The sequence below is a fragment of the Notamacropus eugenii genome, chromosome 4 (assembly GCF_028372415.1).
Source record: "Notamacropus eugenii isolate mMacEug1 chromosome 4, mMacEug1.pri_v2, whole genome shotgun sequence".
NCBI lineage: Eukaryota > Metazoa > Chordata > Mammalia > Diprotodontia > Macropodidae > Notamacropus > Notamacropus eugenii.
Genome location: NC_092875.1, coordinates 396,516,019 through 396,588,107, shown reverse-complemented (window position 1 = coordinate 396,588,107; position 72,089 = coordinate 396,516,019). Strand labels below are relative to the sequence as shown.

Genomic DNA, 72,089 nt, shown 5'->3' with positions numbered 1-72,089 from the left:
CTTAGAGAATCCCAGAAAATCAAGTAAAAAACTACTGAAAATAATAAACAACTTTGGCAAATTTTCAGATCACAAAATCAACTCACACAAATCATTTGCCTTTCTGTATATTATTAGCAAAGTCCAACAGCAAGAAAGAGAAAGAGAAATTCCCTTTTAAGCTACAATAGATACTAGAAAATATCTGGGAGTCTACATGCCAAAACAAATGCAGGGATTATATAAACACAATTACAAAGCATTTTCCTCACAAATAAAGTCAGAGCTAAGTAAGTGGAAAAACCTCTGTTACTCTTGAGTAGGATGAGCTAATAAAATAAAAATAACAATTCTACTTAAATTAATTTACTTGTTCAATGCCATACCAATCAAACTACAAGATAACTATTTTCTGGAGCTAGAAAAAGTAATATCAAAATTCAAATGGAAAAACAAAAGGTTCAGAATGTCAAGGGAACTAATAAAAAGAAATGCTAAGGAAATTGGTCTAGCCCTACCAGATCTCAAATGGTATCATAAAGCAGCAATCATCAAAACCACTTGGTTCTGGCTAAGAAGTAGAGGGGTAGAGCAGTGGGTTAGGTTAGGTACTCAAGACATGCTAGTCAATGAATATAGCATTCTGTTGTTCCATAAACCCATGGACCCCAGAGTCTGGGATAAGAACTCCGTGTTTGAAAAACACTGCTGGGAAAACTGGATAACAGTGTGGCAGAAACTGGGCATAGGCCAATTCCTGATTCTGTACAGAAGAATAAAGTCCAAATGAATATGTGATCTAGGTATAAACATGGATACTAAAATAAATTAGTGGAGGAAGGAATAGTGTATTTGTCAGATTCATGGAGAATGGAGAAATTTTTGACCAAAGAAGAGATAGAGAACATTATGAAGTGCAAAATGGATTATTTTGATTACATTAAATTGAAAGTATTTGCCCAAACAAACCCAACGCAACCATGATTGAGAGAGGAGCAGAAAACTGGGAAATAATTTTTACAACTAGTTTCTGTGATAAACACCTCATTTCCATAACATATAGAGAACTGAGTCAAATATACAAGACTATAGGTCATTCCCCAATTGATAAATCATCAAAGGATATGAACAGATAGTTTTCAGAGGAAGAAATTAAAACTATCTATAATCATATGAAAAAATGCTCTAAATCACTATTGATTAGATACAAATCAAAACAACTCAGAGGTACCACATCACACCAATCAGATTGGCTAACGTGGCAAAACTGGAAGATGATAAATTTTGGAGATGTGGGATATTTGGAACACTAATTCATTGTTGGTGGAGCCGTGAGCTGATGGAACCATTCTGGAAAGCAATTTGGAGCTATGCCCAAAGGGCTACTAAATGTGCATACTCTTTGACCCAGCAAAATCACTTCTGGGACTATATCCCAAAGAGATCAAAGAATTGGAAAGGGTCCCAAATGTACAAAAATATTTATAGCAGCTCTCTTTGTGATGGCCAAGAACTGAAAATCATGGAGATACTCATCAATTAGGGAATGACTGAACAAGTTGTGGCATATGAATGTAATGCAATACTATTTTGCTACAAGAAATGATGAACAGGAAGACTTCAGAGAGGCCTGAAAGGACTTACATGAACTGATGCTGAGTGAAAGGAGCAGAACCAGGAGAACGTTGTACACAGTAACAACAAAAGTGTGTGAAGAAATTTTCTGGTAGACCTAGCCTTTCACAACAATGCAATGACCTAAAACATTCCCAATGGACTCTTGAGGTGAAATGCCTTCCACATCCAGAGAAAGAAATATGCAACTGGATCACAGAATAAAGCAGAATATATTCTCCTGCATTATGTTTTGTTTGGGTTTGGTTTTTCTCATGGTTTCTCTCATTCATTTTATTTCTTATATGCAGCATAACTAAGATGAAAATTTATTTAATAAGATGTATGTGTAGAACCCAAATAAGATTGCACACCAGTTTGGGGAGAGAGAGGGGAGAGAGGGAGGAAAAGAGGGGGAGAAAATCCAAGATTTATGGAAGTGATTACAGAAAATTGAAAACGAATAAATTATAAAGCAACACTTAAAAGAAGATTAATATGAACTTCATGAAACAAGTTGAGAGAAATGAAGTCACATGCTTGGTGTCAGATCTAGAAATTATCAGAGGTAGAATTTGCAACCAGATCATCCTGTCCTTTACTCTATTTACTATGCCACAATATTTTTGCTCATCGCTTAATTAGTAACTCACATGTATAAAGCCCTTCTTGGTTTACAAAGTAGTTTCCCTAAAAATAACTCATGATGCAGATAGTGCAAGTGGACCCATTTTACACTGAGAAAATAGAAACTTAACTCACAGAGTTTTTGATTTGCCCACGATCATACAGCTAATAAATGTTAAAGCCTGAATTTCAACTGGTCCCAAATCTAGTTGTGCGTCTTTTGTTTTTGAAGAGGACTATGACATCAGGGAAATGATGACATCATTTGCAACTGACTTTGATTTGAATGAGGGGAAGTTGTGTAAGGTTGCCAGCCTCACTTTCTCCTCCAGAGCCATCTGGATCCAGTGACCAGATATTCATCAGGATAACTGGAGATGGCCCAGGATGCAGTGGGAGACCCTGGCCCTTTTAGGTTAAGGCCTTTCCAGGTCATCACTTAGATTGAGATAATATCTATTCGGCAAATGAGTCTCTTTCAGAAGTAGTCAAGGGATGGCCCCTTTAATTAGAAAAAAAAAATAAACAATCCAGGTTGGAGGGCAAAACCCTCAGCATTGCTGTTCCAAAGAGAAACACTTACCATTGAGACTGACTCTAAGCTAGGAGGGTCCAAAAAACAAGTCATTAAGTGGAGCTTGGGCAGGAACCTAATGTGGTCCAATCTATGGGCATCAGACTGAACTGGGTTTAAGGTTTTAGGAAATAAAGAAGGAAGGAAGGAAGGAAGGAAGGAAGGAAGGAAGGAAGGAAGGAAGGAAGGAAGGAAGGAAGGAAGGAAGGAAGGAAGGAAGGAAGGAGAGAGAGAAAGAAAAAGAAGAGAAAAAGAAAGAAAGAAACTAAGAAAGAAAGAAAAATGAATATCTAGCCACTTAATCTAATGACTCTGGAGGAGAAAGTTAAATGTTCAGCAATTTCCTCCTAACTGGGGCCCCTCTGTTCACTGTAATCTGAGCTACAGAGGTACATTCCAAGTCTCATTATATGTGGACCTTCTATTCTAGGCTTTAAAAGTAATTGGCTGTTGATATGAGGCAATGTAATGTAACGATCAATAAATAAATAATCATTTATTAAGTGCTTACACTGTGCCAGGGAGTTGTCCAAGGTCTCTCAGAGCTAATGAGTAGAAGAGGCAAGTTTAAAAACCTGATTTTCAGCTCGTCATCCTATTGTACATAACTCTCATATCCATGGACAGTTGCTTCTGGAGTTGAGGCAACAACTTATGACTCAGTTTCCAAGTACTCTGAGACTTTGAATACAGGTGATATCTCAAAAGCACTAATCTCTGATTCAGAAGTGATTGGCACAATCCCTCCTTGCTACCTGCAAAGAAGACCAACTATTCCCCATACAGTTCCTGGCTTGCTTCAAGACTCAGCTCAAACATTTCTTTCTGCAAGTGAACTTTTCCCCACCTCCTCAAACTTTCTAAGATTATTTTCCATCTACTTTATGTGTATTTACATATACATTTGTACACATGTATGCGAAACATATGTGTGTATCTATATAGTTTTGTACTGTCCTTAGTTATTGCCTCTCCTACCTAGATGGAGCACTAAACCTAAATTCAAATCCAGCCTCAAATTCTCACTGGTTCTATGACCCTGAGCAAGTCACTTAACCTCTGTTTGCCTCAGTTTTCTCAACTATGTAATAGACATAATAATAGCACCAACCTCTAGCACCTTCAACAACTCAATTATGCTCCAAGGACATTCAACTTTTTAGATAGAGGCAACATCATATTCTGGGGGAGGGGAGGGAAACCTGGCTGAGGGGTTCCAATATAAGGATTCCAATTGCAGCTATACTACTAAGAAAAAAATAATTCAAAATTCAGTAGATTTTTAAGGTTTGCAAAGCAATTTTATCACAACTCTGGCAGGTAAATATTTCAAATACTGTTATTTTCATTTGACAAATGAGAAAACTCAATCTCAGAAAGGTTGATTGACTTGTCCAAGGTCACAACATAGACAAGAGTCAGAGGTAGGATTGAAACTCATGTCATCACTATAACCTGCTTTATCCCTTCCCAAGCGGGGAGACATGGATTATCAACTAAGCCTCAATTTTCTCATTTATAAAATGAGGATAACACTTAAAATATTGACTCCTTTAAATGTATAATTTATCTCTCAAGCTTATTTTTATTGCTAAATTGGTTTGTATTTTAATGACTGTGTGTTCATATGAATCAAAGAAGAAGAAGAAGAAAAAAGAAGAAAAAAGAAAAGGAGAAGTAATGGATCACTTAAAAGGGAAAGAAAATGCACCTGCTTTCCTTCATTGCAGAGATAGGGGACTATGGGGAGAAAATTATTGTATATAGTTTCAGACACAGGCTACGTATTGGGCAATCTTGCTGAACTACATTTTTTCCCTTCTTAACTAAAGTCTGTCTTACTGGGGATGGTGGAGAGGAAAATAAATTCAGAAAAAGGATATGATATGAAAACAAAAGACATCAATGAAAAATAAGATGAAATTTAAGAAAACTTAGTGGTCTATAGAAGTTCTTTCCAGCCCCTATTTCAAGCGGCCATGACCACATTTAGCAATTATCAAACATTTGTTAAATGCCTGCTAACAGGAACATTTCTTGATAATTAGAGGAATTTTACATTGCCAGCACTCTGCTGTAATGGAAGGAACCTGTTTACCAAGGCCACCCTGCTCTCTCTGCTCTTTGTGGCATTCTCCGTATTATCACAGGCCTCCTTAGACTACATAAACACCTGCTCACAGCAGAGAGGCATGACTCAACAGCTGATTCTAATCACATAAACAAGTTGGGCTGAATTCTGGCTTTTCAAAGATTAAAAGGAACTCAGCCAAACAACTGCTGTCATTTTGCTATCTACCTGGCAGAAAAATAACCAATTTTAGTGCATTTTTTCTTCAGCCAATTTGCCTTACTGAAATGGAGAAGCCATCATGGCTGTGTGCCCACAAAAACAGATTCTCACAGACACCTAATTAAGGCAATTAGATGAACATTGGTGGACTCTGGATTTCAGTAGGGGCTTAACCTGATTTTCACTCAACTGTCTTTTGCATCCATTTATAATCTGAAGACCTGGACACATTGTGTCCTAGGACTTGTAGAACTAAGGGAACCTGGCTTTCTTAGCTGGCTAGTCAGCAAGAGTTCAATAGAATCACCCTGGATTCTTAGATTCCCTTCACCTCCTACTCTTGTTCATGCGAAATATCAAGAACAGACTGACTGAAACACAAACAGAGCTCATTCTCTGTTTATTGAGGGCACCAGCATCATTTAGGACCTTGGAATCATCCTCCTATATTATATTCTCCTTCATCCTATATAGCCAATTGGTTGCCAATTCTTATTGATTCTAACTCCACAGTATCTTCTGTATTTGTCTTCTCACTACTAACAGTTCAAGCCTTCATCGTCTCTCTCCTAGACTATTGCAATTGTCTCCTTATTGGTTTCCATACTTCCAGTTTCTCCTCTCTCCCTACTCAAGAAGTTCTCACTGTATGGTCCGCAGAATTCTGGGAGACTCAGAGACCCCTTTGGAAAGAAACCATTTAGATCAATATTACTATACATTCGTTATTTGCCTATTAAAATATTTCTCTATTTAACAACTACATATCTGTGTAAGTTCAGATTTCTCTTTTTGTATGTTTTGCTTTTTAAAATACATTTTATTTAATATGTTAAAAACCTATCAATTACATTTAAAAATTTAACATTCATTTTTTTTTTAATTTTGAGTTTCAAACTCAAATCCCTAATTCCCATCTCTTGAGAAGGCAGGCAATATGATATTGATTATACATGAGAAGTAGTGCAAAGAATTTTCCATACTAGCCATGTTGCAAAAGGACAGAGAGAGAGAGAGAGAGAGAGAGAGAGAGAGAGAGAGAGAGAGAGAGAGAGAGAGAGAGAGAGAGAGAGAGGAAGGATTCAGAGTTCATCAGTTTTCTCTCTAGAGGGAGATAGTATTTTCTATGATTGGTTCTTTACAATAGTCTTGGATCATAGCCTTGATCAGAGTAACAAAGTTTTTCACAGTTGATCATCTTTATGATATTGCTATTACTATGTACAATGTTCTCCTGATCAGTTCATTTTATATTGTATCAGTTCTAATAAGACTTCCTAAACTTTTCTGAAATCATTCTGCTTGCTTGCCATTTTGTGTTTTAATTAATTAATTAATGTATTTTTAGTTTTCAACATTCATTTTAATAAGGTTTGGAGCTCTAAATTTTCTCCTCTTTTCTCCCTCTCCCTCCCCCTCCCTAAGATAGTGTTCAATCTGATAGAGGTACCCCATATATATTCATATGAAATCTATTTTCACATTAGTAATGTTGTAAAGAAGAATAAGAACCAATAGGAGAACCATGAGAAGGAATAAACAACAGACAGAGGAAAGACAGAGAGAGAGAGAGAGAGAGAGAGAGAGAGAGAGAGAGAGAGAGAGAGAGAGAGAGAGAGCGCAAATGATATGCTTCAATCAGCATTCAGAATCCATAGTTCTTTTATCTGGATTTGGATAGCATTTTTCATCATAAGTCTTGGAGCTGTCTTACATTCTTGCATTGCAGAGAAGAGAAAAGTCTATCAAAATTAGTTATCACACATTATGGCCGTAACTGTTCTGATCACTGGTTCTGATCACTTCACTCAGCATCAGTTCATGTAAGACTTTACAGGCTTTTTTGAAATCCACCTGTTCATCATTTCTTATGGAAGAATCACAACTTGTTCAACCATTCCCCACTTGATGGGCATCACCTCAGTTTTCAATTCTTTGCCACCACAAAAAGAATTGCTATATTTTTGTACATGTGGGTCTTTTTTGTATTATTATGATTTCTTTGGGATACAGCCCTAGAAGTGGCATTGCTGGGTCAAAGGGTATGCATAGTTGTAAAACCCTTTGGGCATAGTTCCAAATTGCTTTCCAGAATGGTTGAATCAATTTACAACTCTACCAACAATGCATTAATGTTTCAATTTTCCCACATCTTCTGCCAACATTTATTATTTTCCTGTTTTGTCATATTAGACAATCTTATATGTGTGATGTGGTACTTCAGTCATTTTGATTTGCATTGCTCTAATCAATAGTGAGTTAGAGCATATGTCATATGACTATAGATAGTTTTAATTTCTTCATCTAAAACTGCTTGTTCATATACTTTGACCATATATTAATTGGGGAATGATAGCCATCCTTATAAATTTAGTATTTCTATATTTTAGAAATGAGGTGTTTATCAGAGGCACTGGCTGTAAGAATTGTTTCCCAGCTTTCTGCTTCCCTTCTAATCTTGGTTGCATTGAAAAACTGTCTGTGAAAAACCTGTTCAATTTAATGTAATCAAAGATATCCATTTTGTATTTCACAATGTTCTCTAATTCTTGTTTGCTCATAAATTCCTCTTTTCTCCATAAATCTGACAGGTAAACTATTCCTTGCTCTCCTGGTTTGCTTGCAGTATCAGTCTTTATATCTAAATCAAGTACCCATTTTGACTTAATCTTAGTATTGGATGTGAGATGTTGATCTATGACATTTCTGTCATACTATTTTCCAGTTTTCCAAGAAGTTCTTGTTAAATAGTGAATTCTTATCCCAGAAACTGGAGTCTTTGGGTTTATCAAACACAAGATTACCGTTATCATTAACTACTGTGTCTTGTGCACCTAACTATTCCACTGATCCACCACTCTACTCCTTAGCCAGTACCAAGTAGTTTTGATGATTGCTTCTTTGTAATACAATTTAAGATCTGGTATGGATAGGCCAACTTGTGTTGTATTTCTTTTCCTTAATTGCCTTGATATACTGGACCTTTTGTTCTTCTAGATGAATTTTGTTATTTTTTCTAGCTCTATAAAATGATTTTGATAATTTGATTGGTATGGCACTAAATAAGAAATAATTTAGGTAGAATTGTCATTTTTTGTATTAGATCACCCTACCCATGAGCAACTGATATTTTTCCAATTATTCAGATCTGACTTTATTTGTATGAAAAGTATTTTGTAATTGTGTTTATATAGTTTCTGGGTTTGTCTTGGCAGGTAGAGTCCCAATTATTTTATAATGTCTACAGCAACATTAGGTGGAGTTTCTCTTTCTATCTCTTCCTGTTTGGCTTTCTTGGTAATATATGGAAATGCTGATGATTTATGTAGGTTTTCTTTATATCCTACAACTCTGCTAAAGTTGTTTATTATTTCAAGTAGTTTTTCACTTGATTCTCTGGGATTCTCTAAGTATACCATCATATCATCTGTGAAGAGTGATAGTTTTATTTCTTCTTTGCCTATTCTAATTCCTTTAATTTCTTTCTCTTCTTTTCTTGCTAAGGCTAACATTTCTAGTACAGTACTGAATAGTAGTGGTGATAATGGAAATCCTTGTTTCACCCCTGATCTTATTGGAAATGCTTCTAGCTTATCCCCATTACATATAATGCTTCTAGATAGTTTTAGATAGATGATACTTATCATTTTTAGGAAGACTTCATTTATTCCTTTGTTGTCTTGTGTTATTAATGGGAGTGAATGTATTTTGGAAAAAAAGCTTTTTCATTCATCTCTTAAAATAATCATATGATTTCTGTTAGTTTCATTGTTGATATTGTCAATTATGCTAATAGTTTTCCTAATATTGAAGCAGCCCTGCATTCCTGGTATAAATCTTGCCTGGCCATAGTGTATTATCCTCATGATAAATTGCTGCAATCTCTTTGCTAATATTTTATTTAAATTTTTTGATTCTATATCCATTAGGGAAATAGATCCATTATTTTCTTTCTCTGTTTTCACTCTTCCAGTTTTAGATATCAGCACCATATTTGTATCATGAAAAGAATTTGATAGCACTCTGTCACCTATTTTCCCAAATAATGTATATAGTATTGGAATTAATTGTTCTTTAAATGTTTGATAGAATTCACTTGCAAATCCATCTGTCCCAGCAGAATTTATTTTAGGGAGTTCATTTATGGATTGTTGCAATAGGAGTTAAAAATCTTCCCCACCCATTGATAGGCCTCAGATCTCCTATCAAGGGAGGCTTGATTAGGGAAGGGCTTGTTTCCTATGGAGGCCCACACATTTTGTCCATTGCTAATGAGGCACTGGGTCATGAGGGGTCATGCCCTCTGGCTCTGAAAAGAGTATATATACTCTGAGGGGAGGTTTTGTTTTGGGCCTTAGTTTTGGAAGAAGGTTTATGTGACAGATGAGACTCTGGGAAGCCACTAAGCAGCCCCCAGCTATGAAAACATAGATGGTGGTGCTTCCCTCTCTGGTAGCTGTAATGGTATGTAATGTATGTAATGGTCAGACAATTGGAGGCCTGTCTGTCGGTACCTATATGTTGAATGTAATTAAAGTGATTGTTAACCCTCAAAAGTTGTCTTTCCTTTTATAAATGCAGATTTAAGAACCTGTGGCAGTTGCCCACCTTGTGTGTGTTGGGGTGCTGATGGATACACTTGTTCAACTTATTTTACTGTAATAGGGCTAAGTGTTTTATTTATTCTTTGATTAATCTGAGTAATTTATATTTCTGTAAATATTATTCCATCAAATTTATTGTTTTTTTGTTCTCATTTGTAGGGAATTCACCCTTTCCATTTTTGACACTAGTAATTTAGTTTTCTTCTGTCTTCTTTTTATCAAATTAACCAAAAATTTATCTATTTTATTGGGTTTTTTCATAAAACCAGCTCTTGGTTTTATTTATTTGTTCAATAGTTTTTTTTTTTAATTTTGATTTTTATTAATCTTTCCTTTGGTTTTCAGACATTCTGATTTGATATTTAATTGGGAATTTTTAATTTGCTCTTTTTCTAACTTTTTTAGTTGCATGATCAATTCATTGATGACCTCTTTCTCTTTTTTATTCATGTAAGGATTTAGAGACATAAATTTTCTTCTAAGAACCATTTTGGCTGCATCCCTTAAGTTTTGGTATGTTGTCTCATTATTGTAATTCTCTTAGAAAAAGTTATTGTTTCTACAATTTGTTGTTTTACCTACTCATTCTTTAAGATTAGATTATATAGTTTCCAATTAATTTTTAGTCTATCTTTCCATGGTCCTGTGTTACATGTAATTTTTATTGCTTCATTATCTGAAAGGGATTCATTTAATATATATTTAATATTTCTCCATTTAACTGTGAGGTTTTTAATGACATAATATATGATAAATTGTTTGTGTAAGTGCCATGTATATTCCTTTCTATCCCCATTCAATTTTCCCCAGAGGTCAACCATATCTAACTGTTCTAAAATTATTTTCACCTCTTTTACTTCTTTCTTTTTTTGTGGTTAGATTTATCTACTTCTCAGAGTGGGACATTGAGGTCCACCACCAGTAGAGTTTTGCTGTCAATTTCTTCCCGTAACTCCCTTAACTTCTCCTCTAAGAATTTGGATGCTATACCATTTGGTATATATATGTTTAGTAATGATATTACTTCATTGTCTACAGTGCGTTTTAGCAGGATGTAATTTTCTTCCTAATCTCTTTTAATTAGATCTGTTTTTGTTTTTGCTTTGTCTGAGATCAGGATTGCTACTCCTGCTTTTTCTTAAATTTTAGTGAATCATAATATATTCTACTCCAGCCTTTTACCTTTACTCTGTGTGTATCCCTCTACTTCAGATGTATTTCTTGTAAGCAACATATTGTAGGATTATGGTTTTTAATCCATTCTGTGATCCATTTCTGTTTTATGGAGGAATACATTCCCTTCACATTCACAGTTATGATTACTATCTGTGTCTTTCTCTCCATCCAGTTTCCTCTCATTTATGTCTTTTCCTCTTTTTCTCCCTTTCCCTCCTCCCTAGTGTTTTGTTTTTTACCATACCTCATACAATTTGCCCTCCCTTCTATCAGCCCCCTCCTCTTTCTTTTCCTTTTCCATTACTCCTTCTTTCCTCCCTTCTATCCACTCCCTCCCTTTTCTTTCCCCTTTACCCTCCTACTTGCTATAGTGTAAGTTAGATTTCTATATCTGAGTATGTTAGTCTCTGTTTGAAGCAAATATGCTGAGAGTAAAGTTCAAACAATGCTCATCTCCCTCTTTTCTTTCCCTCTACCGAAATAGGTCTTTGTTCCTCTTCATGTGATGTATTTTACCCTTTTCTCACTCCTCCTTTCCTCTTCTCCCAAGACAATCTCTTTTCACTTCTTAATAAGATAATTTATCATCACGTCAAAGTCAACTTATTCTCACACCCTCTGTCTATGTATACCCCTTTCTAAATATCATAATAAAGCTACAGTTCTCAAGCATTACAAGTATCATCTTCCCATGTAAGGATGTAAAGTGTTTGACCTTATTGAATAACATGTTGGGGGTTTTTCTTTCCTGTTTACCGTTTTATGCCTCTCTTAAGTCTTATATTTGAAGATCAAATTTTCTGCTGAGCTCTACTTTTTTTCATCTGGAAGGTTTGGAATTCCTCTATTTCATTGAATGTCCATCTGCTCTCCTAAAATATTATACTCAATTTTGATGTGTATTTGAGGTATTGAAGAATTTTACATTTCTAGTTTTCCATTCTCTTGATTTTATTTGACTGATTCTTGGTGTTTCATAGAACCATTATCTTCCATTTAGCCAATTATAATTTTTAATTAATTATTTTTCTCAGTTAGTTTTTGTACCTCCTTTTCCATTTGGCCTATTCTACTTTTTAAGGAGTACTTCTCTCCAGTGAGTTTTTGTGCTTCTTTTTCTATCTGGCCAATTCTGCTTTTTAAGGAGTGGTTTTCTTAAGTGGACTTTTTTCCCATTTGTTGAATTGTACTTTTTAAGGAATTGTTTTCTGTCAATTTTTGTCCTTCCTTTTCCAGTCTATTGACTCTCTCTTGCACACCTCCCATTTCTTTTCTCAATTTTCCTTCCACCTCTCTTCTTTGACTTTGAAATTTTTTTCTTGAACTCTTCCAAGAAGGCTTTTTGAGCTTGAGACCAGTTCATATTCCCTTTTGAGGTTTTGGAGGTAATAATATTAGCAATGTTCTCCTCTTCCAAATTTGTGTTTTTATCTTCCTTGTCTCCATGGAAAGAGTCTATTCTCACTGCCAGTTTCTGATTTTTTATCTTCTTTCTTTATTTCATGGCTTTTAAAGTTGAGCTCTCCTGATGGAGCACAGGACAGCACTATCCAAAACTTCTTGTTTGGGGGGCCAGGAACCTGGTCACTGACTTTGTGTGCTGAGACCTCAGATGCTAGCAGGTCTTGTAGGGGTCTTGTAGCTTACCTGGTGTGCAGCTACCTAGTAGTGGTGGCTACTGTGTGCTGAGACCAGGTGGGGTTTCTCTGCACTACCCTGGGGCTACACTGAAGCAGGTAGAGACTGGCCACAAAAGGATGCCTACTCACCAGGACTATGCTGAAGCATGGGGAGGTTCAACTATTGGAGGACACCTGCCCACCATAATATGTGATGGTTCTTTGAGTTGGAGTGTGCCAGTTCCTCTGGTTGTGCCATGGCAAACAGGGATCCTGATGTGACACTTGCCAGCTACAGCACCCTGGGGCTCAGAATATCCTGCTGGTTTTCTGAGGTGTGGTTTGCTGCTGGTTTGCTGGTACACCTCCCATCCTGTTTTGCTCCTCTTCCACCAGAGCAAGAGGGACCTTTGCATTACACTTTCAAGTTTCCTTAGCTAAAAAAACTGCTTCACCCTGTCTTTCTGCTGGCTCTGCTATTCCTGGATTTTTCCTGGGGTAATATTTTCTGGGTATTTAGAGGTCAACAGGGAAGACTGAGAGAGGTTTACTGCTTACTCAGTCCGCTTCTTGAAGTCTCCAGATTTTTTTCATATACTTCAACAAAAATAACATCTTAAATACAGAAGCATTTATTAGAATCCAGGTTTCTTCCATAAAGTCAAATATTAAAGAGATTTACAAAAATGTGGAAGCAATATCCTTCTTTGCTCTATTTTTTTTGTCTTGGGAAGTATAATTATTTTTCATTAAAATGTTTATGTTAACAAATAATGGGTTTGTTATTATTTTAAAAGAATAAATGAGTATTTTAAAAATTGTATTGGTTTCAATTTCAAATATGCTAAATATCAACAGATATAACTCACATAAACAAAAGCTTTCTGGAATTCTTAAGTTTAAGAGTAAAAAGTAGTTCTGAGAGCAAAAATTTAAGTTTATTGTCTGTGGATTCAAGCATTAAAATCATCTACACAGCTGCAAAACTGATATTTCTAAAGCACAGAATCAACTATGTAAGTTCCTGACTCAAAAGTTTCAGTATCTTCCTGTTAATTCTAAAGAAAATAGGATCTCTTTAATTTTAAAGGCCTTTTACAACCTTTCCTCAACCTACCTTTCCATCTTTACTACACATTACTCCCTACTATATGCTCTAGGATCCAGTCAAACTGGGTTTCTTACTATTAAATGTGAGTAATAGTATATAGAAGATATACATCTTCTAAAACCTTTCAGAATGCCCCCATACCTGGAATGTACCTTTTCCTAACTTCCATCTTTCAGAATCTCTAATTTCCTTCAACACAAAGCTCATGTCACTTTCTTCATGATGTTTTCCCTTATCCTTCCTATTGCTATTCCCTCTCCTCAAAATAACATTGTATGATGTGTACAGATATATGCATGATACTTACATATTATATACATTTACACCATTTATGTATACATGTATTATATGTGCACATATAATACATGTGTCCACACATATGGGTACATGGATATAGATAAGGGCAGCTAGGTGGCATAATAGAGTGCTAGACTTGGAGTCACGAAAATTCATCTTCCTGGGTTCAAATATGGTTTTAGATACTTACTAGCTGTATGACTTTGAGGTAGTCAATTAATCCTGTTTGCTGCAGTTTCCTCAGTGGCAAAATGAGCCAGAGGAAGAAATTGCAAATCACTACAATATTTTGTAAAGCAAACACCAAAGCAGAACTGATAATGACTGAACAACACACATGCACACACATGTACATACACATGTACACACACATGCACATATACATACATACGTACTCACATATCTAGCTAGCTCTCATATACCTATGGACATATTGTCTCCCCAATTAGACTGTAAGTTCCTCGAGAGCAGAAACTGCTTAACTATTGTCTACACCTACCATCATGTTTAGTACACAGTGGGTGTTTAAAAAATAATTGTTGACTAAATTCCCCTGCTTAAAATCATTCCCAATGTGCTTCTAACCTATCTTTACAGATTGATCTCACATAACTCCTTCTCAAATACCCTATCATGCATTCAAATTTGCTATTTCTCCCACAAGGTAATTCATCTCCCCATTGTTTCTTTGTAAAGACTTTATCATGCTTTCAATGCTCCCTCTCCTCTTCTCTAATCCTTGAAATTCTTATTTCTTTTCAAGGTTCAGCCCACATGCCACCTCCTCTTATTTGAAGACTTTCTTGTTCCTCTCAGTTTTTAGTGTTAGTGCTGTCCCCTGGGGAGGAGGGGAATGTATTTACTTTACATATATAATCCTTCCTTCACAGTCATTATGGAGATTTGGAGGGTTGAGAATGCTGGTATTCAGGCATTACTCAGAACTTCTCAAGTTTCCAAGGATTTGGATCTCTTATCATCAAGTAAGTTAGGTGAAGAGGGGAAATATTTTATGGCACAGCGTGTCCTTGGAGGTGTAGAGACACAACAAGATGGGCTGACAAAGGTGTACAGGAATAGAGAATACATAAAGGTTAGTGAGACAGTTATAGTTCAGTCCATATAGACTATGTCATTTTCCTGTTACCATATGATGCTGCCTGAAATACTCTCCTACAGCTTTCCCTATCCAAACATTTTCCTCCCAGTTGCTCATCTGATTAGGGATCAGATTGGAATGCAGTGGGGGAAAGGAAAAACTTAATCCCATCCTAAATTCAATTTCTATTTCAGGTTGATAGGTGACTATGCAGCATTTTGATCCTTCTTTATATTTGCTTGCTATTCAGAATTACTTTTTAAAATATGCTATATATAATCACTTCAGACAATGAATGCATTGTTCAAGGACAACAGTAGAGAAGCTAATCCAAAAAGGAGAGGATTTTCTTCAGCCCAGGATGACATAAGAGTAAGCCAATTAGAGAGAGGAGAGAATATTTAGAATTTTAGTAATCTCTGAACATATTCTTGCTTCCACACTAATATAAGAACCCAGAGAGAAACTTTGTGAGGAAATAAACCAGTATCAGTGACAGTAGAAATTTACACACAGTATATAACTAGTTCCCCCTGGGTCTACATATAGTTGTATTTTATTATAGCTATAAAAATATTTTATAGGAAGAAAGATGAAAAAATGAAAAAAATATTCAGTGTCCATGGTCAGGTAATGTTAATATAATTTGAAGGATGCTACAACACAAATTGATTTACAGGTTTAATGACATACCAAATTATTCAGGAAATACTTTAAAGAGCTAAACGTATCATTATAAAATTCATTAAAAGAACAAAAAGTCTACACTCAAGTGAAAATGTGAAAAAATAGGAATGAAGCATAGACAGAAACAGCAGATTTTAAACTATATAGTTTAAATACTTTCAGAATTTTATTATATTGGTTAAGAAATAAAAAAGTCAAAGAAACAGACTATATGAGTAAAAACTAGAAATTTTGAAAACAGCCTGAGCTTGATGACACATGCCTATAATCCCTGCCATTAGGGAAGGGAGAGACTGGTGTATCACTTGAGCTCAGGAGTTCTGAGCTGCAGTATACTAAGTCGATTAGTTCCTATTGTTAGTCTGACATGAACATAGTGAGCCCTGGAGAGGGGGAGGGCAGCACCAAGCTATCTAAGAAAAGGCAAACTGGCCCAGGTAAGAAATTTAATATATCAAAGTTTCTGTGCTTATCAATAAGCACTGGATTTGTCCAATAAATGGCCATTGCACTTCCAGACTAAATGAGATAGAGAGACTCAGTAAAACAAGAACAAAAAAAAAAAAAACATTAGCCTTTTATTTAATAATCCTAATAACATAATGGGAGGACTGTATATGACAAGAATATCTGGGGAATCTAGAAGGCTATTTGGCAAAAATTATTATCAGCAGTATCATGTATTTCAATGATCAATCAACAATAATGCATGAAAAAGCTCTATGAGAAAGTGTGATATAATGCATATAGACAGGGCAGCTAGGTGGTATAGTGGATAGAGTGCCAGTCATGGAGTCAAAAAGACTTGAATTCAAATCCAGTCTCAGAGACTCGCTAGCTGTGTGACCCTGGGCAAGTCACTTTACCCTGTTTGCCCCAGTTACCTCATCTATAAAATGAGCTGGAGAAGGAAATGACAAACCACTACAACTCTCTGCAAAGAAAACTCCAAATAGTGTCATGGAGAGTCGGACATGACTGAAATGACTCCACAACAGCAATAGATATAGATAAAGCCTATGAGACAGGAAGATTTGGATTCAAGTCTCACATCTGACATACAGGCTACGTGACCTTATGTTCCTTATTTTTTCAGTGCTCCCTGGCAACTATCTAAAACTATAAATTGTAGAGAAGGTGCCAATCTGCATTGACAGAAGAATTTCTTCACTGGAAACTACCCACACCAATGAAATCACAGGCATTATTTAAAAAAATGTGCAAAGTATAATAAACTTGAAATAGATATGTGACTTGAATATAAAAGTTTGTGTCATTTAAAAACTAAAAGAAAGAAGAAGTAATCTTCCAAAACTATTGAGGAAAACTTCTTTGTCAGATCAGATAGAGATGATCATAAAAAACAAAATAGATAATTTCAACTACATAAAAAATATTTTCTACGTGCAATACCGACACACATCAAATAATAAATTATTGAATGAAAAAATTCTTCCATCAAATGAACTGATAAAAATATGATACCTGAAATATATAAGGAATTGATCAAATATACCAGACCAAGAGCTATATTCTCCAACAGATAAAGCAAGCACTCAACTAAATTTATTAAGTGCCTACTATGTGCAAAACACTGTGCTAAGAGCCATACATAAAAGAAAAAAAACCCTGCCTTCAAGGAGTTCACAGTCTAAAGGCTATGAGCAAATTTTTTCAAGAGTCAAATGAGATACCATTAGAGAATAATAAAAGCATACTCTAAGCTAATAATATAAGAGAAATGTGAATTGACTCAGCTTGGAGGTTTTAGTTCCTAGCCTTCAAATTGGCAAAGGAGATAAAAAGACTAAAATACTTGATGCTATAGGACCTCAAGGAAGACATGTATAATAATGTGCTTGGGGCAGAACTTCATATGGCTGCTCTAAAAAAGAATGTTGCATTTTGTAATAGAATGGATTAAATTATTCATACTCTTTGGAATATATACATATGTGTATATACATATATATGCATATGTGTGTGTGTGTGTGTGTGTGTGTGTGTGTGTGTAAGGAGATTAGAGAAAGAAAGAAAGGTCCAATTGGCAAATAGCAAATATTTAAAGAATCACTTTTCAAAGAACTAGAAACAAAAGGGTATTCATTAATTTAGGAATATCTGAACAAGTTCTGCTTTACAAATATAACAGAATTTTATTGTGCAAGGAGAAATGATAATATGAGTAATCCTGGGAAACGTGAAGATTTATATGAACTTGTGGAGAGTGAAATAAGAATCAAAAAATAACATAAGCAAAATACTTTCATTTTAAAAGAAAGGATCACTGAAAGAAAACCAAATTCTGAGTAATCAAAACCATTAATGGCCTGGGAGAACGGATAATAAAACACATCCAAAGGCTAAAGGACAGGAGAGGGTTCTATGAGAACAGTCTTAGACAAGGCACTAAAGCTCCATAGGTCTCAGTTTCCTCATCCATAAAATGAGAAAGCTGGACTATAGAAAGTTGGCCTCCAAGATCCCTCAAGTCTTTTGATCCATTTTTTCAGTAACTCAGGCTGTACAAAGCCCTATTTGTGCCCAGAACTACATAGCAGTTTGGGGACTGGTTTCCAATCATGTATAAGTCAGGGATAGAGAGCTCAAAATTGAGATAATGAATTATCCCCTAACTAGCTACTGAACTGAAGGAGTTCATGACTCAGGAGATGATTGAAAGGGATGGATCACCCATTCACCTCTTGCTTCTGTTCTGACTGCTGCCTTCTCAGCTACAAATTTCCAGGTAGCAAGATTCCAGTGAGAATTGGGGAAAGGTAGATCCTTCTTCATGCTGTCATCATGGTGACCTCACTGCTGCGAATCCCTTTGTGGGAGTAAGGATTCAACTAAATGAGCTAGCACTGTGTCCTCTGACAGCCTTTTCCCTCTTTTGGGTTTCCTTTCGTAATTAAGTGGATACGTTCAGGTTTGAAAACAATTTTATGAGTTCAAAAAGTCCAGAAGTCTATGAATTTGGTGTCAGTGGTATCCACTGAAGTGGCTGGTTGTGGCAGCAGATGATATAAAAGAAACTGATCATGAAAGGGACTGAGAATTAATTTCAGATAAAGTCTGGTTTAAATTGCAGTAATAGTACAGATCCAAGGTGAAAAGTAAAAATCCTAAACTGAAATCCTGAAACCCATTTCATATTCTGATAAAGTTGAAATATTAACCTCCCAATAGATTTTAACAGGGAGTATATTACTGAATTCTGTTTTAATTATAAGGTTCTGTTAATTCCTGCACATTATTGTATACTTAACACTTTTATTAGTAGGAATAAATTATCTGTCCCATACTCTAATACATTCTCATAGTAGAAAAGAGTAATTGTTCACTCCTTTCAAACTAACCCCCAGACTTATGAGCTTATTATGATAGACTTTAATTAAAATCAACCACAGAATAGCTGGGGTAGGGATTTAACAAGTCAGTGGGTGTCAGGAAAAAAAAAGTATGCTCTTTCCAGAGGCCAAGTTATCAAATTCTGTCTAAATTTTTGTCTAGGTAGAGGATAGGGAAGAGCAAGTTCCCCAGTCCCTGTGGGTTCAGGCACATAAGTACCTCAAGTCTGCAGTGATGCTATGGATCATTGTCAAACTCCATCACTATATCTGTTATTTTTACTTAAATACTTTTCTTTGTTTAGGGTTGGGAGAGATAAGAGGAAGCTATCTGAGAAGAGCAAGTGGATAGAATTGACAGATTTGACACGAAGAAGACCTGATTTCAAACTCTACATATGACACTTCCTATTTGCTTGATCCTAGGAATGTCACTTAAGCTCTTTTAACCTTGGTTTCACTATCAGTATAAAGGAATGATTAATAATACCTACATCACAGGATTGCTGGAAGGCTCAAATAAGTTCATTTGCGTGTAATGTTAATGAGAGTTGCTTGATCAGGGGAGGTTTATTATGTAAGAGTTAAAGATCTTCTCAAGCCATTAATAAGCCTCACCTGGAGGCCATTAAGGGGAACTTTTGGTAATTTGTGATGAGGCACTGGATCATGAGGGTTATGATAACCTTCTGGCTCTGAAAAATGTGTGTGTGTATATATATATATATATGTATATGTGTGTATGCATGTATGTATATACATATATGTGTGTATACATATATATGTGTGTGTGTATATGTGTGTGTGTGTATGTACACTATTCTGAGGTGACATTTTGCTTTGGGTGCTTCTTTGGAAGAAGGTTCATGTGCCAGTTGAGACTCTAGGTAACCATGTTCCTCCCTTTGAAAACTCAGATGTCGATATTTTCCTTTCTGGTAACTATGTATGTATATAATGGTCAGACAGATCTATCTGTTGATCTCTGATGTATGTATTGCTTACAATCAGACAGTTAGAAGCTCTGTCTGTTGGTCTTTATTTCTCTACTTCTATTTTCTCTATTGGTGAATGTAATTAAAGAAGATTGTTGACCACTCAAAAGTTGCTTTCCTCTTAGGAAAGCAGCTCTAAGAACCTGTGCAGCAGGTCATCCTGTGTATGCTGGGGTGCTTGCTGCTACAGTATACAAAATGTTTTCCAATCATGAAAACACTGAAAATGAGCTACTATTGCTGTTGTATCCAAAATGATGTAGAAACAAGGTGTAGAAATAATAAATTGCATTTTTCAAATACTTAGAGTGGAAGAGATGCCATAGTAATCTCCCTAAAGCTGATGGGTATTTTTCTGGAAAGGTTTGACATGCCTGTTTACTGATATCATCATCAATATCATCAATATCCCAAACACCAATCAGCTGCATACTTCACAAAGTAACAGGATCAGACAGCAAAAGCGCAGACAACTCAAGAGTAATTGGAATCATTTGTTTCTCATCACTTGCTCCACCCACTCATTTCATCACTGCAGATTCAACTCTCTCTCTCTCTCTCTCTCTCTCTCTCTCTCTCCCTCTCTCCCTCTCTCTCTCCCTCCTTCCCTCTGACAACTCATAAAGTAGCCCCTGAAATTGTATATTATTAGAAAGTCATATTAAAATTTCCCAAATTTTAACTTCAATATCAATCCAATTCAGAAGACAAATCCAATTCTATTCTATTCAATTAATGGAAGTCCAATATGCGCAGGGAAACCTAAGACATGTTTTGCTATTCAATTAAATTTCATGCTACTCTGCTTCTCCATACAATACATGAAAATTACATCATCTACTGTCAACAAGTTACGCCAAGGGAGGGAAGGGCAAGCACATGACTTAAGGATGCAGCCATTTTTGTGTCAAAGCATTTTGGATTCATTCAACAAAGATATATGTTTTAATGAAGTAATTTAGACTTACGTTTAAAAAACAGGGCAACCTGTAGCACACATTATTAGTGAAATTTCTCCCAGCAGAAGACAGGTAGACAGAGCCTAATGTGAAATTTGTCAAATCTATTCAGTTACAAAAGACAAGGAAATCAAAGTCAACAAAGCAATTTGAAGTTATCAAAGCCTCAGGACAATTTCAATAAACTAGATATTCTCAGATGGAGCCTATCTGAGAGCTGGAATGAGTTTTCTTCTTCCCAAGAATAGGACTGAGTTCAAAACAGTCCCATAGATCTTGTTGGGTGGGGGTGGGGGGAGGGAAGGAGAGTACTGCAAGTGATGCCTCATCATTTCCTTAGCACATTTAACTCAGGGGCCTAAATCAAAAAAATCCTTGGACACTACTTCCATACCTCCTATACAAAAGCCACATTCAGTCAATAGCTCTACCCTTTGCTTGATTTCTATTTAATTGAATAGAAAATCAAAATCATGACTTTGTGAAAAAGGAAGGAAGTAAAGAGATAAGGAAGAGAGGAAGAAAGGAAAGAAGAAAGGAAGGAGAGAGGAAAGCTGGAAGGTAAAAGATAAGAGAAGATGAAGGAGGAAGAGAATTCAGATAAGGAGGAGGAGAAGAGAAAAAAGAAAGAATTTTAATCCAGACCCAGCTTTTAATTAAGGCCCAAAGGAAAAAATCAGTCTTCCCAGGAAGTATGATCTACTAGATGAAAACATGATAAAATTTAAGCCTAATGCATAGGTTTAAGAGTGATCTGAGACTAAATTCTCTTACCTGTAAAACAGGGGAAATATCTGATTAATCAATCAAGCCTTTATTAACTGCCTACTATACTGTTCTTTTTGTTGTTCCTCACATAGAACACTCTTCCCATCTCTGTGCCTTCACATTGGCTGTCTCTCATACCTAGAATGCATTTCCTCCTCCTCTCTACTTATTATAATCCTTTATTCCTTCAAGACACAACTCAAGCATCAACTTTTGCATACATTTTTACCTGATCCCTCTCCCAGCCACTGGTGCTTTCTCCTCACTCAAAAAATTAAAAGATTACCTTGCATTATCTCCCTGTGTGTTTTGCATATACCAGTAATATGTGTGTGTTGGCTGACCTATTAGAATATGTTACATTTGGGTAAGGACTCCTTCATTTTTGTCTTTCTCTTCCCAGAATAAAGCGAAGTTCCTGGTATATGGTAGGTGAGGAAACCAAGGTACAGAGAGGTTAAGTGACTTGGACAGAGTCTCACATCCAACAAGTACTTGAGGTAGAATTTGAATCTAGAACTTCCTGACTCTCAGTCCAGTGCTCTAACTCCCAAGACTCAATCAATAAGCACTTACTAAATACCCACCATGTACCAGCCTTTTGAAAGGGAATCCATGTGAGTCCAGTCAGTCATGTGGAAATAAATCAGTAATGAATCTGGGGCTCCTAGACTCTAAAGTCCACCTTTGTAGCCTGGCAGATTAGCGCAAGTTCCTTGAGCTATGCCTTCTCTCACAGGAAAGGCAGCATTCCTTCCATTCTTCCAAGGATGACAACTCACTTTCATCAGTTTAACTTTCTATCTTAGACATCCTTTACAATACAAACTAGTATGTTTTTTTGCCAATGCCAGGCATCCACATTCCCCCCTGCCACAAGCCCAGGACCTGTGAGAGCAACTTATCCAATAAAATAGCAAAGCCTAAAGCCAAAAGCATCTTCCCTGCTTCAGAGGAGAAAGGAGACAATCAAATCTTTGAGCTGTGGTGTCAACATTTGTTAGGATGATGGAATGTAGGTATTATTTCTTTTGTTGGCTTGGATATAAGGGACAGGGCCATGTTAAATATTGTGATTTGGTACTATGACAAAAGGTGAGGCACTGATAGTAATCACTATTTCTTCTCTGCCACAACAGACAATATATAGAATATGGTTCGTGCTATGATCCTCACTACTACCCCAACTCTGAGAGTTACATGAGTTGATGTCAGGAAAAATCAAAGATGGGCATACAGAGGAGAATAAAATTTCACTGAAATCAGTTACAGAAGAGAAATAGAAATGTATGAGGTTGGAAAATAAGAAATAAGAGGATTACATAGAATAACGAAGTGAAAGGAAAATTAAGGAGTGAAAATCAAGGATTGTGTTTAAAATAAACATGAAAGTTGGTCCCTGGTCACTTGACTTTATGCTGTAATTTTAGCAGACTATGTGATTCTGATCAAATCATTTAGCCTCTGTAAACCATTGTCTCTTCATCCATAAAATGGACCTAAAATTGCTCTAACTACTTCACAGCACTGTCATGAAGACAGTTACTTTGTGAACCTAAAAGTGACCTAACAGTGGGAGATGTTATTATAGCCACTAGTCTGTGGCTCCTCTGAGAAGCTTGTCTCTCAGCTCCAATGTGGTTTATGATTCTCCTGACCTTTTCTGCCCTTAGCCATCAAAGTTTGACAACTTCATCACTTTCTCCTTTTCCTCTGGTCTGACCTTTCAGATCTTGATAATAACCTGACAATTGAAAGGGCTTCCTTCCTTTTCTGAAAGACCCTTAGCTGCAAGCACTTACCCTGCAGTCTGAGCAGCCACCTGACAGCTCTCTGCTGCCCCCAATTGGAGTCCATCCACCATAGCCTATTCATCTTAGATGTTTCTGTCCCCAGGTAACAGGCTGCCTTTAAGTTCTGAGACATACATCTAACGCAATGCTTTGAATATAGTAGGTACTTGAACTGCTTTATAATTAAAATTTGATAACACCAGAGTTCAGGATCCATCCTACCCAGGAATTGTTTCTCTCTATATATGAAATAAGAATACATTTGCTCTAAACTTCAAAAAACTTGAATTCATAGGCTGTGTATTGTTTGTTATATCAAGACTGTTGACTTATTAAATTAAAGCTTAAAAGAGTTTATTTAAAATACATTTCTTTTATAACCGCACTCACACCCAGATCCAAAGGTGGTCAGGGGCAATAACAGACCCTTTCTGAATGTAATACAACATGCAAGTATAATAAATGCTCATTGGGTAGATGAGTTGTTGTCTTCTCACAAAATCATGAAGTGTATTTTTCATTATGGGATAATACAAGTATGTGCAAACCAAACCCCTAGCCTAGTGTCATACATGTTGTATGTTCAATGAACAGTTGACTGACAGACTAATGAAGGGAAAAGATAGCAATGTTCTTTTTTTCCTGTATGTTCACGTTTTAATTTAAGTGTTAAAAGTTAATTTGAAAAAATGTTGAAAATGTGAACATGTGCATTTCTGAAATGCTATGTCTCAAGAGTGTGTGGAGAGAGGAAAATATCCTGTCATTTTTTTGACCAAGCATTATTTTATCATCTACATACAAATAAAAATGTGTGTACTCCAATGTAATTAATTTGTACAAAACAAATCTTAATTCTGTTCATCATTGAAAGCGCATTCTCTAAGCTATTTTATGATCAGTAGTTGATTATAATCAAAAGGAAGTTATTTACAACTAAATTTGGCCAGTGATGAAAGGAGAGATGAAGAGTTTTTGCTGGCATCTGACCCTTCCAAATGAACTTACCAATAATACAGCATTGGTACTTTCCTACAACCTGAATTTGGATGAATATTCAACAGTTCTTTCTCCCTCAATGTTACTGGAAGAATGAGAAGGTAAACCAGGAGAGGTTGGCCTCATTATTGATTACCCAATGCTGCTAGAAGTTTCTAGTGTTGCTTTTTTCCTTTAGAGAAATGACCTCACCCTACCCTTCCCTGATTTGTTAAACTAGGAACCACTAGAAGTTTTTCACTTATATTTAGATGGAAATCTTAAGTCTGTAATGGAACCAAGCTTTCTACTATCACATTGGGGGGAAAAAATCATGGTTCTAGCCAAATTCCTATCTATATATTTAAATAGCCTTGTACTGCCATGTGGTAGTCATACTGTATATGTGTGTATATGTGTGTATATATATATATATGCATATATACGTATATACACATATATATATGTGTGTGGTGGTGGTGGGGGGGGGCTGTATTTTAAACAAGCATAACTACCTCTATTTCCTAGGCTTAAGCTTCTGCTGCTACCTACCATTAAAAAATAAAAATCTGGATTTAGGTGGAGCTCTACATTCAGCTCTCTACCTTATTCAACAGAAATAAAGAACACCACATTTTATAACTAACTGCTGTCTCAAAGCAAGCTTTTACAATACATTCCACCATGGTGAGTACTATCCATTCCAATCCTACCTATCCCTAAGGCCTATGAATATAGTTTTCTGGATAAAAAAAGGGAGGGCAAGAGGAAAATTCTTAAACAGTTAATAGAATGATCACAGGAATTGATTTCCTAAAAATAATAATAATAAATCATCCCTTCTCAAATCCTTGGTGCAGACATTAGCTACAATTTTCCAAAATTACCCATACCACAAATCACATGATACATTTTTTAATTAAGATAGACACCATGATTTCCTTGTTGCTACAAAATATACACTACATGCAAGACCAGTTCTTCCTTTGATCAAGTCCTTAGGGAGGAAGAGAAGAGCAGAATGCTACTCTTTGGGGTCAGAGCCAAGATGGTAGAGTAGAAAGACGCATATACTCTAGCACTTCCCCTACAGCCCACAAAATACCTATAAAAAATAACTCTCAACAAATTCCCTAGCAGCAAAAGCCACAGAACAACAGAGCAAAAGAGGTTTTCAGCCAAAGGTAACCTGGAAGGCCAACAGGAAAGGTCTATCTCACAGGACGCTAAGCAGAGCGCAGCCCAGTCCTGGCCATGTGGCACTGGGAGGAACAGGACCTGAACAGACCTCTGGGGAAGAGTCTCCAGCAGAGAGGGTCCCAGATCTCTCAACCCACAAGCAACAAAGGAAGTTCCAAAGATCAGTGTGGGAGGGCTTTCCCAGATGGGTGAGAGGGGAATGGGGCACCTCCAGCAATAGCCCCAGGTGTTGGCAGCAGCAGTACACTGCAGGAAGTTGAATCTCAGCCTTGAATATTGGTACTGGGGAGAGGAGAAGCAATAGGATGCTTCTCCTGACAAAGGATTCAGAAGTCAAATAACTGAGAGGGAAAATGCCCAAAAATGGGGGAAAAAATAAGACCACAGAAGGTTACTTTCTTAGTGAGCAGGTGTCTCCTCCCATCCTTTCAGATCAGGAAGAACAAGGCATACTGTCACAGGAAGTCAAGGCCCCTGCCTCCAGTGCCTCCAAAGAGAATGTAAAATGGACTCAGGCAACAGAAGAGCTTGAAAAGCAAGTTAGCAGCTTGCTGAAGGAGAACCAAAAATATGCTGAGGAAAATAGCACCTTTAAAAAGAGGCTAACTCAATTGGAAAAAGAGGCCCAAAAAGCCAATGAGGAGGAGGAGGCTTTAAAAATCATAATTAGCCAAATGGAGAAGGTTCAAAAGCTCACTGAACAAAATAGTTCTTTAAAAGAGAGAATCAAGTTCAGGGAAGGTAATGACTATGAGATAAACTAAGCAGTTAAAAAACAAAACCAAAAGTTTGAAAAAATAGAAGATAATGTGAAATATCTCATAGGAGAAACAACTCACCTGAAAAATAGATCCAAGAGAGACAATTTAAAAATTATGGGACTACCTGGTAAAAAAAGAGCCTAGACATTATCTTCCATGAAATTATCAAGGAAAACTGTTCTGATATTCTAGAACCAGGGGGCAAAATAAATATTGAAAGAATCCACTGATCACCTCCTGAAAAAGACCCAAAGAGAGAAACTCCTAGGAATATTGTGGCCAAATGTGAGAGTTCCCAGGTCAAGGAGAAAATATTGCAAGCAGCTAGAAAGAAACAATTTTAGTATTGTGGAAATACAATCAGGATAACACAGGATGTGGAAGCTTCTACATTAAGTGATTGAAGGGCTTGGAGTGAGATATTTCAGAAGTCAAAGGAACTGGGATTGAAGCCAAGAATCACCTACCCACCAAGGTATTAGGGGGTGGGGGGAGGGGAGAGATGGGGAGAAAAATTGGACATGTTACAAAGTGATGTAAAAGAAATTAGTGGTCTGGAGGGGCGGAGCCAAGATGGCAGAGTGAAAGCAACGACTCACCTAAGCTCCTGGACAAACTCCTCTGGATATCTTTGAAAGGAGAATCTGACCAGACTTTGGAGGTGTAGAATCCAGTGGGTGACAGACTTTGACAGATTCGGAGCCCAGGTTGGACTGGAAGGTCCACGGGCAGGATCTGTTCCGCGGGGGTAAGCCCCCAGTGCACAGCGCAGCGGGGTCAGCGCAGCAGGGCGGAAGGGACCTGAGAAGCCCGAGAGTGGCGGGCGAAACCAGCGGAGCAGGAAACAAGCCAAACCGAGCCGGTGAGAGACGCTGAGTGCCAGATATCAGCGCAGCAGCCCTTGAAACCTTCAGCCTGAAGACTAAACTTCGGTAAGTCACCTACTTGAACTTCCGGGAACCAGGATGGCGGAGTGATCAGTAAATGCTCTCTCCTCCCCACTGATGACCGTGACAGAACCATAAAATACTTCCCCAGATAAATCCTGGATCAGCGGGAGCAGCAGAAGGGGGCAAATAGTCTCATAACACCAGAGGTTAGAAAAATAGCAAAGGCGGATTCTTCCTACTGTGGCGGAGGCAATCTGGAAGGACAGATGACCCAGGGCAGAGAAAATTCGCACTGAGACCCAGGCAACCCTCAGCGCCGGGAGACGAGCCCCAGGAGGGGCGGGAACACGCATAAGCTTCTAGGTGTGCCCCAGCCCTCCAGGAGAAAAGGGAAGACAATAGGGAAGCTGGGATCACCATCCCCTGACCTTGCCTTTGCCTCAGGTCAGCTGAGGAGATCTCCTGAGGCCAGACCACACCTCCCACACACCTAACAAGCTAACCCCAGGGTTGATCGGGGAAACAAAAAACAAAAGCCTGTTTTTAGCCTAGACACACATCAGCTCAACTTAAAGATCTGTACCTTCTGACTGAAAGAACCAGAAGCTACAACACTCAGCCAACATCATGAATCAGAAAAAGCAGACGAAAAGTGAAAAAACCATAGAATCTTTCTGTGGGGATAAGGACCAAAACACAAACACCAAAGAGGTCAGAGCTGAGACTGTACTTCCATCTGAAACCTCAGAAGGGACTATGAATTTCTCGCAAGCACAACTAGATTACCTGGAAAAGCTGAAGAAGGAAATAAAAGAAAAACTGGCCAATGATTTTAAAATTATAAAAAAAGAATTCACTGCTGAGAACATCACTCTGAAAAGGAAAATTGAACAAATGGAAAAGGAAGTTCAAAAATTAACTGGAGAGAATAATTCCCTAAAAGGAAGAGTTAATCAAACGGAAAAGGAAACCCAAAACCTAATTGGGAAAATTGATCAGATGGAAAAGGAAACCCAAAACCTAACTGGGAAAATTGGTGGAATGGAAAAAGAAGTACAAAAATTAAATGGAGAAAATAGCTCCTTAAAGGGAAAAATTGGTCCGATGGAAAAGGAGATGCAAAAGCTAACTGAAGAAAACAATACGATGAAGATTAGAATTCGGCAAGTAGAAACTAATGACTCAATGAGGTAACAAGAATCAGTCAAACAAAATCTAAAGAATGAAAAGATAGAAGAAAATGTAAAATATTAATTGGAAAAACAACTGACCTGGAAAATAGATCCAGGAGAGAAAATTTAAGAATTATTGGCCTGCCAGAAACCCATGATGAAGAAAAGAGTCTGGACAGTATCTTCCAGGAAATCATCAAGGAAAACTGGCCAGAAGTACTAGACTCAGAGGGCAAAATAGTCATCGAAAGAATCCACCGTTCACCTCCCGAAAGGGACCCCAAACTCAAAACCCCAAGAAATATCGTTGCCAAATTCCAGAGCTATCAAGTGAAGGAGAAAATACTACAAGCAGCCAGAAAGAAACAATTCAAATATCAAGGACACACAGTCAGGATCACACAGGACTTTGCAGCTTCTACATTAAAAGATCGAAAGAATTGGAACCCAATATTCTGTAAGGCAAAGGAGTTGGGACTTCAACCAAGGATCAACTACCCAGCAAAGTTCAGCATAACATTTCAGGCAAGGAGAGAGTCATTCAACGAAATAAGGGATTTCCAGAGCTTCCTGACCAAAACACCAGAACTCAATAGACAATTTGATCTTCAAATGCAGGTCTCCAGAGAATCATAAAAAGGTAAACAGAGGGGAAAAAACAAAAACAAAAACTTGCTACTCAATTAGGGCAAACTGTTTACCTCCCTATAAGGGAAGATGATACCTGTTAATCTTGAGAACTGTGCAGCTATTATGATAAAAGGGATATATGTAGAGGGAACGGGCATAAAGTGAATGATGTCATGTCAAAAATATGATTTAAGTATGAGAAGGGATTGTAATAGGAGGTGTGAAAAGGGGGAAGCAGAAAATGGCAAATTATATCACAGGAAGAAGTACAAAACTATAGTAGAGGGAAGGAGGGGAGGGAGATGAGCATTGTTTGAGAGGTACTCTCATCTGATTTGTTCAAAGGAGGGAACAATAATCTTAAGTAGATAATCCTAACTAGCTCTATAGGTAGTAGGAGGGGAAGGGGGAAGAAAGGGGAGGGTGGCTAAAAGGGAGGAAAGAAGCAATAAGAGTAAAGGGGAGTAAAAGGGAGGGGGGCTAAAAGAAGGAGGGGAAGGCTGCAGGAGGAGGGGGAGAAAAGTGAATACTATTGAGGAGGGGAAGGGAGACGGGAGAGCTAAAAGCACAAATGGTGGGAAAGAGGTTGGAGGGAAATACACAGATTGTAATCATAACTGTGAATGTGAATGGAATGAAGTCTCCCATAAAACGGAGATGGATAGCAGAATGGATTAAAAGCCATAATCCAACAATATTCTGCTTACAAGAAACACATTTGAAACGGGGGCATACACATAGGATAAAGGTCAAAGGATGGAGCAGAATATATTGTGCTTCAGCTCATGTAAGAAAGGCAGGAGTAGCAATCCTAATCTCAGACAAAGCGAAAGCAGAAATAGATCTAATCAAAAGGGATAAGGATGGAAACTATATCCTGCTAAAAGGCACCATAGACAATGAAGCAATATCATTACTAAACATGTATGCTCCAAGTGGGATAGCATCCAAATTCTTAGAGGAGAGGTTGGGGGAGTTGAAGGAAGAAATTGATAGCAAAACTATACTAGTGGGAGACCTCAACCTCCCCCTCTCTGAACTCGATAAATCCAACCTCAAAATAAACAAGAAAGAGGTTAAGGAGGTAAATAAAACTCTGGATAAGGTAGATATGATAGATCTTTGGAGAAAATTAAATGGGAATAGAAAGGAATATACCTTTTTCTCAGCGGTACATGGAACATTTACAAAAATTGACCATGTACTAGGACATAAAAATCTCACAATCCACTGCAGAAAGGTAGAGATAATCAATGCATCCTTTTCAGATCATAATGCATTAAAAATTACATGTAATAAAAGGCCATGGAAAGAGAAACCAAAAATCAATTGAAAACTAAATAATCTAATTCTAAAGAAGGGTTGGGTTAAAGAAGAAATCATAGAAACAATCAACAATTTCATTCAAGAGAACGACAATAGTGAGACAACATACCAAAACTTATGGGATACTGCAAAAGCAGTTATTAGGGGAAGTTTTATATCTTTGAATGCTTACATAAATAAAATAGAGAAAGAGGAGATCAATGACTTAGGCTTGCAGTTGAAAAAGCTAGAAAAAGAACAAATTGAAAATCCCCAAGTAAATACTAAATTAGAAATACTGAAAACCAAAGGAGAGATTAATAAAATTGAAATTAAGAAAACTATTGATTTAATAAATAAAACCAATCGTTGGTTTTATGAAAAAACTAATAAAATTGATAAACCTTTGGTCAATCTGATTAAAAAAAAGAAAGAAGAAAATCAAATTACTAATATTAAAAATCAAAGGGGTGAACTCACCTCCAATGAGGAGGAAATTAAAATAATAATTAGAAACTACTTTGCCCAACTTTATGCCCACAAATTCGATAATCTAAACGAGATGGATGAATATTTTAAAAAATACAAATTGCCCAGATTAACAGAAGAGGAAGTTGAATACTTAAACAACCCCATCTCAGAAAAAGAAATTGAACAAGCCATCAATGGACTCCCTAGGAAAAAATCTCCAGGGCCAGATGGATTCACAAGTGAATTCTATCAAACATTTAAAGAACAGTTAATTCCAATACTATATAGACTATTTTTGAAAATTGGGGAAGAAGGAGTCCTCCCAAATTCTTTCTATGATACAAATATGGTTTTGATACCCAAACCAGGAAGAGACAAAACAGAGAAAGAAAATTATAGACCAATTTCCCTAATGAATATAGATGCAAAAATTTTAAATAAGATTTTAGCAAAACGAATACAGCATCTTATCACGAGATTAATTCATTATGATCAGGTAGGATTCATACCAGGATTACAGGGCTGGTTCAATATTAGGAAAACTATTAGCATTATTGATCACATCAACAACAAAGCTAACAAAAACCACATGATTATCTCAACAGATGCAGAAAAAGCTTTTGACAAAATACAACACCCATTCCTACTAAAAACACTGGAGAATGTAGGAATAAAGGGAACTTTCCATAAAATAATAAGCAGTATCTATCTAAAACCTTCTTCAAGCATTATATGCAATGGGGATAAGCTAGATGCATTCCCAAAAAGATCAGGGGTGAAACAAGGTTGTCCATTATCACCACTATTATTCAATATGGTACTAGAAATGTTAGCTGTAGCAATTAGACAAGATAAAGATATTCAAGGAATAAGAATAGCTAAAGAAGAAACTAAGTTATCACTCTTTGCAGATGATATGATGATCTACCTAGAGAATCCCAGAGATTCAAGTAAAAAATTACTTGAATTAATAAACAACTTTGGCAAAGTTGCAGGTTACAAAATAAACCCACACAAATGTTCTGCATTCCTATATATTAGCAACAAAGTCCAACAGCAAGAGATAGAAAGAGAAATCCCATTTAAAGCTAGGGTAGACAGTATAAAATACTTAGGAGTCTACCTGCCAAAACAAACCCAGGGATTATATGAACACAATTACAAGACACTTTTTGCACAAATAAAGTCAGATTTAAGTAAGTGGAACAACATTAGTTGCTCATGGATAGGCCATGCTAATATAATAAAAATGACAATTCTACCTAAATTAATATACTTATTTAGTGCCATACCAATTAAACTATCAGACAATTACTTTCTAGAGCTGGATAAAATAATATCAAAATTCATTTGGAAAAACAAATGGTCCAGAATATCAAAGGGACTAATGAAAAGAAATGCTTGGGAAGGTGGCCTAGCGCTACCAGACCTCAAACTGTACTATAAAGCAGCAATTATCAAAACCACTTGGTATTGGCTAAGAAACAGAGAGGTAGACAAGTGGAATAGACTTGGCACTCAAGATGCAGTAGGCAAGAAATATAGCAACCTTCTGTTTGATAAACCCAAAGACCCCAGCTTCTGAGATAAGAACTCATTGTTTGACAAAAATTGCTGGGAAAACTGGATAACAGTGTGGCGGAAATTAAGCATAGACCCATACCTGACACGGTACACAAGAATAAAGTCCGAATGGGTACATGATTTAGGTATAAAGATTGATACCATGAATAAACTGGAGAAGCAAGGAATAGTGTATTTATCAGATCTATGGAGAAGGGAAGAATTCTTTACTAAAGGAGAGGTAGAAAGCATTATGAAATGCAAAATGGATAACTTTGATTACATTAAACTGAGAAGTTTTTGCACAACCAAACCCAATGCAACCAAAATCCGGAGGGATGTAGTAAATTGGGAAAGAATTTTTACAGCTAAGCTCGGGGATAAAGGCCTCATTTCTAGAATATATAGAGAACTTTCTCAAATGTATAATCATACAAGTCATTCCCCAATTGATAAATGGTCAAAGGATATGAACAGGCAATTTTCAGAGGAAGAAATTAAAGATATCTATAATCATATGAAAAAATGCTCTAAATCACTATTGATCAGAGAGATGCAAATCAAAACAACTCTGAGGTACCACATCACACCTATAAGATTGGCAAACATGACAGAACAAGAAAATGATAAATGCTGGAGAGGATGTGGGAGAGTTGGAACACTAATTCATTGTTGGTGGAGCTGCGAGTGCATCCAACCATTCTGGAGAGCAATTTGGAACTATGCCCAAAGGGCTACAAAAATGTGCATACCCTTTGACCCAGCAATATCGCTACTAGGACTATATCCCCAAGAGATCATAAAAATGGGAAAGGGTCCCACATGTACAAAAATATTTATAGCAGCACTCTATGTAGTTGCCAAAAACTGGAAGTCAAGGGGATGTCCATCAATTGGGGAATGGCTGAATAAATTATGGTATATGAATGTAATGGAGTACTATTGTGCCATAAGAAATGATGAACAAGAAGACTTCAGAGAGGCCTGGAAGGATTTATATGACCTGATGCTGAGTGAAAGGAGCAGAACCAGGAGAACTTTGTGCACAGCAACGACCACAGTGTGCGAGAGTTTTTTCTGGTAGACTTGGAATTTTGTAATAACGCAAAAACTTCTTATTAAAAAAAAAATCCCAAAGGTGGTTCTCAAGGCAAAATGCCTTCCACACTCAGAGAAAGAAATATGGAAGTCACTCACAAAATGTAGCAGATCATGTTTGTATATGTGTATGTGTTTGTGTATCATGTTCTGATTTATTATACGATTTCTTTCATTTATTTTAGTCTGACTACATAGCATGACTATAGTGAAAATATACTCAATAGGAAAGTATATGTAGAAAAAAAAAATCCTTTGTCTGACAAAAAAAAAATAAAAAATAAAAATAAAAAATAAAAAAAAAGACATTAGTATTAAAACAATTGACTGAATTAATTACTGAGACTAAATCAGAGACATCTTTAGTTTGGGGGAAAGAATTTTAATCTAAGTCTCCTAGAGGTAGGTAACCTCACATAAAATTTGTCATTGATGGAAAAGCTAAGCTTTTAATGGTAAATTTGACTGTATGATTGTTATTTAATCAGGAACTAGAACATGTACAGAAAGGCATGTAAGCCACTTCATACTTGCTTCAAAAGATGTTCCTTAGTCAATGTGAAATTATAATCATATCTGAATTCTAGTTATTGGAACTTGCTATAACTCCAGGTATGGATAGCAAGAAAGGTGCTCTGAGTCTCTAATCCATGATGCCAGTAAGCCTGTGAGATGTTGGTATGAACTGCAAAAGGTGATCTCATGGGAAGAATAGGAGAGCAGCTGTTCAGCCTGGGCTGAGGTAGGATTCTCCTGACTCGATTTCCCCACTGACACCTGGCAGACTTTAAGCTTGACTGAATGAAAGTTGACAACAATCTACTCCTGCCTGAAACTGACATGAAGTTGGGGAGATGTTGTTTCCCTACAATGTCCCTACTCTTAGTGGCAATTTCCTATGGTCAAAAGGTTTGTAAGCTTAATACCAGATCCACTAAACTATAGACTGTTGGTAGGGGAACATCCGAGGTTAAGTCTAAAATTAAGATATTAGGCTTTGGACTTTAGATCAACATCAGTAAGTTAATTTTTTGTAACAGTGTGGAGACAATTAGGTCAACGGCTTGTGAAGTTAGCATACATAGTTATGATTCATGTCTCAGTTAGTTTAATGTTAAAAAAAAAATCATTCACAGTCCATAGTGTAAATGCTTTAAAAGAAGGATCAGCTGACCAAAAGTTGGAATTGTTTTATGTGATATGATCTGTGTTAAAAATGAAAAAAAAGAAAAACACACCTGACCTGGAAAATAGATCCTGGAGAGACAATTTTAAAATTATGCAACTACCTGAAAGCCATGATCAAAAAAAGAGCCTAGACATTATCTTCCATGAAATTATCAAGGAAAACTGTCCTGATTTTCTAGAACCAGAGAGTGAAATAAATATTAAAAGAATCCACCAATTGCCTCTTTGAAGATCCCAAAAGGAAAACTCCTAGGAATATTATAGCCAAATTCCAGAGCTCCCAGATCAATTAAAAAATATTGCAAGTAGGCAGAAATAAACAACTCCAGTATTGTGGAAATGCAATCAGGGTAACACAAGATCCAGGAGCTTCTACATTAAGGGATAGCAGAGCTTGGTGCATGATATTTCAGAAGTCAAAGGAGCTAGAATTAAAACCAAGAATCACCTACTCAACAAAACTGAGTATAATGCTTCAGGTGAAAAAAATCATCATTCAATGAAATAGAGAACTTTCAAGCATTCTTGATGAAAAGACCCAAGCTGAACAGAAAATTTTACTGTCAAACACAAGAATCAAGAGAAGCATTAAAAGGTCAAGGGAAGAGAAATCATAAGGGACTTACTAAAGTTGAACTGTTTACATTCCTACATGGAAAGATAATATTTGTAACTCTTGAGACTTTTCTCAGTATTTGGGTAGGTGGAGGGACTATATACATGTAAACAGAGGACACAGGGTGAGTTGAATAGGAAGAAATGATACCTAAAAAAGTAAAATTAAGGGATGAGAGAGGAATATATTGGGAGGAGGAAGGGAGAAATGGAATGTGGCAAATTATCTCTCATAAAAGAGGCAAGAAAAAGGATTTTCATTGGAAGGGAAGAAAGAGGACGTGAGACGGAAAAGGTGAACCTTACTCTCATCACATTTGGCTTAAGGAAAGAATAACATGCACACTCAATTCGGTATGAAAATCTATCTTACACTACAGGAAAGTGGGGGAAAAGGAGATAAGAGGGGTGTGGGGGAATGATAGAAGGGAGAGTAAATGGGAGGAAGGGGTAGTTAGAATTAAACACTTTTGAGGAGGAAGAGAGTCAAAAGAGAGAATAGAATAAATGGGGCAGGATTGGATGGAGGGAAATATAGTTAGTATTTCACAAAATGACTTTTATGCAAGTGCTTTACATAACTACACATGTATAACATATATCAAATTGTTGGCCTTCTAAGTAAGGATGGGTGAGGAAGGAGAAAAGGAGAGAAGTTGGAATTCAAAGTTTTAAAAATAAATGTCAAAAATTGTTTTTACATGCAACTGGGAAATAAGATATACAGGTAATGGGGCATAGAAATCTATCTTGCCCTACAAGAAAACAGAGAAGATGAGGATAAGGGAAGGGAGGGGTGTGATACAAGGGAGGGCAGATTAGGGAAAGGGGTAATCAGAATGCAGGCTGCCTTGGGATGGGGGAAGAGGGAAATGGGGAGAAAATTTGGAATTTAAAATCTTGTGGAAATGAATGTTGAAAACTAAAAATAAATAAATATTTTTTTTAAAAAGAAAAAAATGATGAAAGGGATAGTTTCAGAAAAGCTTGGGAAGACTTATATGAATTTATCTAAGGTGAAGAATATTGTGAAAAGTAACAGCAGTATTATAACAATAATCTACTGTGAAAGATTAGGTAACTGATCAACACAATGATTGCTGTTAATTCCGAAGCACTTATGATGAAAAATGCCATCCACTTCCAGAGAAGAAGCTGGTGAACTTGGATTGCAATGCAGATTGAAACATATTTTCAAATTTTTTAAATTTTTTTTTGCAACATACCTAATATGGCAATATGTTTTGCATGACTTCACATGTAGATTGGGTATCACAATGTTTGCCTTCTCAATGGGTAGAAGTGGAAAGGAAAGTTGGAAAGTAATTTGAAACTGAAGATAAAAAATTTAAAATAAAAAAAGTTAAATATTAAAACCCATAATCCTTCAAGGTTACACCCCACCCTCCAGAACCCTGAGGAGAACAGTTGCTAGCTAAGCTCTAGTGAACTGATTGTCTAGTCTAAGTGGGAATTAAGAAATAGTTAAGACTAAACTTTGATCATATATGCTCAGCCTTTGTCATTTCTTGTGCATACGACATGATCATCTGCTTAAACTTAAATGATAAGAAACATTGAAACTGAGATATGATTGTATCTGCACATTTGTTTCTATATTCTATTGTTTTCCCTCATTTCTCTTATCAGTCTACCCAGTAAGGTTGCTATGGATAAAGTAAGATGACTCATATAATCAACTAGGAGGCTTTAATATAGAGAAGGCACTTAACTGCAGAAGAAAGATTTTGAAATGGAAATAAAAGGGTGGCTTTCCTAGAAATCGCATGTAGACTCTTTCAGTCTCCCAGTTCCTCAATCTCAGATTCAGCTGATCTCCATCTCCATTCCACATTGATCAGGAGCAGAAAAAATTGATGACTCAGTGGAGTGACTCTAAAATCAGTGTTCTTACCCCTTTCAGCTTCAGATCCTACAAGGACTATTGGAGCAATCTCTTATTATGGATGGAAAAGGGCAACTGAATTCATCACCTACTCTGCTGCCTTTTCATCTAAAGTACATGGTCTGCCAAGTGAGCTAGGGCCCTGGACACTTTTCTGATTTACGTTTACTTTACTGAGACAGTGACTGAACAACAGTTTTGTGATATTCATATTTGGGCTTAGAGCAGCTGAAATCTGTTGGAGTTTTTTTTTTTTTTAATGTTAACATGTTATGGATAGTTTTGTTGGATCACCTGGAGGTATTTGATTATTCTCCCAAAATTTGTGGAGCATTATTCCCCAAAGAAAATAAGATCATAAAAAAGTATTTTAGGTCTAAAATTTGGTGACCTCTCTCCATAACAATCTCCATTTTCCACTCTCCCCATTTCTGCCCCAAACTTCTGATCACTGGACTAATCCAACTTTATTTCCTCTCATTATGTTTCCCTCCTGGTCACAAGCGACTCCTTTTCTCTCATCAGGACATCATGACCCAGTCACTAATATTACCATCACTAAACTCTAGATACTTTTGTTCCTCTAACTTACCATTATAAGTATCAAATTCTAGATCTTTTCCATTACCTATTCTCTCTATCCTTCTTTCAGGGCCACAGAAATCACAGAACCAGACTTAACCAGATAAGCTACAACATTACATTATCTAATTTCAGCTAGATCTTTGACGCTGCTCACACTCCTATTACTGATCTCTTATTAAACCCTAATATACTCTATGCAATGGCTATTCCTCACTTCCACCAGGATTATGTTGCAGCCAGCTCCTACAGGTCCTTGAGAGCTGATAAATATTAAGTTTTCATTATTAGCATTTACACTTTGGCGATCAACAACCCTACAACCAGGGGCTTGATTTATTTTTTTGTTGATTGTCTAAACAAGAAAGTGTTTTAAAATGTTAATAATATGCATTAAACTTAAAAGTATATTTTGAGTGCATTTTCCAAAAAACAAAAAGAAAAGTGGTTATTAAATATTTACCAGCAGGTCCCCACTTAAGCTGTCACCAGAAGTCTCACTTTATTGATAAGATGAAGATTTTCTTCATTCAGTCTAAGGGAAGAATCATGCCCTCTCTGGTGTGAAAGGGAGAAACAAACCATCAGTACTCTTCCTTTACTAAGACAAATAACCCCCTTCATTACTATAATTGTAATTATAATTTTATCCTCTACCTTTTCAATGATGGAATTTAGGGTGGAGGGAGAGCAGATTTATGATTTCATTGGTGTAGGGATCTCCCAATATGAACACTCCCCCCTGAAAAAGATGAGAAACTCTTTTACAACTTAGTCTCAGAGAGGTTCCTGGGGGCATTGAAAAGTTGAATTACTTTTGCAAGATCCCACAGCCAGTATATTTCTGAGGTAGAAGTTAAAATGACATCTCTAGGAACCCAAAGTCAGCCTGATATGATATCACACATGCACTCTCAATAAGAGACTACACTTGGAAAGAAATATGAGAGGCTGTGGCCCACCTATGCTGTGGAAGAGAAGTGTGTGAGCTCCAGGGCAGAGCAAAGCCATTGCTGCATTATATGGCTTTCCCATGGAGAAATTTTTCTGACAGAGATGGGCCTTGGTGTCTTTTCCCTGCGGTGCTGATTGACAGAGCAGAGTCTCCATAGACTACATGTGACATTATGTCCCTTCCCCGGATACCTTGGTGTCTTGTGGCAACACTTGGTACTATGTCCAGGTGACAAGCCATGATTATTCCAGTGAAGGGTAGTCTGTCACTAGATATTATGAGATGGCCTTTAAGAAATAACTTCAGTTACATTTTCTATGTAGAACTTTTCCAGAAACTATGACCATTTCTCTCCTCATAAAGGTATATTTGGGGAGTGGGGCAGTGAAATTTAACTGAACAGAAACTAGAGAGAAAAAACTGAAAGAAAACAAGTATGGGAGACCTACAATGTCACCAGCCTGGGACAATTTGTGTCATTTGGATGCTTAAGCAAAAGGCACAGTTCCATCCATGCCTCCCCATTCTTCTTAATGCAAGACAACTTTATTATTGCAGTCAGTAAGAATAAGCTGGGCAAAATGCAATAATAATCTGTCCACTCGATTTTTTTTGTGTTTTTGCTCATGCTCTCTTCTTACCTCAGAGGAAAATGTGCCTATGATATACCGTTGTTGTGCAATCATTTCAGACTCTTTGTGATCTCATTCTGAGGTTTTCTTGGCAAAGTTTCTGAAGTGTCATTTTCCATTTCCTCCTCCAGATTATTTTACAGGTAAGGATACTGAGGCAAACAGGTTTAAGTTACTTGCCCAAGGTCACACACCTGGTAAGAGTCTGAGGCCAGATTTGAACTCAGGAAGATGAGTCTCCCTAACTCCCAGCTCAGTACTCTATCTACAGCACCACCTCGCTATCCCATGTTATGCCATACACCTGCGCCCTTAAATCTATATCCTATTCCCTTTCATGACTTATCTTCCTCTGTCTCTTCTCTCTTTGCCATCTTCAATCTCTCCATCTCTCTTATACTTATGCCTTAAAATATACACAAACCACACCCATCTTGAAAATAATTTCACTGTAACCCTAATTTTCTGCCTCCTTTCACAAGCAAATTTCTTGAACGAGGGCCCTACATTCACTTCTTCCAATAATCTATTCCACCTGAACTGGTCTGTTCAAGATTTCATTAACATACTTTGTACAACATCTTTGGTCACACCATTGCCAAACAAATAGACATACAAACGCAATCACAGATATGAACACACCTTGCAATATACTTTTCTTTCTTCTCCATGTCCATACACCTACCAAATCTGCAAAGTTTAGCTTGAATCTAACTTAACCCTGAAACTTACCTCCTTTTCTAATAGTCTCAATGTAAATGATCTTTCCCTCCTTTATACAAGCATAATATTCTCCATCTTCCTCATTTGCAATCTATTATGTCCTACATTATATTGTAGTGTTGGTAAGATTCTCATATTTATATGACCTATCTCCCCAAACAAGATTGTAAGCTGTTTAAAGAAAAGGAATTCTTGCATTCCTCTTAGGCCCTGGCACTGTGACTTACACATCAGTGGTGAAATATATTTTTTACTAGGTAGAGTGGTTGATGATTTATACATTTTACATTTTAGCATTAGTGAAAGATTTACAAGCAGAGTTTGATTAGAGTGGCTAGGAAAAGCCAGCAAGAAGATAAGCCAGGCTTGAGTGGGAAATCAGACCATCAAGGAGGGAATCATACTGTTAATAACTAGTGACATGGATGTGAGAATTCACAAATTAATTTCCATACAGTATCTCATTTAGTCTCCAATAATCCCATCCCTTGTCAGCAGGGCTGAAAATACACTTTTCCTCTTCCAGTTTTGCCCTGGGCTGGTCACAGAGCCTAAAAATGTGACTCAAATTATCAAGACGCTCCACTCCAAAAGAAAAATGGGGACAGAAGTAAAGTTTTAGACTAAGGACTCCAAGGTACAGAGGCTGATACCAATGAGGAGCAGAGCTACAGTACCAGGTGAGTGCATTAAATACATGCTTTTTACTGGATGTCTCATCATTTAGACTGTAAACTGATGCTTTTTCACCACACCCAATCTTCACTGCAATTCAGCACTTTTGTGGCCATCCAAACCTCCTTCCCCACATCCTGTTCAAGAAAAAGCTGTTGGCATTCTTTTCAGTTCCTATTATTATTTCACTGACAAGAAAGCAAAGCCCTGCCCATTGTTTGCTTTCTTTTTCTTTAGTTTTGCAAAGTCAGAAAGATGCAGTGAAGCACACTGTATTTCTTAGTACACCTTTCTTCCAAGGACTTTGGGAGCATTTTGGAGACCTTTTTTCATCAATCTGTACAACAGCCTAGTAAAATAGGAAAGTTAAGTATCCTCTCCTCTCCCGACTCCCCAATGGCCCTCTTCATTCCTCTCATATCTACAAGAAAGAGGTAAGCTTGTAGTAAAGAGAAAACAGTCATTTGCCAGTGTGCAATGTCTTCAATAAGAATCCTGCTGAGATGTTTACTAACTCCGTGACCTTAGAAAACTGACATAACATCACTGGCCTTCAGTTTCCTGATCTGTAAAATGAACGGATTAGACTCCTTGGTCTTTGATGCTCCTTCTGGCTCTAGATCCATAATCCTCTAAGATGGGAAAATGTGTGTGTTACTTCTGAGAACTTACATGATATGTAATATTACAGCATAAATTTAAAACTAGAAGGAAACTTAAAGACCATCAAATCCAGTCCTCTCATTTTACAAGTGAAGAAATAGATTGAGAAAGGTTAAGTGACTTGCCCAAGGTAATATAACTATTGAGTTTCTCAGACAAGATTAATAACTCCTACTCCAATGCTCTATCCATGATGTCACCTTAATACTAAAACACTAATAGCTAGTATGAGAATTATTGAACCCTGTAAAATAAACATATAGCTAAACTTCCCAATTCCTTTCTTTTATAGGTAAGTTTCCTATTCAAATATACAAGATTTTGGAAGCTCAAATTCACTTAAGAAAGTAAGCTCTTAATAAAATTATGTTGACAGAAATAAATACTGACTCCTTTCAGACTCTGTCTGCACAGGCAAAATGAAACTGACAAGGGAAACAATTGGCTCTATACTTCAGACCCTAACACTTACCTTTGCTAGATAATGGAGACAATAAGACTTTAGGATTTTCTTGTAATCCAATCCAAATTCAGTCCTCCTTCCATTGCACCATACTACCTTTACCAGGGGCTAACTATAGTCATCCTGATGTATATCTGGCCTTTGGAGGAGAGAGTGAGGCTAGTGACTGCTCAGCTCTGCCTCACTTAAATCCAACTCACTTGCAAGTCAAGACATTAGCTTCCAGATGTCATTGATCCTCTTCGAGAATGAAGGACAAACACAACAACAACAATTATCTTTGCCTCAATGACCCACTTCATGTCATTCATGCAATCTCAAAATAATTCTATCAAATATGCTAGTGTTATTCACAGGAAAAATAAAATCATTCTATCTTGACTGGCATCGCTATCTCAGCCATATTCCTTAAAAAGTGGAATTTCAGAATGAATTAAATAATAATGCTCTAATTCCCAGGATCCATTTTATATTTGTTTTTTGATTTATGGGATCTTTGTGGTTATATTGTACACATTTGGGTAACTCTTTAATAGTTTTACTTCTTCCCAAAAGGTAGTTGGGATATTCTTGGAATGTCTGTTCTTCAAAGGACTTCTAAAATGTTCAAAAAACAATGGCTTACATCTATAAAGCACATGAAGGTTGATGAAGACTTTCCAACTAACATTCCATGAAGTATGGAGTTCAAGTATTACTTTTCATTTTTTTATGTATGAAGGAATAGTGACTCGGAGAGCTTAAATGCTCTGCTAAAAGGCATGTAGCAATTGAATATCATAATGGGTATCTGGATCCAGATCTCCTTATTCCAAGCCCAGTGCTTTTTTTGCTATATTGTGCCATAATCTTAGTCAAAGCATACCAATCATCAAGAGATAAGATACAGATATAGATATATAATGTACACAGGTACACTATATGTATATGAACTAATTCTGAATCTGGTGGTATTTCTTATATCCTTACATGAATGGCAGATAACTAATAAAACAGTAGTCCAGGTATCTGCGCATGCAGATCCTAGTCCCTATTCTGTCACTAATTAACTGTGTGACCTTGGGGAAGTCACTTTTTCTTTGAGGAGCCTTCATTTCTTCAGACACAAAAATAAAGGAGCTAGATTCAATGATTCATAGCATGCTCTCTTACTCCACAACTCCAGGATTTTACAATGTGATGTTATTTCTATTAAAGTCATGTCTCAGAACTCCAAAGAGACACAGACTGGAAAATGCTATAGGGGACATGAAAAGAGACCCGAGAAGTATGGCACACCACTTATTTAGCAAGAGTTGTCTGAAGAGAATAAATCCCTCATCATGTACTATGCCGAAAAGAGCAGGTGGCTGGCCTACTGCCCATATGCAGCTAACATAACAAAGAAGTACAAATCATTTGCAGTGTAATCTAGTATGATGACTAAGAGTCATATCTCTTCCTTAGAAATGTTTAACTTATCACATGCATTTATGGTGTAACTTCAGCCTTTTGGAAAAAGAAAAAAAAATCAACAGCAATGTTGTGGGCTTTTGTAACAGCCTTCTAATTGGACTTCTGGCTTCCAACCACTCCCTTCTCCAATCTGTCCTCTACACTGCACCCCAAAAAAAATCTCCCTATAATACAAGTCTGACTATGCCATTCCCCTGTTCAAGAAACTTCCCAGATCACTATTGTCTGTAAGCAGTATAAGGCATTCAGTATGGCATCTGGAGCTCTTCACAGCCCAGCTCCAACCTCCTTTCCCAGACTGATTTCACACTATTCCTCATCATGTACTCTATCTTCAAATTGATTCAATTCAATCCAATTGATCAAGCATGTATTATGTCCTAGTCAAATTGAGCTATTAACTCTTCCCTGACTTGGCGTCCCATCTCTTCACTATGTGTCTTTGCACAGATTTCTCTCCATCCCTAGAATGCACTGGGTCCTCCTTTCTGCCTCTTCAAATGCCTTCTTTTAAAAAAAATTAATGAGGCCCATGCACCATCTCCCACAGCAAACCTTCTTTGACCCTTCTTCACACTGAAGTGTTCTCTTTCTCTTCCTCAAATGATCAAATGTATGTTTATGTTAAAATTATATGTGTATATTTTGTATCCCCCCCCAACTAAAAGGTATACTCCATGTTTTCATTTGGTCTTCTTTCTAATTATTTTCCCCCAGCCCCCATTCAAATTTCTGTTCAGTGTACTTGTTCTCTAGAGGGTTGAGTGTTCCATCTCCTCTCCGTCTTTTCACTGGCTTCACCAAATGCCTGAGCCTCCTTCCCTCATCATTTCTACCTCTTAGAATACTTAGTTCCCTTTAAGACCCAGCACAAGTGCAGCCTTCTGCAGGAAGTCTTTCCGGTCCCTAACGATGTCTTTCTCACTAGAATGTAAGCTATGTGGGGCCAGGACTATTTCACATTTTCTTTGTAGCCTCAGTGTAGCATAGTTCCTGGCACATAGCATAGCTTTATAAGTCCTTGTTGATTGAACTCAGTAGGAGTTCTGGAGTTTGTGTTCTGTTGGCACAGACTTTGAGAATCCAGGGTCATGTCTACTCCTTGATGAGGTAACCAAGAAGGATAGTAGCTTACAAAGGAAACAGTGACTGAGGAAAAGTAAATATTTGGACTAAATTTACTAAATTCGGATTAAATTACCTCCAGTTCAGCACTTGAGTTCAGTGATTGTACACACTGATGTTCTACTTCAATCTTCTTTGCACAGAAGTTGAAAGATGAGGAGAGAGGAGGAAGTGTACAATCACACTCCAGAAAAAAATTAAGTTTCTCATATCTTTTGGTCTATTCCTATCATTACAAAGAAATGGGACTTGTTTTTGTTTTTAATTTGTGGAATATGTTATTACTTTGTAAATCACAATGCAACAAAAATGTGAATTATTCTCACTCTCCACATCATCTCCCGCACTCCCAGTTCTTTTCAGGCCAATTAGTGCTGTACTTGTTGATGTCTGAGAATGATCTCATTTATCAGCTGATATTCCTACCAATAATTAACATCATTATTACATTACTCTAATACAATTACCCTATACAGACAACTTCAATAAACTCTCCCTTTCTGGCCTATTGGAGGAATTCTCTAGGGGATGCTGAGACATGCCTTTTTTTTTTTTCTGTTTATCATTCCAAATTCCCCTTACTCCATAAAATACACACAAAACCGTAATATACCTCCTATCTCCTCTGACCTTTTCCCATTTGATTTCTTTCTTATTTCTAAAAGTCATTTTAAAACAAATAAAGTAAAAGTCATTTCAGGCTTCCATACTTACTTCACTGGAATCAAGGCACTACAAGTGAACCCACCAGAATTTAAAGAAATTTACATTTCAATCTTTAGGATTTTTTGTGCTGTTTTGATTGTTGTGGAAATCTATGTGTTAATCCTTTTTAGATGCCTCTTAAGGGAAATCAGATTTCCCATATGTTTTCTCTGGAAACAATTACAAATTTGACATTTTTCTACTAGACACCAGAACACAATCAATCAATTCATCTGATCATCAAAATAAAGTCAGTTGGATGAAAAAGAAATTAATCAAACTATTACACAGTAGCCCCAAGAGACCCAACCTTGGATTTATTCTTTTTACTCATCCTGGTAATAATGCTAGCCAGCATGGCATATACCTCAGCATTAAGAAAGATGCTTTGGTGGGGAGGGAGGTGTTAAGTGCACATGAAAATATAGCTAACTCTTTGTGGAGATAAAATTATTGCAATGATCATGTGAATTATTTAGCATTCCGTGTATGTACTTGTAGATGTATGCATTTCTGTGTATGTGTATGTGCATTTGTGCATGTGGTGCATGCAGAAGAACAGCTAAGTCACAGCATTACTGTTTGAGAACACAGGTTGCTGAGCAGCTTCACAGGTCAAAAATCTGGTCCACATCATCCTCCCTCTGTTAAAGTCATTGAAAAGCCAAAAAAAAATTTTCAAGAATTTACATGTACAAAATCATTGAATTTAGGATAAAAGGGAAACTATGAGTTGGAAGAAAATCATTGCATAAAATATCTCTGTTAAGTGTCTGATATCCATGACATATAGGGAAAGAAAATAACTATACAAGGTGGACTACAAGTCTTTGTGCAGTTTTATGCTATTAAAGTTTTTGTTGTTGTGTCTGACTCTTTGTGACCTTGTTTGGGATTTTCTTGACAAACATTCTGGAGTGATTTGCCATTTCCTTCTCCAGCTCATTTTACAGATGAAGAAACTGAGACAAACACAGTTGAGTGACTTGCCCAGGGACACACAACTAGTAAGTGTCTGAGGATAGATTTGAACTTGAGTCTCCCTGACTTCAGGCCAGGCACTCTATACACTGCACCACCTACCTGCCCTTTAACACCACACAAAGACTTTTGGGACACCCTGTATAAGACCAAGAATCATTCTTAATAAATACTCAAAGAATATTTATAAATAGTTCTGAAAAGAAGAAATGAAAACTATTAGCAACTGTATGAAATATTGTTTGAAAACACTAATAGTAAGAAAAACCCAAGTTAAAACAGCCCTGATGTTTCCTCTTATATAACAAATGGACAGAGATTACAAACATTGTCAGTAACAATATGTTGGAGTTGCTATGGGAAGACAGGAGCCATTGGCACATGTGTATCGGTTCGGTTACTCTATAAAGGAATCTGGATTTACATTTTTAAAAGTGATTAAAATGTCCATATTCTTTGACTGAGAGATGATATTACCACTCATATACCCCAAGGAAATAAAAAGAGAAAGGTCTCATTTGTACCAAAATATTTATAGCAGCAATTTTGTGGTAGCAACAATATATGTAACATTAGCATCCATCAATTAGCAATAAACAAATAAAAGCACGTGAATATAATAGAATATTACTACACTTTAGAAAAAAAGAAATATGATGTATTCAAGGAAACATGGGAAGACATGAGAATTGATACGGAGTAATTAGAACCAGAAAAATAATACATACAATGATTACAATGATGTAAATAACAATAAAATGATATGATTACATAATTAAAATGACCAGGCTTGGCCTCAGAGAAAAGTTGAGTGGATATACTTTTTTGCTCCCTCTGCAGAGACAGGAAATATGGGTGTGATATAGTATGTATACCTCCACTTGCCAGGTAACTGTTAGTTGATCTTGCTAAACTGAAAATTTTAGTATGAAGGGAAGCATACTAGACAGAGGAGGGAGAAAGGGATATATTCAGAAATGAATATGATATAAAAAAGTAACAAAATAATACTAAGAAAAAAAGAAAAGTCAAAAGTTTGAGGATGAAAAATCACAAGTATTTTCTTATTAGAATACTTTTATTCAGAATTACTGTTGCATTTTCAAGTCTACTACTAACATATTTCCTGACCCTGAAATACTCAATCTACCTAGTTCATAAAGTGCTGGACATGGATTCAGGAAGATCTGAGTTCAAATTCTGCCTCAGACACTTATTAACTGTGTCATTTAACTTCTCCCAGACTCAATTTCCTCTTTTGCAAAAGAAGAATAATACACACACACACACACACACACACACACACACACACACACACTGTTCCAAAAGTCTTAGTGCACCTACCTCACAGGATTGTTTGAGGATCAGATAAACTAATATATGCTAACTGTTTTGCAAATCATAAAATGCTAGATAAATATTAATATTGTTATCGTTATATTTATAAGGTAGGCTTAAAATGGATCCAAACTTTCCTCTTTCTTCCAGTAATAGAAATTCTCTGATAAATCACGTAGGCTCAGATTTTCGGACTTAATTTTGACCTCTTTCCCTTTATCACACACAACAAATCAATTAACAGTCAAGCCAAATTTTTCATTTCCTTACCTAATTCCCTTTCAGTTTTAAATTCTGTGATACTGTCTCTTCAGCTACTCAAATCTTCAGTGGCTTCTATTTATTCTAGAATAAAGTCTAGGCTCCTAAACCAGTTAATTCTAAACCCCTCATAATCTTAATCAACCTATCTTTCCATCCTTATCTTTTATTACTCTCCATTACAAATATTCTCCTACATCCAGACTGGTTTATGTAACATCCACTAATCAGGCCTGGCACATGTCTGCCTTCGTGACTTTGTTCATACCATCACTTTTATTATGATTAAGCTTATGAATCCAACCCATTTTTCAAGGACCAATTCAAATCAATCCACCTGCAAAGCCTTTCCTGACTATCTCAACTCACATAGGATAATGATTTCATTGACCTCTGAATTCCTAGAGCACTTACTGTCTATCCCTTCATTTGATTCTGACTATATACTACCTTGTTATGTTATTTTTCTCTATGTAGGTTCTGTGTTAAGGAACAGTATTAATAATACTAAGGAATAGTATTGGTGGTCATATGAACGTACTAGACATAGATGAATGGACTCAGAAAAGAAAAGCAGTGGCCATGTCAGACTAATCAATCTCCTTGATAATGTAGCATGTATTCATTCTATGCTTATATGATATTTCTTAACCCAGGAGCTCCAAAGGACTCTTGTTTCCATAGTATCTCTGACATTATATTTTTTCATTTAAAAGTTTTTGATGTTATATTTTTCCATTTAAAAGTTTTTGACGTTCCATTTAAAAGTTACATAAAAATACAGTCACACTTGCACATACATATATATTCCACAGCCAAGGGTGACTCCAATCATCTCTCTTCAATTCATATGTCTTTTAAGTGTTCTGGGGCTTATTTGAACTTGGAAGGATAATTTTTAAATTTAATTTAACTTAATAATACTTGTTGGAGATATGGCTAGAAAAGGAAGGTTTCAGGTTCAATAGACCTGAGTAATCAAGTGAAAATCAAATACATGCATTTCAGGAAGTGCTATTAACTTGACTCTCCAGAGATTCATGTTAAAAGGCTCACAATAATTAAGTTATATTGACCCACAATTCTGGCATATTGACAGATCTTGCTTTCAGAGGCTTATTTTCAAACTAGCTCCTGTCAGAAAAGATAGCACTCTTCAATATTTAAATGACATTCATGCAAAAAGAATGTAGCCTAGTTGAGACCCTGATCTTTAAATTGGAAATCATAAGAGAAAAGGGAAAGTAGCATAAACACACCGACTGGCTAAAAGTTGAATAGGGACTTCTTGTGCCTACCAGAGACCTCCTTTGCTTCTTCCCTCTTTCCTTGTGCATACCGATTATGTGACTAAAGATTATCTGGATGTATCAATCAAGGAAAATCCAATTTCTAAAAGCTGGATTTCTCAAAAGGTCTCATCCGCTGAACATGGAGGAAGGAGTGCTGAGAAGAACCAGCTGTAATGGTAAATTGGGGCAGCTTGTGCCGCTATGTAGCTATCCACATTATCTTAGTAACTATGCCCTCATAACCAAGTTTGGATCAAGTTTCCAAAAGAATGAAAGCAGACACAGAATTGGAGGAAAATATCATGTGCATCTGATATCAGTTTATTATAGCATCACCATTAATTAATCCTTAATTATTATTTTATAAGTTAGAATGAACATTGAAGGCCAAGTTTAATGCAGAAATATTTTACCTGAATACAGTCACTTAAAAAAGAATCCAGTGCTCTTGAGAGTTACAACTTTTATTTTTCTCAATAGTAATATGATTTTGTTTGTCAACCAACTATAGTATTCACAACCAGATACAATTGGATTTGCCCAGCCCTTCAAATTTGTGTTTTATTTTTACCTTTTTATGAATGTTAAGAAGTAGGACAAAAAAGTTTCCAGAAGCAAAACCACCATTCTCCAGTTTCTAGTACTTAATTTTAGGAACTCAGCTTCCATATATATGGGAGAAATGTTGGCACAGGTTTAATTTCTAGGGGGAAAAGCATGTTTGGTTTTTAATACTTCAAGTGTTGGAACTAGCAGGCAAATGACTTGGACTCCAAATGTGGTTCTGCCCTAGTCAGGTAACCTTGGGTAAGTCATTGAAAATCTGCTGGGTTTAGTTTCCACACCTGTAAAATGTAGGTGTTCAACGATGTGATCTCCAAGGTCCTTCCCAGTCCTCACATTAACTTATAATTGATTTGAAGACAATTTTACTAAAAGTTTTATGAAAACCAACAGTAATAGAAAGGGAGGAGTGGTTGAGGTTATCCTCCCATCTAGTTCTATTTCGTTCATGGTAGAGTAAATAACAAAATTAAACTATCCAAAATAGTAAAAGTTGGACTGGAAATTCTTATTCTTCTTCACCCCACCCATCCCCATGTTACTGAAACATATTCATACAATTCATAATGACCTAGAAAGTTAAATCTCAGTCTCTCCCAGCTCATACACTTAGGCTTTTTTTCCCTTTCAAAGGAGTCGCTGTCCATTTATTTGATAAGTTAAACAGCAGGACAGTTTTGTGAGTTTATCAACTGGTTCAAGGCAATAGGGCTGCTATTTCATTTATTGGAAAACTTAGACAAGTGCACTTTCATTGACAACTTCTGCAACTTGAAAATACAACAGTCTTTTCAAAATAATTCATTCAAACATTCAAAAGGTAGAAACTCAGTTGAGAAAAAAAAGAGAGGGAGGAGGGAAAAGGAGGAGAGGGAAAGATAATAAAGATCAATAATTTTATATCAGTATTGTGAATTTAAATAGCTATCATCAGAAAATTGGGAGGTTGGATGTGAATGTGCTACATACATTACTTAGTGTCAGTTAAGGTAATCAGTGGCAAATGACTTGGAAAATATACATCCACCTGTAGCACAAGGGTAACTTTCCGTTGACTTGGGCAGCAGAGATTACAACAGGTTTCTCAACAGGGATGGGGGTTAAAGCAACTGGAAGAATAATTGCCGTTGGGTACCGAAGCTCCGTTGTCTGAAGACTTCCACTTATTCATTAACCGCATTCGGGCAAAATGTGTAATCCTGTCAGATCTGGGGCCCAACCCGGATCAGGATCTGGGGCCAACCCGGTTCAGGTAACATAACCCTGTATATAACAACATTCAGAAGCACTATGCGGTGGAGACTTCCCAGAAGCCCCTAGGAGATTCAAGGTGTTCCACTCGGAGGCCACGAACAGATGTCTTTCCCTACCAATTTACAAGATGGAGCTCCATATTCCCAGATTTGAAACCCAGATATTTCCACCAAGAAATGAAAAAAAAAAGTATTTCATTTGGAATAGACTTCTGTTTTCATGAGGATTGAAGACCAAATCTGTTGAGTTTTCCGGAAAAGCCAAACGAGGAGAACCTGAAGGTTTTAGCTGTTAAATGAGCCTGTCAGTTTAACAAGCACCAGCGTGCTCAAGTCCCACAGACCCCCTTCCCTACCCTCGCCTCAGCCCCCGCCAGCTTCCCCTCGCTTAGACTCAGTCAGCAGCGGTGCGCAGAGCAACAAATGCATCACTCCCTCCCCACCAGTCTTAGCTACTTACTTTCCCTGATTTTCTCTATTTAAACACCAGAATTGCAGGCTGTGACTTTCAGACAGAAAGAGTCAAACAGTGCAGTGTTACTTGGAAAGCTCTAGAAGTTGTTCCTGCTCTCTAAAAAAAGCATGCGGGCCCCCATACATCCCTGGAAGGAGATATATATATATATGAGAAAGAGGCAATTTGACTCTATCTTAGGACTCCGAGAGATCAGTCTCCTTGGTTCCTAGCAAAGGTCAGGGCTGGGGTGTTATTATCTACAGAGTACTGTATTGATTTCTGGTTATCAGCTGTTCGCGATGAAACAGCCGGTACTTCCCACTGGAGAGAAGTTGAGAAGCAAATTGTTCAGAGATTCCGACAAATGACTTTTTGGTCATCTGAAGCTCCCTCCTTTTGTTGGGTGAGGCAAAATACCGAGGCTGCTTCATACCCCTCTCCTAATGCAAGCTTGCCCAGTATCCCCACAGCTGTGGAGCCCCTTTCAAACGAGGCCTCCAGTACTTACAGATTTATTTTCACGGTACATTTTCTACTGTAATTTTTCCACTCTCCCCTGGATTGAAGGAAATGGGCAGGGAAAACAAAACAAGCAGATGCTTTGCATAGGTTGCTCTGAGGAACGCTGGAAATTCGGTGTCCACAGCTAGCAAAGTTCTCTGAAAGCCCAACAGCCTTTCTGAGCTTAATACACCTGGAGGAGAAAGGGAGTGCTTGAAGACGGGAGGGGACCAGGCCAGCGGAATGACTGAAAGTTCTGAGAGTTGATTAGGACAGGGCATGAAGGGAATACCCAGGCTAGGTGACCAGCAACTTAAATATCTTGAACTCAAACACCCAGCGCAACCCTACTATGACAGGCTGCGACTGTCGTTCGCTGCTTTGTTTTAAGTTCTGTCCTGAGAGGAAGGAAACTGAGCAAGAACTTGGAGACTGTCTAGGTTTAGGGAGCTTCAGTCATGAACAAGGGAGAAAGTCTCAACCAACTTTGTTTCCCAAATAAACTCCATTGGTGAGGAGTACTCGCCTCCAATCCCGACTCCTCCCCACGGAGGCTCCATTACGTTCAAATAATAATCCTTCCCCCCTAGCACTGGGTTGCATTGGCTAAAGAGGATTGAAACCCTGAAGGCAGAGGCAGTGGCGATGTGGAGGTTTAGGAGAAAAGAGGCAAGCTAAATTTAGAGGTGCCTGGCTTATCAGGAAGTGAGGTGAAGGTGAGGAGGAGCGTGGGGAGGGGTCCTATTGTGCAACCTGCAGCCAGCCAGCAAGATATCACTGCCGGCAGAATTTGCACCTGACGATCTTCTTGAAAGCACTTTGGAAATCTTTGTTGAAATAGGCATAGATGACAGGGTTGAGCAGGGAGTTTGAATAGCCTAGCCAGTTGATAATCGCACCTAGCGAGTCGGGCATGTGGCAGCTGCTCTCGCAGAAGGGCAGGACGAGGGCCACGATAAAGAATGGCAGCCAACAGAGGATAAAGGTACCCATTATGATGCCCAATGTTTTGACCGTCTTCCTCTCCCGGGCCAAGGCCATCTTCCTCTTGGCTTCTGCATTTCTTTCGTTCTTCTTCTCGAAGGAGGTGGTGCTGGGAACTCCACCAGCGTCACTGGGGAGCGTTAGGTGGTCCTTGGAGTTGCTGTAGTGGTGGATCTCAATCACCTCCAGGGCGGTGCGATCCTCACCCTGTCTCACAGCCCCATTGACGCAGGGTGCCCCCACAGTCTTGGGCTCCGCCCCGCGCCTCCAGTTCTTGCCCCTGGGCTCCCCATTGATGCTCTTCTTGGGTGGAGGAACCGGGGAAGTGCTAAAGCAGCTGTTCCCCGACTTCTCTGCCTTCTTGACTGTCTTGCGGATCCGGAACCGGGCAGCTTTGAAGATCCGCCCGTACAGCACGAGCATCAGCAGGAGGGGGATATAGAAGGCTCCAAATGTGGAGTAAATTGTATAGCCGTGGTCTTTGCTGATGGTGCAGGCGTCGGGGTTAGAGCGGTCTTCTGGGGTCCGCCAGCCCAGCATGGGTGGGATAGAGATCAGAAAACCTATGAGCCAAGTGAGGCTAATTAGAACAGCAGCTCTCCGGGGTGTCCTCTTATTTACATAGTCAATGGGGTCAGTGATGGCCCAGTATCTGTCCAGGGCAATGGCACATAGGTGCAGGATGGACGACGTGCAGCAGAGTACATCCAGAGAAATAAAAATGTCGCAAGTCACCTGGCCCAGAGTCCACTTGTTGAGGACCTGGTAGAGAGCAGCCATGGGCAAAACCAGCACGGAAACCATCAGGTCAGTGACCGCCAGGGAGCCGATGAGATAGTTAGCCACGTTCTGCAGGGAGCGTTCCAGGACAATTGCGGCCACCACACAGGCATTGCCGATCACCGCACAGAGGATCAGGGAGCCGAGCAGCACCGAGGTGACTACCTGGTAGCCGAAGGTCACGTCTGAGAAATCAGTACTATTGCCCCGATCGTAGGGCGAGTCACTGGAGGTAGTGTTGTTGCTCTGATTGTTAAGGTCAGAGTGACCATGGGGCAGGGGGTTGCTGTGTGTGAATCCATCCATCCCGCGGAGGTGGTAAGCTGGGCAGGAGTGTGAGGCACGGGCCTCTCACTTCTCTTTTCCTTGGTTTTGTCCTCTTCTCACTTCTAGAGAGTTAGGGCGTTGGAGGAACCCGGTAGCTTAAGCTGAGAGTTCTCCCCTCTCGGACGAAGTCACTGGTTCGAACATCTTCAGCAAGCTACACAGCTGGTCTACTTGTTTAGTCTGGAGGGCACCTTGATCATTAGCATCAAAGAGAAGTTAGCGAAGAAGCAATTCCGAATAAGTCAGATATGTCTGGGCTATCGTTGGAGTGTCTCTCTCTCTCTCTCTCTCTCTCTCTCTCTCTCTCTCTCTCTCTCTCTCTCTCTCTCTCTCTCTCTCTCTCTCTCTCTCTCCCTCTCTCTCTCTCTCCACTCTGGTTTGCAGCAGTCCGTGTCGCTGCCGCTGTCCAACTGCCAGCCTCAGCAAGGGACTTCTCTACTCATAAACAGCTTCAAGACCAGCAAAGAGCTGGAAAAGAGAACCCCTAGCCCTCTTGTGTCACAGTGATTCTCTCTCCCTCTCTCTCTCTCTCTCTCTCTCTCTCTCTCTCTCTCTCTCTCTCTCTCTCTCTCTCTCTCTCTCTCTCTCTCTCTCTTCCTTCTCTCTCTCTCTCTCTGTCTCTCTCCTCTTTCTCCTTCTCTCCCTTTTCCCTTCCCCTTACTCCCTCCTTTCCCCTCCCTCTCTCTTTCCTTTTCCCTCTTCCACTCCCTCCGCCTTCTTTTTCCCTCCTCGCCTTCACGTCCCTGTCTCCTGTCTCTTCTCTCTCCTCACTCCTCTTTATCACTCTCTCTGCCACTCTGACTGCTTCTCTCCCTCCCTCCCACACTCTTTCCTTTCCCTCCCCATCCTAATGCGGCGTGTCTCCTTGACTATTTGCTCTCTTCCTCTCCCCCCCTCCCCGTTTGTTGCCATCCTGTTCAACTCTTTCATCCGCACAAATGCGAGAGCCTTCTGGGTTCAGAACCCTCACACATACCCCTAGCCATATATGAGATTAGCATTATAACTATTGTTCTGACGCCACTGAAGCCCAAAGAAGAAACTACCCATTTAAAACTAAGTACCTTATGTTTTACCGTGAACAAGGATTGATATGCAGTTTGGGAGTGGAAGAAAAAAAAAAGATAAAGGTAATTGGGAGGAATTAAGGTTCTAAAGGTTAGACCTACTATTCTGTATTGCAATTATCAAAAATAGAAAGGAAGATAATGAATCTTTACATTGGATTTTCATCTTCATCCTCTTCAAACAAAATGTCACTAAGAAGTATATAAACAATTTGTGAGAAGCCTAATTTTGAATATGGGAATTTTGGGTTTTGTGCCCTCCACAAATTCAAGCACTTTTTTCTTCCTCTTTTTCTTTTTTTATGGTCTTAGTATTTGCATCAGTTTCAGCCATCAGATGGTATCTCATGTTGCTTAAAAAGTCGCTCTCCCCACTTGAGAGAACAAGACATCCTTTTGTTTCTAAGCTAATGTCACTTGCGAGGTCAAGGAATTTTGCCTTCCATTCTTCTGGACCAATTCTGCTATACAGGAACTTCTGAGGAGAGTGCAATAGGAGCTTCTGGGCTGCTGAAATAGCAGTCTGCTTCTGACTGTAATCAGCATCTGGGACAGTTCTGAACAAGGAGGGCCTTTGTCGCCACCTGCAGGAGAGTACCTCTGAGATTCACAGGATTTCTTTGTGTTTCTAGAGTTAGAGAAAAAAAGTTAGTCAATTCATTGGAAAGAGAACACTTCTGGAAGATGGTTCATTTCGAATATTTCCTTCTCCTGCCTAAAATAACTGCTCCTTCCCTCAACCCTGAATGGAAGACAAAATTCCTTGACAAGTAACACTTAACTTAAAGACAAAAAATTAGCCTGCTCTTTCAAGTTGGGGGAGGGGTGACTCAAAGAGAATCAGGAAGGCTTCCTTTGGGGACTGGGATATTCAGTGAAATGCTGACCTTTTTCTCAGTCTTCTTATGTTGCCACACTGCTTTGTGAAAAAAAATAAGACATGACATGAAGCAATTTCTAACTTGAGACATAAATGCTCAAATTAAAAGCAAACTTACTGTACTCTATATGCTATAGTAAGCCTTTCCAGGAAACCCTATGTTTATGTTTCATATTGCTAAAAATTGGAATTTAGTGCTTAAACATTCATGCCTACAAAATTTAAAGAGATGAAACTAGAGAGTAGAGGTTAGGGGATTGTTTTTGTTTGTTTGTTTTTATAAATTTTTTTTTGAGAAAATGACTTCACATTGTAATTGTTTTAAGGAGAGGAATGAGTTGCAAGGTTGTCTGTTTTAGAGGGGAAAGAAAATTGAAATTTCTGAGAGAAAATTTCAAAGTCAAGTAGAATATAGCATAATATAGCAGAAAATAAATGCAGTACCCATGGTTCACTGATAAACTTATTTTACATTCCAAAGTAAAGGAGGGAATATTTCATGCTGGTATAAAAGTAGATGACCCTTAGAGTGCAATATAATACACACTTGTGCACACATGCACACATATACATACACTGTACTTCAGGATTATTCCAGTATTTCATTGAACTTTGGAGATTTGTCCTTCTTTATCTCAAATTCTTGAAAACTGCAGAAGTGTGCAGAGACAAATTGTTTTAAAATTCAGTGCTGGACATCATTCTCGCTCAATCATTTCAGTGTGTTTTAGTTATGAAATAGCCATTCATGCTGATTTATGACACTAAACACAAAGAGATTCATCTACATGATGTTACTGGAGAATATAGTAATGCTTTAAGATCCAGTGTTTTTGCTATTTTCACCTTTTATTTAGTCCCCTCAAAGTCACAACACTAAACAATTTTGTTGAAATACTGCTATACACCCAGAAAAGATAATCTAACAAACCACTGAAATATTGATCCTTAGAAGAGAAAGAGAGAGACATTAAAAACATAATTAATAACAGAAGCAAGACAGAATCTGAATCTCTCTCTCTCTCTCTCTCTCTCTCTGTGTGTGTGTGTGTGTGTGTATACATACCTCTACAGAGAGAGAGAAAGAGAGAGAGAGAGAGAAAGTTTTTCAGAAAACCTTAGTGCATTTTACACTATTACACTATTAAAACTTAAAGCTGCACTGAGATTTTAGGGGCTAGTCTGTGAGATATATGGATGTGTGTATGTGTATATTTACATGTGACACACATAGGAGGCACATATACATGTGAATGAATGAATGTATATATCTATAAGCATTTATGTACATTGTCACATATAAGAAGTAATATATCTTAAAGTTTGACATGATAAATAATCAAGCTTAGAGGAAAATCTGGGTTCTAGTAGCATCTCTAGCATATTTTAACTATATGACCATGAACAAGTAATAACTTCTCAAAGCCCCCAGCAACTTTCTAAGTTAAAGATCAATTTTATATCTGCATGAGTGAAAGGAATTTCCACTTCAAGTTCTTCATACTGATAAAATTCTAGATGAAACTGCATAGTGGTTCCAGACCTAGTATTTCATTGATGTAGAGAACTACCAGTGAGAAAATACCTTTTACCAATACAAAACAAATCTTTAGCAACTTAGAGTCTTAGCAAATTGCTGGGGAAACTTGCCCATGGTCACACGCTTTTATATGCCAGAGGTCTTCCTAACTCCATGGCCTCCTCTTTACGTTGTTCTATGACACATCCCTGATTGTAGATCTCAGGACAATCTTGAATAAGAATTGCACCGTATATGATAATTGTACCATTTAATATAAAAAAATCAGTAAACATGCCAAGCCTGGAATCTACAAGATTACAGAATTTTTAGAAATTGAAAGGCTTACATTTTCTTTTAGCTGGAAGGTAAAAATATGTAAATTATGTAAAGACGAATAGTTAATGTACTTGTTTTACAATCTGATTTCGGGTACCCTGGCCTGATGTTTTATAATACTTTCAGTGGCATTAAAAAAAATTTTTATAAACAAAATAATATTCATATTCAAGATATTCAAATTATACCACAAGAATTTTAGATAGTGAGATAGTATGCCATTTTGAGGCATTTTTATGAATACTATTAAGAGATTCACAGATGCAGGTGCACATAGTACTCAAATTCTGAATATTTCTTGTGACTAGAAGATTCCTCTTTGGGGATGAATTCCTTCACTGTATCACATTCATTCCCATGAGCTATTACTAAAGCCAGGAAAGAAAATTCCTTTCATCATGTTCACATTTCAAATATTCTTAGGTTTTAAAATTTTCCATATGTAGCATCACTAACTTGCCTTCAGATAACAACACAAACCAAAAGTATTAGCAAGCTTTTTTTTTAAAGGAGACTAAGTAAAGATATTATCTCATTACTCTGATAAAGTTTGAGATGAACATAGCATTAAATAATTACAGAAAAGCGAACTTTGTATCATTCTTTGGCAGAAATCCTGGTCCTAATGTTATTATTTGTAGCTTGGATTTGCAGGCCATAGATGTGATTTTTTCACGTTGTTCACCTTGATTGGTTGCGGTTCTTTGTTCTCAAACAGGACCAAAATGGCATGAGTTAGAGTGAAGTTACAGTGTGTCTGATTGTAGCTGATCAGACCAATACAAGCTCTAGAACATGATGAATATGTGTGAACTTCCTCTAGAGTAATTTGGGGAGGGCCTTTACTTAATATCTCAGATAAAAATTTCTATGTGTATATAATGTAACATAATTGACAGAAGCAAAGAATACTAAACTGGAACCCTTGATTTTGAAGATGAAAAAATTGAGGCCTAGAGAAGCCAAATTATTTGCCCATGATCACAGATCTAGGTAGTCATAGAGCAGAGAGTAGAATCCAGGTTTTGTGCCTCCCAGTTTAGAGTTCTTTTCACATGATCAATCTGCCCACCTTTTGATTTTCTTTTCTAATACTTAAGTTTAAAAATTACAAGCATGTCAGTGGGCCCATCTACAAAGTCCTAATGAAATCAAGAAGAATCCTAGATTTAAAGCTAAAAGGAACTTTAGATATTATCTTGCCCAAATTTTTTTTTTTACTAATAAGGATATTGAGACAAAAACAAGATTAATAACTTTTCCACTACAATAGAGGTGATAAATAGCAGACTTGAGGTTCAAACCCAAATATTCTGACTTATTATTAGAAAACTTTTCATGTATACTTTCAGTTTCCAATCATCTTAAAGTGTTTATTAAGTCACCTCTATAAGTATCTGTCTGAATACTATACAATGGACATGGTCTCTGCCTCTAGGAGTTTACAATTTAAGCTGAAAGTATCACCATCACTAATTTGTTTTTCATCAAGAGAAATTCAACAGTCTACACTGAAGACATAGAAAGCAAACTTATCAGTTTTACTGATGACATGAAACTGGGAAGGTTTTGGGAAAAGAGAAATGGAATCCCAAAAGAAATAGCAGGCTCAAGCAATGAGCAACATCTAATTAGAAATTCAATGAATATACACTTGAAGTCCTGGACTTCAAACCAACTTCACAAGTACTAAATGGGGGTAGTATGGCTAGGCAATGCTTCAAAGGTAGAAGAACTAGGGTTTTACTGTATCACAAGTTGAGTAAACTGGGATGTGACTTGATAGCTTTAAAAAAAATTCACAGCCTAATGGGATTAATTGAATTATGGACAGGTGTTTTCCAGAGTGAGGAAATTACGATCTGATTATATTCTGCCCTAACTAGACCACATCAGGAATATTTTAAGACACTGATGAACTACAGCACATCCAAAAAAAAAAAAAAAGTGAGCATGAAAGGGAGAGGATTGGAAACTAGTGTAACATATGTAGATAAAGTAAAAGCATTGCAATTATTTGGCCTGACATAGGGAAGACTGAATAAGGATAGGATATTTGTGCCCAACTATTTCAAGGGTTACATTTGGAGAGGAGATTAAACTTGTTTTATTTAGCTCAGAGACCATAAGGAGGAGCAATATGGGGAACTTACAGAGAGACAGATTTCAGTTTAATATAAAGAGAAAAGTGCCTAATAATCAGTGCTGTCTAAAAATAGAATTGGGATGTTTCAGGAAATAGTTCCCCAGCATTGGCTGTTTTTTCAGTGAAAACTATATAAATCAAGATGAAGCTGTAGAGGGAACTCATCAGAATAAGTTGGGCCAGAAAAATTCTGAAGCTCCTCCTAATTCTGAAATCCTATGATTCAATAAATAGGTTCTTAGATCCTTTTCTACTAGAACTATATTAATGAATGAAATTCACAGAGACCAATAAAACATTAAAAATAAAAATTCAATAAGATCAAATAAGGATAGAATTTTGTCACAATGCATTTATCAGATTTAAATATCCTATTAGATAATGTATGTAAAGTTCTCAATAATGTTCAAAACTCTAGTCAATTACCAATAGTCAACAAAGATTTAACAAACTTTGTGCCCGGCACTGTACTAAATGCTGGGGATACAAGTACTAAAAATGAAGATATTCCCTGCCTTCATGGAGCTTATGATCTTATGGGGGAGCAGATAATACACAAAAGGAAGATGAAGAGAGGAAGTAGAGGAAGAAAAAGGGATTATACCTGGTACAAGGACATGATGTAAAAGTGAAAAGAGTATAGCTGGTTTAATAAATGAAGAAATGGCTGGTCTAAGTATCCTCCTTAAATGAATTTAGGAGGAGCCCTCCACTCCAATCCCTCATTCAGAGAGGTCACAGAGGATATGTATATTTCTGAATACCAAAGCTGATATAATCTTGCAGGATGATGAAGATCTTGTTTACATTATGAAGTTCAAAGTAGTGCAGTTGAGTGAGTAAAGAAGAATGTGTACATGCATAAATGTGCATACATGTGTGCATACATTTGTACATATACATAATGCAACTGTGCATGTATATATATACTTCATGCTATATCTGTAAAATTTATAAATAGTATATAGTATATTTATTCTATATAAATGTATTATATATTAAATATCAATATTTTGTATAAATAGTTCATAATATACTATATAAGTAGTTTATGTAAATATATAAAAGTATATAAATAGCTATTTTATTATAGTTATTATGTTTTTCAAGCTGGGTGTTCAATTATTGCTTTGAATTAAATCTCTTCTGTTTCCTTGAGAGCATTTAGGGTCCATGAATAATCAAATGGATCTGTGATCTCCTAAATATGCATGTTCTCTCCCAGGAAGGTCCATCCTCTCCAACTTTTATCTATGACCTTCCCTTCAAAAGTTTGCCGGAGGGGATCCCCCTAAAGTATCAGAAGCCTTCTTAACTCCCTTTCTTTTCATGACAAAGATGGCAGTGGGGTATACAGGATGATGATTGTTTGAAAGATAAAATGACCTAGATAACCTAGTACTCTGATATTCTGATTATTAAACTAAGTCAAGGATTGAAATTTATGCCTATCAAAGATGTCCACCACTGTTATTAGACAGATCCAACACTGGGAAGAGGAATTCCCTAAATATACTGAAGTATTCTAGATGCTCTTTTTGTAGACTGTATTGTGATAGTTGCATCAAGTCCCTTAAATTTGCAAAGACCTTGGTCAAGAATTGTACCCACTCAGAATAGTTTGGTTTAATCATTCACACAGTGGATAAAGAATGTTAATTGTCTAGATTATTATGTGCAATTAGACAATAAATATAATTTCTCCATTAATATATACACAATATCTGCAGTATATATGTATATGTGTATATGTATATGTGTGTATATCTTGTACAGACACCACAAATGGATTAGTTGAACTGAGATTTGATCAGGAAGAAAATAGGCTGAACTGACTTTATAAACTCACAAAGTTCCTTAAATGACCTCAAAATTCTCTATGAAACGAAGAACTTTTAATATCAGTATTGTTCCAGTATTATGTTACTGCAAGACCTAGAACTTTTGAAAGCAAGTATCACTCAAAGGGCAAAGGAAAGGCTCATCCTGCTTTAAATGCTAGTTTGTAACACATTACATAAAATTATGAATAAATGGAAGAAAATATATCATCAAGATAATGAATGGATGAAAAAGAAGATGAATTGGTCATATGGCAAGAAATAGTTATAACCAATCAACATATTTCATCTGTTTTGTGTCTTCTTTCCAGTTTCATTCTCAAATGCTTTCCAAATGACTTTGCTTAGTTGGACCCTTTGCCAAATTTACATTAAACTAATTTATCTTCTCTAGCATTTCTGTTAAGAGAGAATGCTCCTAATGATCTTGTCACATCATTCTCTAAGAATGAGTCTTTATTCCAAACCAGTGGTGCCCTGTGCCTCCAGTTTATCTGCACCTAGAGAATAAGGGGAATAAGTCAAGTGTTTGACTCAGGAATTTGAGGCTACTTTACGTTGATTAAATTTCTCTATTAAATTATTGAAATTAATGCTAGTATCCTTTTCTCCATCTTTTTGCAATTTTGAGGATATCCATAACTTGTTTAAATAGATTTGAAGTTATTCTATTGCTTATTGAATATTTTTCTCAATTTTATTCTTCCTTTTAACTTTGTACTAATTTCTGTCCTTGTTTTAACAATTTGGTTGGTCTGATTTTACAAAGACAGGATTAATCAGTGATTCAGGAATGACTCTCATTTCAGTCAATCAATGAATTAACAAACAAATAAGCAAAATTTATTAATACTTACTATGTTAGGTACTAGGAATACATGGGTTTAAAAGAAAGAGTCCCCTTAGACCCTTCACTCCAAAGACCTTTATTCTATCAGAAATGAAACATAGACATATCTAAGTATATACCAAAAAATACAGGGGAAGTTGGGTGAGAAGTTACTAGCATCCACGGAGGGAATCAGAACAGATTTCATATAGACAGTGGTCTTTGAGCCAAGCTTTGAAAGAAATTAGGAATTCTATAAATTAGGGAATGTTTGCAATTTCTAGGCATTGGGAAGGCACAGAGACAAGATAGAGACTATTCTGTGTAAGGTACAGTAAAGAGGTCCGTTTGGCTAGACCATAGATTGTATGAAGAAGAATAATGTATAATAGGTGTGATATGGTATGTTAATAGATGTTGTAAAGAGCTTTAAACACCAAGAAAAGAGTTTGTATTTGATCCCAGAGACAATTAGGGGACATACATGTATTTAAAGGGGAGTCACATGGTCAGATCCAGGTCTTAGAAAATATATTTAGAATGAGGTATGAAAGTAGGAAGCAACTGTAAGTTAGATAAGGGATGAAAAGAGCCTAAACTAGGGTAATGGCTACATGAGTAGAAAGAAGGGAAAGGATGACATAAGAGATGTGGATTTTGGATGGTGCCAACTAATTGGATATGTTGGGTGCAAGAGAATACTATATTGAGGACAGCACAAAGGTTGTGAACTTGAGTGACAGGAAGGATGCCGATGTCCTTAAGAGAAGTAGGAGAGTTCATGAAGGGGTAAATGTTAGGGAATAGATAATGAATTCTGTTTGGAATATGTTGGACTTGAGATCTTATGTGGCATGTAGTTTGAAGTATCTGGTAGGTAGTTAATGACATGAAATTGGATTGCACAAGAGAATATGAGATTAATAAATGCATAACAAATGATCTGGAAATAATCTACATAGATGAAACATGCAGATCATATTAAAGTAAAAAATAAAATCAAAATTCATGAGGTCATGAAAATCTAGAGCAAAGAAACTATTTCTTTGGATAAGGTGATCAACTGTATTAGATACTGAAAAGATTTTAAGACAAATGAAACTTAAGAAAAGACTACCATATCTGTCATCAGCAATGCATCATGTGTCTATTAAAATACAAGATTGTCTTTTTTTTAACATGATGTGGTGCTCACCATGTCTAATTTTCCCAGTTCTCTGCTTAAAGAAAGGACTCATGATGCATAGGCACTCTTGTTCCTCATTCCTAGAGACATGTTCTTTCTGTTCCTTTTCTCTTTGTACAACAGTACTGAAGACACCAAGTACCAAAATTTATGTTTATTTAAAATAGAGTACCTTACTGAAATATTTGGAAAATATCTCTCCTTCCATCTTCTCTGACAGGTCTAAGCTGCAGTTATTCTCATGATAGTATCTTTACAAATATTTGTCATAAGAAGAGCAAAAGGAAATAAGCAAATGCCCCATGAAACTAAGTCCTTCATTACATTTCAATGCACAGTAAAACCAACCTTACCAATTCCTTTATTTATCTCTCCAAGAAGAATTTTTGGCCCATCCTTCTATAAAGCTGCAACTTCTTGCAATCATCTCTTAAAACTGGTATGATTCAGTTACTTCAGTAGTGATATGTCTCTTTATTGGTCAGTTACAAAGGATCTCAAATTCAAGGGACTAACTTTATAAATGACCTAAAAATTGTATTTTCTTTAACCCCTTCTACTCCCTTTTATACCATACCATTGCAATCACTGCAAAAATACAAGGAGACTTTACAGGATCAAGTGCCACTTAAAAATTTTTGATTTCTTTCATGGACCAGTAAGGTCAAAGAACACAGACCCATGTGATTAACCTCCTGTTGACAAACCTTTCAGTACTTAACTAGGATTGTTGTTGGAAAGTAGATCACAATTCATTTGTAAGACCATATATAATGAGTATGCTCTTGTAATTTTTACCCATGGAAATTTCATACTTAAGTTTGGGAAAAAGATTTGAAAAAATATAAAAATGATAATTACTTTAAAAATAAAATTAAAATTAAAAATAACTAAGTATTATTCCCATTTTGAATTGTATTTGGCAGTGAAATGTATAGCTATGAAATGAGATTATACAATTTCTACTTATGAAAGGAATGTTTAAAATATATTTTATATTATTTATTGGTTGATATTATTGAGTTATTTATCTAGGTCTATTGTTCCATTGAGGAAAAATAATGACTCCATGTAGGTGTAAATGCTAATAATATCTATTCAGGAAGAAAATTACTCAGAAAGAGGTGTTATAGTATCTGATTATCACTGAATGTAGTGTTGCTATTGCTATATTGTACAACACAATGAAAGTTTTTAAAAATTGCAAGGAAAAGCAACAATTGAAATTTGCACTTAGATTCAATTCTTTCCTGTTTTTAGCTTACTTGAGAATCTTGTACTCAACCCCCCCATGAAATATTTTGCATTCTTTACAATGAAGGATGGAATGACAAAAGTAGAAAAATACAGTGTTATATAGCAGAAAGATAGGAAGGAAGGAAGGAAGGAAGGAAGGAAGGAAGGAAGGAAGGAAGGAAGGAAGGAAGGAAGGAAGGAAGGAAGGAAGGAAAAGAGGGAAGGAGGGAAAGGAGAGGGAGGGAAAGGGGAAAGATGGATGGAGAAGGATGGAGGAAGCATTTATCAAATAATTACTACATGCCAGGCACTGCACTAAATGCTTCACAAATATTATCTTATTTGATCTTGACAGCAACTCTAAGAGTTGGGGACTACAATTATCTCTGTTTTGCAACTATGGAAAGAGACAGCTAAAGGTTAACTGGCTTGCCCCGAGTCCCACGGTGAGGAAGTGTCTGAGAGAGCATTTGTCCCAAGTCTTTCTGACTCCAATATTATCTCTCAATCCACAGTACCACCTAGCAGCCTGGAAAGAGTAGAAAAGTTACCTGAAAGGGCTAAGAGAGGATAAGTGATGTTCTAGGGTCAAGGAATTAGTATATTAGAGGCTGAACTCGAATACTTGACTTTCTTCCATCCATACCTGGATTTTTTCTACTTCATCATGCTGTCCTTCATTGCAAAGTATGCCTCTCTAATATGCCTTCAATTTGGAGAGTTTTCAAAACTAAAATTGCATGTGTGTGTGTTCACATATACATACATGTAGGCATATATGAGAGCATTGTAAACATATCCATGTTCAGATAGTTGTTCATGAAGTGTAAGTAAATTTGTTATTATCAACATTTTTCTCATGGCCCATCAGTTGCTGATTTCAACACATTTATTTTCCGATTAACCACAGTTATTAGTACAGTAAAATACAACAAGGTTTCCAATACCATTGTCATGTTTTCTAAATTTTACTATTGCTTGACAACAATAGTTTAGACATTTATCCAGAAATTAAAAATCTTAATTGGATTTAGAGATTATCATTAATACTTCACTGGGAACTTTTTTCAATGATGATGTTATTTCTATAAAATTATTTTCCTTTTAATTTTCAATTATATTCCATAAACTAAACTACAAAAGGATGTTTTAAAACACTATAAAATGACAGGATTTATTTTCATCTTTAAAAAGTCTGGTCATACACATTTAGGAGTAAGCTAATATCTTCAATAATTTTGATTGCATTGGGAGAGTTGTTTATCTAGGTCCATTGCTCCATTGAGGAAAAATAATGACTTCATGTACGTGTAAATGCTTATAATATCCATTCAGAGAAAAAAAGATTCCAGAAAGAAGTCCTATGGTATCTGATTATCACTAAATGCAGTATTACTATTGCTACATTGCACAACACAATGAAATTTTTTAAAAGTTTCCAAGACATGTAGCAACTAGAGAAGAAAAAGAAATGGAAAGAATTAGAATAAGCAAAGAAGAAATTAAGTTATCACTCTTTGCAGATGGTATGATGAGAATCCATAGATTAGAGAATCCCAGAGATTCAAGCAAAAAAAATATATGAAATAATCAACAACTTTGGCAAAGTTGCAGGTTACAAAATAAACCCACACAAATCTTTTGCATTTCTATATATTACTAATAAAGCCCAACAGCAAGATATAGAACGAGAAATCCCATTTAAAGCTGGGGTAGACACTTTAAAATATTTGGGAGTCTACCTGTCAAAACAAATCCAGAGACTACATGAACACAATTACAAGACACTTTTCACACAAATAAAGTCAGATCTAAGTAAGTGGGAAAACATCAGTTGCTCATGGGTAGGCCAAGCCAATATAATAAAAATGACAATTCTACCTAAATTAATTTACTTATTTACTGCCATACCAGTCAAGCTATCAGATAATTATTTTTTAGAGCTGGAAAAAAATAATATCAAAATTTATCTGGAAAAACAAAAGATCCAGAATATCAAGGGAACTAAAGAAAAGAAATGCTAGGGAGAGTGGCCTAGCTCTACCAGATTTCAAATTGCACTATAAAGCAGCAATTATCAAAACCACGTGGTTTTGATAATTGGCTAAGAAACAGAAGGGTAGAAAAGTGGAATATGCTAGCTACTCAAGACACAGTAGGCAATGAATATAGCAGTCTACTCTTTGATACATCCAAGGACCCCAGTTTCTGGGATGAGAACTCACTGTTCGACAAAAATTGCTGGGGAAACTGGATAAAAGTGTGGCAGAAATTATGCATAGACCAATGCCTGACACCGTACACAAGAATAAAGTCCAAATAGGTACCCGACCTAGGTATAAAGATTGATACTATAAACAAATTAGTGGAGCAAGGAATAGTGTATTTATCAGATTTATGGAGAAGGGAAGAATTTTTGACTAAATAAGAGATAGAAAGCTTTATGAAGTGCAAAATGGATAATTTTGATTACATTAAATTGAAAAGTTTTTGCATAAACAAACCCAATGTAACCAAGATTAGGAGGGAAGCAGAAAACTGGGAAAGAATTTTTGCAACTAGTGTCTGTGATAAAGGCCTCATTTCCAAAACATATAGAGAACTGAGTCAAATTTACAAGAATATAAATCATTTTCAATTAGTAAGTCATCAAAGGATATGAACAGGCAGTTTTCAGAGGAAGAAATTAAAGATATCTACAGTCATATGAAAAAATGCTTTAAATCACTATTGATTAGAGAGATGCAAATCAAAACAAGTTTGAGATGCCACATCATACCTATCAGATTGGCTAACATGACAAAACAAGAAGATGATAAATGTTGGAGAAGATGTGGGAGAGTTGGAACACTAACTCATTGTTGGTGGAGCTGTAAGCTGATCCAACCATTCTGGAGAGCAATTTGGAACTATGCCCAAAGGGCTACAAAAATGTGCATACCCTTTGACCCACAATATCACTTCTAGGACTGTATTCCCAAGAGATCATAAAAATGGGAAAGGTTCCCACATGTACAAAAATATTTATAGCAGCTGTCTTTGTGGTGGCCAAAAACTGGAAATCGAGGGGATGCCCATCAACTGGGAAATGGCTGAATAAGTTATGGCATATGAATGTAATGGAATACTATTGTGCTACAAGAAATGATGAATAGGAAGACTTCAGAGGGGCCTGGAAAGACTTATAGGAACCGATCCCGAGTGAAAGAAGCAGAACCAGGAGAACTTTGTACACAGCAACAACCACAGTGTGCAAGGATTTTTTCTGGTAGACTTAGAACTTCGTTGCAATGCAAGGACTTTAAAAATTCCCAATGGTCTTTTAAGACAAAATGCCTTCCACATCCAGAAAAAGAACTATGGAATTCAATTGCAGAATGTAATACATCATTTTTGTTTGTATTATGTTTTGGTTTGTTATATAATTTCTCCCACTCATTTTAATTTTTCTGTACTACATGACTATGGTGAAAATGTATTTAATAGAAATATATGTATAAAACCTATATAAAATTGTATGCTGCCTAAGGGAGGGAGGGGGAAATGAGGAGGAGGGAGGGAAAAAATCTAAGTTATATGGTAGCAATTGTAGAACACTGAAAATAAATAATAAAAAAAATTTCCAAGAGAAATCTGCAATTGAAATCTGTCTTCAAATTCCATTCTTTCCTCTTTTTAGCTTATTTGAGGATTTTGTAGCCCCCTTCCCCAATACTTTAGAAATTACATTTGAATATGCTAATGTTTTATTCTGCTTTAATTACAAGAAAGACTTTATTATAATGCAAAACTCAATATATCACCTATTGAATTAACATTCTTATTCTTTGCTCCATTGGAAAGAAATAGAATCAAATGATGCTTAAGAGGCAAGGTAGTGAATAATATAAACTATACTGGCTCTGGAGGTAGAGGAGTTAGATTTGAATCTTGGATCTGTCACTTCCTAACTATGTGACCTTGGGCAAGTCATTTAATTTCTCTGGAGCTCATTTCTTCATCTATAAAATGAGAGAGTTGCATGTTGTTCTCTGAGGTTCCTTCTCAGCTAAATCTGTGATCCTACTTATAGTTAAGTGTTTTGCCTCTAGAATTAGCATCCAGAATCAACCCTATAATCTATATACTTTCTTTTGCTTTCACTTTTCTGTTTCTTATGACCTGAAAAGTAATAAGAAATGAGATTATCTTCTAGGGGAAAACATTCCCTCCATGCAGACACCTGCCCCTGCTGTTGCTACAATAGCTATTACTTCCAGTGCTATAATCCTGCTCTTCTCTGCCACTTAAACAAAATGTACTTTCTGGGCAAGAACAGAAAGGAGTGGGGTGGGGGCACTCATCTTTATTTTCCATGAGGGAAAGCTGAAGCCAGATGTCTCAGGATTTAGCAATTACAGAATAAAGTTCAAGCTCTTTGTCCTGGCATTTAAGTCCCCTCCTCCTCCAATCCTTTCTCTCCTCTGTGTCATTTTCATGCACTCAATTGCTATTCAAATTGCCTTACTCTCAACTCCCCAGTTGTGCCCTGGGCTCTCTCACCTCCATGTCTTTCACTCAAAATATTCCCTGTTCCCAGCATTTTTTCTCTCCTCTTTCTCCTCAATTATTAAATTTCCATCTTTTTTAACTCATTTCTTCATGAACCCTTTCCTGTTTCCCCCTAATTAGTAACAACCCTGTCTTTCATACTTCATATGACATTTTGTTTTGTATTTCTAATACATTTACCCTGTAACATTATACAGTTATTTGTTCTTCTAGCTTATTTTTAAAGAACCAAATCTCACGTAAGCCTTGTATCTCCCTCAAAACCACACAAAGCACAACAATGAGGGTGGATTTAGAGCTTCCAAATTGATCTAGGCTGCTTCTGAACAGTTGTTGTTCAACCCTGATTCCCCAGTGTAACTCAGCAGTGAAGTTTCTTAGGGTCACCCAAAGGGCTTCAGAATGCCCAAGAACTGACATAGAACACCAGTGCCCCCCATTTAGGAAAAGACACTGCTGATTAAAGTGGCAGAAACTATCAGCCATACAATTAATCTAGTATTCAGGCGTTTGGCTTGTAATTCCTAAGGATGGTTAAAATGATATTGATGACATTGATTATGTGGCTTCTGGGACGAATGCTGTCTCATTTTATTTTTTACATATGTCTAACTAGTCCTTTGCTGGTATTCACCCAAGACTTTTCTCAAAATCTAAAAACAGAATTAAGTGGCACAATGACTAGACCAAGGCACTCAGGAAGATCCCGGTACAAATCTGTCATCAGACATTTACTATTCACTTGTACAAGGCTTAACTTCTGTTTACCTCAGTTCTTTCATCTGTAAAATGGGGATAGTAATAACACCTTCCTCCAGGGGATGTTGTGAGAATCAAATAAGATAATACTTATAAAGAGCTTAACCTAGTTCTTGACATATTGTAGAAACTACATAAATGCCAACTATCATCATTTATTGTTATCTGGCGTGATCTAATTTGCTAGCTCTATAAGTTATTTATGCATGTCACATGATTGTGATGGGGTACTTGGGTGCTTGTGTTTGGAACCCAATTCTAAAATCACATTTCCCAGAGGGGCTTCACCTGTCATCTCAGCAGTTCTCAGTTCCTGCTGGGGTGGCAGCCATCGGTGAGTCCCGCTTCTGGCCTCATTGGTGGGGCTGCTGGGCCAACCCAGCCCCACAGGAAGATGGGTGGCAGCCTTGGCCCCTGCCAACATGATCCATTTCATATTGCTGTTCAGTTGACAAGGGAAATTAAGCCTGAAAAATGGTATACCACACTCCCTGATAAAGAGAGAAAAAAGATGACCTGAGAAATTGTACATATGATTCTGGCCCGTGGTCAAAGGACAAGCAGTTTTGTTGACTGGAAGGATCTAAAACTTGTTTATAAAAGATATGCTAGCTTGTACTATGTTGTGCAGTAGAAAATCAGGACAATGAACTGTTGACGCTAGAGATTGTACATCGTTATGTGGAATTGCTAGACAAGAATTTTGGAAATGTCTGTGAGCTGGATATTATATTTGATTTTGAGAAGGCCTATTTTATCCTTGATGAGTTTGTAATTGGTGGAGAAATCCAGGAAACTTCAAAGAAAACTGCTGTCAAGGCTATGGAAGACTCTGATATGTTACAGGAGACAATGGAAGAATACATGAGCAAACCTGCATTTTAACTGAAAAATCTACTTGACAACCCAATGATAATGCATGTTATATCTGTAAAACTTCAGCTGGATGTGGTTCTTTTCTGATGTGCGGAGCCTTATGCCAAAAGTAACTTAAATGGATTGCGTGTGAAACTTCTTGGATACTTTGGGATACTGTGTTCAACTAGCAAGACTTAAAACTGTAGCATATTTGTAACAGGTGCATATCTATATTATTCTCTATACATGGATTGTCTAGACTGGAATTTAAAACAACCATCATTCAGCAGATTGCATATTTTGTTGATATAATGATTTTGCCAGCAAAGTAATAATCTTAAAATATGTTTGACAAATGATCTATGCTATATTTTTGCTAGTATTCTCAAAGAACAAGTTGGTAACTATTTTGTAAAAGTTATTATGAATGTAGTACTTATCTTGAACTAAAATAAGACTTTTTTCTAACTGAATAGTTCTTTTTTTAATGATGATTTCATATACGTTAAAGTAATATGAAATGTCAGTTATTAGACAATTCCCATGTTATAAATATATATGTGTGTGTATGCACATGTGTATACACACAGATATATGTGTGTGTATACATATACATGTATCCCCATATATATGCATTCATGGGTAAGACTTCAACAAATCTTCAGTCCTTCTTATCTTGAATTTTTTATTCAGGCTTAACTTTGGGGAAATAACAGCAAGGACAAAAACACAACTGCCTATCATTTAAAACAAAAATGAAATCTTCAAGAGCAACAGTTTAGGATAAATTTGTTCTAATAAAATTTCAGCAGTCAGAATTTTAAAATACATGAAGTA

General features: G+C 36.9%; 1 protein-coding gene and 1 pseudogene across 1 annotated transcript; one reads left to right on the top strand and one right to left on the bottom strand.

Annotated features, from left to right (window-relative positions):
• Positions 1 to 49,480: 49,480 nt before the first annotated feature.
• On the bottom strand, positions 49,481 to 54,557 carry HTR1A (5-hydroxytryptamine receptor 1A). Its single transcript, XM_072605542.1, has one exon. It carries the CDS (start codon positions 54,018 to 54,020, stop codon positions 52,725 to 52,727), a length of 1,296 nt encoding a protein of 431 aa, XP_072461643.1. The 5' UTR covers positions 54,021 to 54,557; the 3' UTR covers positions 49,481 to 52,724.
• A 16,259-nt stretch (positions 54,558 to 70,816) lies between these two features.
• Positions 70,817 to 71,510, top strand: LOC140498582 (AP-1 complex subunit sigma-3 pseudogene; annotated as a pseudogene).
• Positions 71,511 to 72,089: the final 579 nt, after the last annotated feature.

What these genes read in the sequence shown, in the direction of transcription:
- HTR1A (XM_072605542.1), bottom strand. Translation starts at nt 54,020, where the DNA reads ATGGATGGATTCACACACAGCAACCCCCTGCCCCATGGTCACTCTGAC.